This window comes from Triticum urartu, chromosome 4A, assembly GCF_056163025.1.
Source record: "Triticum urartu cultivar PI428250 chromosome 4A, HENAU_Tu73, whole genome shotgun sequence".
Classification (NCBI taxonomy): domain Eukaryota; kingdom Viridiplantae; phylum Streptophyta; class Magnoliopsida; order Poales; family Poaceae; genus Triticum; species Triticum urartu.
The window spans coordinates 20,276,938-20,342,890 of NC_141876.1; the positions used below are offsets into that span (position 1 = coordinate 20,276,938).

The 65,953-nt window shown below is 44.1% G+C and overlaps 1 protein-coding gene and 1 pseudogene across 1 annotated transcript in view; both read right to left on the reverse strand.

The window, feature by feature from the left end:
* Positions 1-846, reverse strand: part of LOC147974518 (protein FAR1-RELATED SEQUENCE 5-like) — a 1,672-nt gene extending 826 nt beyond the window's left edge. The window contains exons 1-3 of the mRNA XM_087519493.1: positions 772-846; positions 587-685; positions 1-500 (exon numbers count right to left, since the gene is read on the reverse strand). The exon at positions 1-500 is cut by the window's left edge and continues 826 nt beyond it. Of these exons, the coding sequence (XP_087375619.1) occupies positions 1-500; positions 587-685; positions 772-846 (674 nt within the window). The remainder of the gene's footprint in view (positions 501-586; positions 686-771) is intronic.
* Positions 847-23,330: 22,484 nt separating this feature from the next.
* Positions 23,331-30,602, reverse strand: LOC125554545 (uncharacterized; annotated as a pseudogene).
* Between the last annotated feature and the right edge of the window lie 35,351 nt (positions 30,603-65,953).

Consider the following 65,953-nt stretch of genomic DNA (forward strand, 5'->3'; position numbering starts at 1 on the left):
TCATATATTTCGGCTTGTTTAATTCCCGATGTCCTCATTTGCTTAATCATGTGGCGATCGGCATCTAAGAGTTGACGCTGCGATCTAAGCATGTGCCTCTTATCTGGACTTACAAGCTGGTGATTGTGGTCGAGCGTAACTTTCTGAGCAGTCCAAATTCCCTCTTGATTGATGCTGAATTGAACTCGAGCCATACAATTAGTCCTCGAAATAGCTTGCTCTTTCTTGGCCACACGTGTTGGATTAGCATTTTTCACACCTGCCTTGCTACAAACAAAATATCTGGAACTTAAAGTCCCATCTGCTCTAAACTTCAAGTGGCACTTCCTAATGCTAAATCCCTTGGTTTGAGCATAAGAATTGTAAAATTGGTACTCCTCTTCTTCAGACTGAAAGCACTTCCCAACTCTTGGAGCATTATCTGCATCTTGTATGTCTTGATTATTCAATGGTGTGTTGCTCATTCTCGGCTGGCCATTAGTCTCAGTTCTTGGCAATTGCTGTAAGGTAATTGAATCAATCAAGAGATGCTTCACGAAGAGAGGATCGTGCTAGCTGTTGCATGCGTACTGGTTACTGAACTTACCACGGTCGGAGTAGCCGTGGGCAGAGAGGATTCTGGAGCAGAGGCTGCCGGTGTGCTACTCATCGAGGGCTGGCCATTAGTCTCAGTCGTTGGAAATTGCTGCAAGGTAATTGAATCAATCAAAATAGGCTTCAGGAAGAGGGGATTGTGCTTGGTGTAGCATGTGTACTGATTATTGAACTTACCCTGATTGGAGTAGCCGTGGGCAGAGAGGTGGTCTCCCGATCCAGTGCCTCGTTGCCCTCGTCGGGCTGCGCCATCTTGGCACGCCGTCGCCGGCGAGATGGAAGAGACGGAGATGGGTTTTTTCGTTTTGAAAGATGAAACAGATTAGAAGCTGAAAGGACGGGGCGTGGGGCGTAGGAAACAGAAGTGGGGTGGGCTGGGCTGGAAGCCAGGCGAACACTGCGTTGAGATTCGTACGCCAGATGTCATGCGCTCGAGGTGGTCTCCCGTTTGGCCTCGTGCGACCCGGTCGTACGAGATTTTTTTCCTTGTCTGTTCGGAACATCGTTGTCCTCCAAGGTTACATCAAGTATTTCGAGAATGCACAATAATGTCAGACCGAGCTCATACACTGGAAGCTCCCCGATATTAGAAGGTTGGATTGCTGCAACAAAAAAGATAAAAATTTCAAGCATTGGTTCTGGTAGTAACTGGGAGGAGGACTGCACTATCAGATGCTGTGATGATGTCCCAGTGGATAACCCTGTGTATGCCCAAATGTTACCTAATCCGCAGGAGGGTGATGATACCAAGCCAAACCTGAAGAAAATTTGTGTAGGCTATCCTGCTCTTAGCTTGCATGATGGTGATGTTGTTTACCTCATGCACACACTTGATCCCCGTCAGGTTAAGGCCTGTGTGATTGCTCTTGATATGAGGAACAAGACTGTAAAAGGTGTGGCTAATTTTGGCTCTGGAAGACGCCTGGGTTATCATTTCACCTACCTTGAGAGTGGGATCTCCAAGCATCTGGGCATTCTCTCACCGACCAGGTAATTTTGTTTAGAGCTTTCACATTCTTGCTTAGCAAAATGAGGTACAAAGTGAAGTATCAATGGTAAACCAGCTTGTATGGGCAGCAGGAGAGTACTTTAGGTACTTTTACCGAGTGGATGTTGATTTGTTACATCTATGTTCTTATTATGTTGTGCATGTTAATCTCACAAAAGAATGTGTTCCATCGTCCATTACAATTCTGGTTTTCATTATTTATTATTTGGTTTGATCATGTGCAGCTACCAGCTAGTATTCTCTAGATCTATCTGATTTGTTGTTTCAGAATAACTACTGTATTTGTTTCAGGATGGTGAACATTGTGTCTGCATTTATCTTGTTAGCATTTACGTTTCCGTCCAAAAATTCAGCACTTGCTGCTCCCTGTTACCACATTTAAATTCTGTGGTTTCTGTTTGATGAGATGTATTAAAAAGGCTTCATTCAACGCACAAAAGTAAAAGACTGTCCAGCTTAACTTCACCGCATTGTTCCCTAACCGATGTTTTTGCTTGCTTATGGTGTGTTGCACATGAATGATTTCATGAGTGCGCGATGTGCTGTATCTTGCACGCCATGTGGTGTAACTAAACCCTATTGATCCACAGCCGTTGTTGAAACGGTGCACCAAGGAAATAATCCTATAGTTGGCTTATTTGAGGGGAAAATATTGCACACCATTGGTAGGTTATCTCATGCCCAGGATTCAGCTTCCATGCATTGTGTGTTTCGTGACAATTTCCCTGGCCATTGTCTATAAACAATAAGATGCACTATGTGCACCAATAAAGCAATGTTTTCCTTTGTTGTGTGCACCTGCTTGGTACATAATCTTGCTTTTGTGTTAATCGTTTATTTCTTTTGTGGAACCGAAATTATTTCCATCACACAAAATAAGCAAAATAGGTAAGCTTAGCTAACCCAGCTGTTTCTTAGTGGGACAAAATTGGCAATCCCTATGGTTGGCTTATTTGAGGGGAAATATTGCAGTGGATCTGTGGCCCCTGTAAAAATGGCAGTACATTTAGGGTCTCCCTCTACTTCATATTAGTTGTCATTCTAGTTTTGTCCAAAGTCAAACCTTTCTTTCTATCTTGATTCTTGATTAACTATCGGTTTCTAGAAATGCGTATAGTTTAGTGTGAACTCCATTTTTCACCCGCTAGTTTAACAATTGGCCCATTTAGCAGAATTTCTTCCCACTTATCCCATTTAGTAAAAGTTGTGTCAGCTTTCACCCCCTTTTAAACTTAACCCATTCTGTAAGGTTGCACCGAGTTATCAGCTCTATGTGGCTTTGCAATATCAGAAACATATTTTGCCCTGGCATATTTAATATCCGACTACCTTCTCAGGTCCTCATCTGTACCTTTGTGTGGCAACTGTTGCTGCCACAATGTTCTCACCTTCTGCTAGCCAGATAGAACTAAACGCGAGAGCTAGCCAGAGCATAATAGGGCACTAGTAGTAGTCCACTTAAGTAGAGTATTTTGGTTGTATTTTTGGTAATTATTGTTTTTGTTCTAGTACTAGTACGTAGCATAAAATTTCTGTGTGCCATGCATGTACAGGACAAGTGTGCATGCTCTAGCTTCTCTTTTCAGGTTTCGGCCAAGCGATCGATGAAGCAAGCGACAGTAGCAACAACCAAGATCGTAGTAGAAGCAGCTAGGATTGTTGAAGTCGCGCATGCCCACGTAGACCTGATGAACGAGTCCTACCAAATATAACTGAATAAACTGGCAAATGTTTCACTAAATGGGAATGTTAACTGGTGAATGCGTTCAATAGTGTCCCTATATTCGTACCATTCGTCAGATATTAGAGTTGGACTAAATAGGGTAAACAGGAGGAATTCCTATTAAATGTGGTAATTGCTGTCACAAATATTAGACTATGGATAAAAAGTGAAATTGACTCTATAGTTTGAGATTATAAGATTTATATTTTTAGATTTGCCATGAGAATTATGCTCGCCATTATACTGTACAAATTTATAGGAATTGATGGCCAAAGATAGAAATGTTAGACTTGGGACAAATCTAGAATTTGAAACACAGGGAGTTGCATGGAATGGAAGAGAACTTGCAAGTTCCGGAAACTGGGTGTTGTATGACAAGAATACTCAATACAGTCAGAAAGAGAGGGCGTGAACAAAATTGCTAATGTTAGTAAGAGCAGAGCGGTTGTTGGAATTTTAATTTAATTGGATAATAGTTTGTTTATGGGTCTTTATAGTCAATGTTTAGATGATTTAACCTCTGCAAGTAGATATTTCATATCATCTAATAGATTTTTTTTTACTATCGTTTATACAGGCAAATATCGAATGCTGCTGAAACAATAAGGGATGTTAAGTAAGAAGCTTGTACAGCAGGCTGCTATGATTGGTGTGCAGGCTGGAAAGAAGCTTGAGTTCAAATTGTTCGAAGGCATGGTCAAAGCCCCGGTCCAAAAAAAGCTTAAGAAGTCTTTCCTACCTCATCCGTGATGCGTATGATGTGTTGCATTCCCAATGGACTTGTATTACTAAAAATCTTCTGCATTGTATCGACTATATTTGTTGGCCGTGTGTGTCCACTATGTTCTATGCTAGCCATGTGAGGTCTATATATATAGACTTGCTAAACTAAGCCTAAACCCAATCTTTTTTATCATTAATTTCCTAGTGGTAACTGGATGTACTCCCTCCGTTCATAAATACGTGTCTTTCTAGGCATTTCAACAAGTGACTACATACGGAGCAAAATGAGTGAATCTACACTCTAAAATATGTCTACATACATCCGTATGTACTAATCATTTGAAATGTCTAGAAAAACAAGTATTTAGGAACGGAGGGAGTAGTTGATAACTAATTTTAGTGAAGCCTTTACGTCCGGCGGTGCGTGCGCTGGTTTATCTGGCTCCATGGTCACGGGCTGTTAGTCCGGTAGTGAAACATTACTGCTCGTATCTTGCTCTCGTAGTCAGGGCATCTTCAAAGTCGATCCTTAAATCACTTGCCTACATCTTCAAAGTTGACCCTTAAATCACTTTCCTACAGACATGGACCGCCATTCAATATGAGCATGTATTGGTCTGCTTACGGTTTAGACCCTCAAATCACGCGCTGTTCGTTCAGTAGTGAAACATTACTGCTCGTATCTTGCTCTCGTAGTCAGGCATCTCCAAAGTCGACAGCCAAATCACTTGCATACGTCTGGACCTTTGAAGCCATCCAACATAGGCATGAGCGGCCATCCAACGCCTTTGTATCTTGTCGTTTTTCTGCTTTCTTGTGTTGGTTTCGAGTTTGTAATCCTGACTGGTTGATGGCTTTGTTAATTCAAAATCGGCCTCTTTCTTGAGCCTCTGTTCTAAAAAAAAAGCGGCCATCCAACATGAACATGTATTGATCCGCTTGACGGTTTAGACCCTCAAATCACTTGCATACGTCCGGACTTTCGAAGCCATCCAACATGAGCCTGTATTAGTTAGTTTGACGGTCTAGACGTGTGTGTGTTTTTTTTTTCTGCAGACAAAGTGATGAACTTTTCAAAAAAAAATCAATGATTTTTTAAAAATTTGCTGAACTTTTTTTCAAATTCGGTGCATTTTTTTCAAAATCAATGAACCTTTTCCAGAGTCGATTTTTTTCAAATTCAATGAACTTTTTCCAAAATCGATGAACTTATTTTCAAATTCGGTGAACTTTTTCCCAAATTTGATGATTTTTTTCAAATTCAATAAAGTTTTTTCAAATCGATGATTTTTTTTCCAAATTCTATGATTTATTGAAACTCGGTGAACTTTTTCAAAACATTTATTTTTTCAAATTTGATGAACTTTTCATAATCTGTGAACATTTTGAATTCATAACTTTTTTTTATTTTTGCAAACTAAAATCATGGTTTTTCTTGGTTCAAATGGTGAACCGTTGACCTTTTCTTTTTAGCGAAGTGAACCGTTGACCAGACAACCGTAAAACGAGCGTACAGCGAGCGGGCGACCACCCAACTCGTGTAACTGGGTCGGCCCATACCAAGCCGTTGTGTGCGCCAGCTCCTGGATGAGACGCCTACAACGCCCTGTTTGATCGGTAATCCGCGCGTTGAGTAAACCTAGTTCCTCTTTATTCAACAATAATCGTGGGGGTACATCAAGCCACACATGTCTACCAAGATCTAGTAAGGAAAGCTTTGCTAAACTACCAGCTTCAAAGTTTCTACGTCTACTCTAAAAAATAAAGTGCAAGAAGGATTTATGAAAAATAACACTTTATTTTTTGGGTTATATTGGGCTGATGGGCCATATTATCCCCGTTCTTTCTTGTCGACCCTTCTTTTTTCACAAAGGTCCCTAGGAGCTCCTAGTCAGCGCCAAAGACCGCCCAAATCATCTGAATTTAAAAGTTCATCAAATTTGAAAAAAATTCATCGAATTTGAAAAACATTCATAGTTTTTTTAAAACATGATTTGTTTAAAAAATAAATAAAAATAAAACTGGAATAAAACCACCCCCGAAATGACCAGCGAATCGATAAAAAGCTGGTTCGGAAAGCTTGTGTAAGCTTTCCAATACCGGTGGATTCTCGCGATTGAAGAGAGAAATAAAATAAAGGAAAAAACCTTAGAAAGCACTAATCCTTCGATGGCCTAGGGTTACCGTCGTTTTCTTCGAAGAAGCTGGTCGCGAGTTTGAAGTCTGGTGTTGCATTATTTTTTTGAACGTTTAAAATAGAAGAAAAAAATGGAAATGGGCGGAGCGCAACTAGCGCGCCCGTAGGCGCCCTTTGCAGAAACAATAAGAACAGGGGGCGGGGGCTTTGTGGTCAGCCACACCCTTGTCTGACTGCCCTGTCCCACCAAAAAAACCACCGCTCTCTCGTGCTTTTTATCGAACACGAGCACCGCATTCATGCTGACCTAGGGCATGCAGCGGGCGACATTGATGTCCCCAATTTGATCGTATGGGAGGGCGAAGCTGACGAACGTGACCTCTCGGGCGTCGCCGCTTCAATGCAGACACCGCACCCCGAGAAACCAACTCCGGCCAGCGTCCCCGCTCCAGCGAGTCAAGGATGAGTCAGCATCACCCAAGCGCAACCGCGGCGTCCAGATCGGACACCGTGTCAAGGATGAGACGGCGTCGCCCCCGCACTACCATGGCCTCAAGATCGGACGCCGGGCCAAGGACGAGTCGGTGTCATATGACATCATCTACAAGCGAACAACTAACCTACCCATACCAATGATCTTGACTAGGCGGCACCATTTGCTGCCTTCCGGGCCGATTACTCCGCCGCCAAAGCCTTCCCGCATTTCTTCGCCATTGGCGGAGGCTCCACCATTTCATCCCCCTTCGGGGCCTCCTCGTTGGCCACGCCGTCAAGCTCCTCCTCACCTCTGGAGTCTTTGGAACTGGCATCGCTCAGGATCACCTCAAAGGCGAATGGGTTTGGGTGCTCCACGCCCTCCATACCCTCGGGGATTACTGTTGGGGAACGTAGTAATTTCAAAATTTTCCTACGCACACGCAAGATCATGGTGATGCATAGCAACGAGAGGGGAGAGTGTTGTCTACGTACCCTCGTAGACCGAAGCGGAAGCGTTGATGCAACGTAGAGGAAGTAGTCGTACGTCTTCCCGATCCGACCGATCCAAGCACCGTTACTCCGGCACCTCCGAGTTCTTAGCATACGTACAGCTCGATGACGCTCCCCGGGCTCCGATCCAGCAAAGCTTCGGGGATGAGTTCCGTCAGCACAACGGCGTGGTGACGATGATGATGTACTACCGACGCAGGGCTTCGCCTAAGCACTACAACGATATGACCGAGGTGGAATATGGTGGAAGGGGGCACCGCACACGGCTAAGGAACAATCACGTGGATCAACTTGTGTGTCCTAGGGTGCCCCCTTGCCTCCGTATATGAAGGATCCAAGGGGGGGTGCGGCCGGCCCTATGGAGGCGCGCAGGAGGAGTCCTACTCCTACCGGGAGTAGGACTCCCCTCCCATTCCTTGTCCAACTAGGAGAGGTGGAGGGAGAATAGGAAAGGGGGGGGCGCCGCCCCTCCCTCCTTGTCCAATTCGGACTAGGGGGAGAGGGGGCGCGCGGCCTGCCCTGGCAGCCCCTTCCTCTTCTCCACATTAGGCCCATGAGGCCCATTAACCCCCCGGGGGGTTCCGGTAACCCCCCGGTGCTCCGGTTTTATCCGATAATACTCCGGAACCCTTCCGGTGTCCGAATATAGTCATCCAATATATCAATCTTTATGTCTCGACCATTTCGAGACTCCTCGTCATGTCCGTGATCACATCCGGGACTCCGAACTAACTTCGGTACATCAAAATGCATAAACTCATAATAACTGTCATCGTAACGTTAAGCGTGTGGACCCTACGGTTCGAGAACAATGTAGACATGACCGAGACACGTCTCCGGTCAATAACCAATAGCGGGACCTGGATGCCCATATTTGCTCCTACATATTCTACGAAGATCTTTATCGGTCAGACCGCATAACAACATACGTTGTTCCCTTTGTCATCGGTATGTTACTTGCCCGAGATTCGATCATCGGTATCCAATACCTAGTTCAATCTCATTGCCGGCAAGTCTCTTTACTCGTTCCGTAATACATCATCTCTCAACTAACTCATTAGTTGTAATGCTTGCAAGGCTTATGTGATGTGCATTACCGAGAGGGCCCAGAGATACCTCTCCGACAATCGGAGTGACAAATCCTAATCTCGAAATACGCCAACCCAACATCTACCTTTGGAGACACCTGTAGAGCACCTTTATAATCACCCAGTTACGTTGTGACGTTTGGTAGCACACAAAGTGTTCCTCCGGTAAACGGGAGTTGCATAATCTCATAGTCATAGGAACGTGTATAAGTCATGAAGAAAGCAACAACAACATACTAAACGATCGGGTGCTAAGCTAATGGAATGGGTCATGTCAATCAGATCATTCAACTAATGATGTGACCTCGTTAATCAAATAACAACTCTTTATTCATGGTTAGGAAACATAACCATCTTTGATTAACGAGCAAGTCAAGTAGAGGCATACTAGTGACACTCTATTTGTCTATGTATTCACACATGTATTATGTTTCCGGTTAATACAATTCTAGCATGAATAATAAACATTTATCATGATGTAAGGAAATAAATAATAACTTTATTATTGCCTCTAGGGCATATTTCCTTCAGTATCCCACTTGCACTAGAGTCAATAATCTAGATTACACTGTAATGATTCTAACACCCATGGAGCCTTGGTGCTGATCATGTTTTGCTCGTGGAAGAGGCTTAGTCAACGGGTCTGCAACATTCAGATCCGTATGTATCTTGCAAATCTCTATGTCTCCCACCTGGACTAGATCCCGGATGGAATTGAAGCGTCTCTTGATGTGCTTGGTTCTCTTGTGAAATCTGGATTCCTTTGCCAAAGCAATTGCACCAGTATTGTCATAAAAGATTTTCATTGGACCCGATGCACTAGGTATGACGCCTAGATCGGATATGAACTCCTTCATCCAGACTCCTTCGTTCGCTGCTTCCGAAGCAGCTATGTACTCCGCTTCACATGTAGATCCCGCCACAACGCTTTGTTTAGAACTGCACCAACTGACAGCTCCACCGTTTAATGTAAACACGTATCCGGTTTGCGATTTAGAATCGTCCGGATCAGTGCCAAAGCTTGCATCAACGTAACCGTTTACAATGAGCTCTTTGTCACCTCCATATACGAGAAACATATCCTTAGTCCTTTTCAGGTATTTCAGGATGTTCTTGACTGCTGTCCAGTGATCCACTCCTGGATTACTTTGGTACCTCCCTGCTAAACTTATAGCAAGGCACACATCTGGTCTGGTACACAGCATTGCATACATGATAGAGCCTATGGCTGAAGCATAGGGAACATCTTTCATTTTCTCTCTATCTTCTGCAGTGGTCGGGCGTTGAGTCTGACTCAACTTCACACCTTGTAACACAGGCAAGAACCCTTTCTTTGCTTGATCCATTTTGAACTTCTTCAAAATCTTGTCAAGGTATGTGCTTTGTGAAAGTCCAATTAAGCGTCTTGATCTATCTCTATAGATCTTTATGCCTAATATGTAAGCAGCTTCACCGAGGTCTTTCATTGAAAAACTCTTATTCAAGTATCCCTTTATGCTATCCAGAAATTCTATATCATTTCCAATCAGTAATATGTCATCCACATATAATATCAGAAATGCTACAGAGCTCCCACTCACTTTCTTGTAAATACAGGCTTCTCCGAAAGTCTGTATAAAACCAAATGCTTTGATCACACTGTCAAAGCGTTTATTCCAACTCCGAGAGGCTTGCACCAGTCCATAAATGGATCGTTGGAGCTTGCACACTTTGTTAGCTCCCTTTGGATCGACAAAACCTTCCGGTTGCATAATATACAACTCTTCTTCCAGAAATCCATTCAGGAATGCAGTTTTGACATCCATCTGCCAAATTTCATAATCATAAAATGCGGCAATTGCTAACATGATTCTGACAGACTTAAGCATCGCTACGGGTGAGAGGTCTCATCGTAGTCAACCCCTTGAACTTGTCGAAAACCTTTTGCGACAAGTTGAGGTTTGTAGACAGTAACATTACCATCAGCGTCAGTCTTCTTCTTGAAAATCCATTTATTCTCAATTGCTTGCCGATCATCGGGCAAGTCAACCAAAGTCCATACTTTGTTCTCATACATGGATCCCATCTCAGATTTCATGGCTTCAAGCCATTTTGCGGAATCTGGGCTCACCATCGCTTCTTCATAGTTTGTAGGTTCATCATAATCTAGTAGCATGACTTCCAGAACTGGATTACCGTACCACTCTGGCGCGGATCTCACTCTGGTTGATCTACGAGGTTCAGTAGTATCTTGTTCCGAAGTTTCATGATCATTATCATTAGCTTCCTCACTTATTGGTGTAGGTGTCACAGAAACAGTTTTCTGTGATGTACTACTTTCCAACAAGGGAGCAGGTATAGTTACCTCGTCAAGTTCTACTTTCCTCCCACTCACTTCTTTCGAGAGAAACTCCTTCTCCAGAAAGTTTCCGAATTTAGCAACAGAAGTCTTGCCTTCGGATTTGTGGTAGAAAGTGTATCCAATAGTTTCCTTTGGATATCCTATGAAGATACATTTCTCCGATTTGGGTTCGAGCTTATCAGGTTGAAGCTTTTTCACATAAGCATCGCAGCCCCAAACTTTCAGAAACGACAACTTTGGTTTCTTGCCAAACCACAGTTCATAAGGCGTCGTCTCAACGGATTTTGATGGTGCCCTATTTAACGTGAATGCGGCCGTCTCTAGAGCGTATCCCCAAAACGATAGCGGTAAATCAGTAAGAGACATCATAGATCGCACCATATCTAGTAAAGTACGATTACGACGTTCGGACACACCATTACGCTGTGGTGTTCCGGGTGGCGTGAGTTGCGAAACTATTCCACAATTTTTCAAATGTACACCAAACTCGTAACTCAAATATTCTCCTCCACGATCAGATCGTAGAAACTTTATTTTCTTGTTACGATGATTTTCAACTTCACTCTGAAATTCTTTGAACTTTTCAAACGTTTCAGACTTATGTTTCATTAAGTAGATATACCCATATCTGCTTAAGTCATCTGTGAAGGTGAGAAAATAACGATATCCGCCACGAGCCTCAACATTCATCGGACCACATACATCTGTATGTATGAGTTCCAACAAATCTGTTGCTCTCTCCATAGTACCGGAGAACGGTGTTTTAGTCATCTTACCCATGAGGCACGGTTCGCAAGTACCAAGTGATTCATAATCAAGTGGTTCCAAAAGTCCATCAGTATGGAGTTTCTTCATGCGCTTTACACCGATATGACCTAAACGGCAGTGCCACAAATAAGTTGCACTATCATTATCAACTCTGCATCTTTTGGCTTCTACATTATGAATATGTGTATCACTACTATCGAGATTCAACAAGAATAGACCATTCTTCAAGGGTGCATGACCATAAAAGATATTACTCATATAAATAGAACAACCATTATTCTCTGATTTAAATAAATAACCATTTCGCATTAAACAAGATCCAGATATAATGTTCATGCTCAACGCTGGCACCAAATAACAATTATTTAGGTCTAATACTAATCCCGAAGGTAGATGTAGAGGTAGCGTGCCGACTGCGATCACATCGACTTTGGAACCGTTTCCCACGCACATCGTCACCTCGTCCTTAGCCAATCTTCGCTTAATCCGTAGTCCCTGTTTCGAGTTGCAAATATCAGCAACAGAACCAGTATCAAATACCGAGGTGCTACTGCGAGCATTAGTAAGGTACACATCAATAACATGTATATCACATATACCTTTGTTCACCTTGCCATCCTTCTTATCCGCCAAATACTTGGGGCAGTTCCGCTTCCAGTGACCAGTCTGCTTGCAGTAGAAGCACTCAGTTTCAGGCTTAGGTCCAGACTTGGGTTTCTTCTCTTGAGCAGCAACTTGCTTGCCGTTCTTCTTGAAGTTCCCCTTCTTCTTCCCTTTGCCCTTTTTCTTGAAACTAGTGGTCTTGTTGACCATCAACACTTGATGCTCCTTTTTGATTTCTACCTCCGCAGCTTTCAGCATTGCGAAGAGATCGGGAATAGTCTTGTTCATCCCTTGCATATTATAGTTCATCACGAAGCTCTTGTAGCTTGGTGGTAGTGATTGGAGAATTCTGTCAATGACGCAATCATCTGGAAGATTAACTCCCATCTGAATCAAGTGATTATTATACCCAGACATTCTGAGTATATGCTCACTGACAGAACTGTTCTCCTCCATTTTGCAGCTATAGAACTTATTGGAGACTTCATATCTCTCAATCCGGGCATTTGCTTGAAATATTAACTTCAACTCTTGGAACATCTCATATGCTCCATGACGTTCAAAACGTCGTTGAAGTCCCGATTCTAAGCCGTAAAGCATGGCACACTGGTGTTGCTCCAGCAGCAGGCCTGGCACCCAGCGGTGCTTCCAGGACGTAATTCTTCTGAGCAGCAATGAGGATAATCCTCAAGTTACGGACCCAGTCCGTGTAATTGCTACCATCATCTTTCAACTTTGCTTTCTCAAGGAACGCATTAAAATTCAACGGAACAACAGCACGAGCCATCTATCTACAATCAAACATAAACAGGCAAGATACTATCAGGTACTAAGTTCATGATAAGTTTAAGTTCAATTTAATAAAATTACTTAAGAACTCCCACTTAGATAGACATCCCTCTAATCCTCTAAGTGATCACGTGATCCAAATCAACTAAACCATGTCCGATCATCACGTGAGATGGAGTAGTTTCATTGGTGAACATCACTATGTTGATCATATCTACTATATGATTCACGCTCGACCTTCCGGTCTCCGTGTTCCGAGGCCATATCTGTATATGCTTGGCTCGTCAAGTATAACCTGAGTATTCCGCGTGTGCAACTGTTTTGCACCCGTTGTATTTGAACGTAGAGCCTATCACACCCGATCATCACGTGGTGTCTCAGCACGAAGAACTTTCACAACGGTGCATACTCAGGGAGAACACTTCTTGATAATTTAGTGAGAGATCATCTTATAATGCTACCGTCAATCAAAGCAAGATAAGATGCATAAAAGATAAACATCACATGCAATCAATATAAGTGATATGATATGGCCATCATCATCTTGTGCCTGTGATCTCCATCTCCGAAGCACCGTCATGATCACCATCGTCACCGGCGCGACACCTTGATCTCCATCGTAGCATCGTTGTCGTCTCGCCAATCTTATGCTTCCACGACTATCGCTACCGCTTAGTGATAAAGTAAAGCATTACATCGCGATTGCATTGCATACAATAAAGCGACAACCATATGGCTCCTGCCAGTTGCCGATAACTCGGTTACAAAACATGATCATCTCATACAATAAAATTTAGCATCATGTCTTGGCCATATCACATCACAACATGCCCTGCAAAAACAAGTTAGACGTCCTCTACTTTGTTGTTGCAAGTTTTACGTGGCTGCTACGGGCTTAAGCAAGAACCAATATCACCTACGCATCAAAACCACAACGATAGTTTGTCAAATAGACTCCGTTTTAACCTTCGCAAGGACCGGGCGTAGCCACACTCGGTTCAACTAAAGTTGGAGAGACAGTCGCCCGCAAGCCACCTATGTGCAAAGCACGTCGGGGAAACCGGTCTCGCGTAAGCGTACACGTAATGTTGGTCCGGGTCGTCTCGTCCAACAATACCGCCGAACCAAAGTATGACATGCTGGTAGGCAGTATGACTTATATCGCCCACAACTCACTTGTGTTCTACTCGTGCATATAACATCAAACCATAAAACCTAGGCTCGGATGCCACTGTTGGGGAACGTAGTAATTTCAAAAAATTTCCTACGCACACGCAAGATCATGGTGATGCATAGCAACGAGAGGGGAGAGTGTGATCTACGTACCCTTGTAGATCAACAGCGGAAGCGTTGACGCAACGTAGAGGAAGTAGTCGTACATCTTCCCGATCCGACCGATCCAAGCACCGTTACTCCGGCACCTCCGAGTTCTTAGCACACGTACAGCTCGATGACGATCCCCGGGCTCCGATCCAGCAAAGCGTCGGGGAGGAGTTCCGTCAGCATGACGGCGTGGTGACGATCTTGATGTTCTACTGTCGCAGGGCTTCGCCTAAGCACCGCTACAATATGATCGAGGTGGAATATGGTGGCAGGGGGCACCGCACACGGCTAAGGAACGGTCTCAATGATCAACTTGTGTGTCTAGGGTGCCCCCTGCCTCCGTATATAAAGGAGCCAAGGGGGAGGGGGCGGCCGGCCAGGAGGAGGGCGCAGGAGGAGTCCTACTCTACCGGGAGTAGGACTCCCCCCCAATCCTAGTTGGAATAGGATTCCCCGAGGGGGGAAAGAGAGAGAGGGGGCCGGCCACCTCTCCTAGTCCTAATAGGACTAGGGGGGCGCGCGGCCCACCTTGGGCTGCCCCTTTCTCCTTTCCACTAAAGCCCACTAAGGCCCATATAGCTCCCGGGGGGTTCCGGTAACCTCCCGGTACTCCGGTAAAATCCCGATTTCACCCGGAACACTTCCGATATCCAAACATAGGCTTCCAATATATCAATCTTTATGTCTCGACCATTTCGAGACTCCTCGTCATGTCCGTGATCACATCCGGAACTCCGAACTAACTTCGGTACATCAATATGCATAAACTCATAATAACTATCATCGTAACGTTAAGCGTGCGGACCCTATGGTTCGAGAATAATGCAGACATGACTGAGACACATCTCCGGTCAATAACCAATAGCGGGACCTGGATGCCCATATTGACTCCTACATATTCTACGAAGATCTTTATCGGTCAGACCGCATAACAACATACGTTGTTCCCTTTGTCATCGGTATGTTACTTGCCCGAGATTCGATCATCGGTATCCAATACCTAGTTCAATCTCGTTACCGGCAAGTCTCTTTACTCGTTCTGTAATACATCATCCCGCAACTAACTCATTAGTTGCAATGCTTGCAAGGCTTATGTGATGTGCATTACCGAGAGGGCCCAGAGATACCTCTCCGACAATCGGAGTGACAAATCCTAATCTCGAAATACGCCAACCCAACATCTACCTTTGGAGACACCTGTAGAGCTCCTTTATAATCACCCAGTTATGTTGTGACGTTTGGTAGCACATAGAGTGTTCCTCCGATAAACGGGAGTTGCATAATCTCATAGTCATAGGAACATGTATAAGTCATGAAGAAAGCAACAGCAACATACTAAACGATCGGGTGCTAAGCTAATGGAATGGGTCATGTCAATCAGATCATTCAACTAATGATGTGACCTCGTTAATCAAATAACAACACTTTGTTCATGGTTAGGAAACATAACCATCTTTGATTAACGAGCTAGTCAAGTGGAGGCATACTAGTGACACTAAGTTTGTCTATGTATTCACACATGTATTATGTTTCCGGTTAATACAATTCTAGCATGAACAATAAACATTTATCATGATATAAGGAAATAAATAATAACTTTATTATTGCCTCTAGGGCATATTTCCTTCAGAAGAGAGGAAGAAGAAGGGAAAGGGGCCTTGCTCTACGCAATAGAGCTATGTCATCTTCAACTTGCTTGTGGACGATAATCGTGTTATCCTCTAAACTATGCTCTTCGATTTGGTTGTGAACTACTATGTGTCATGAACTACTATCTCTCCTCCTCAATTTGGTTGTGAACTACTATGTGTCATGAACTACTAACTCTCCTCCTCGATTTGGCTGTGATCTACTATGTGTCATGAGTACTATGTATTATGAATTAGTATGTGTCGTGATCTACTATGTGTCGTGAAGTACTATGTGTCGTGAAGTACTATGTGTCGTGAACTACTATGTGTCACAGTTCTTTGGTTGCTATGTGTCGTGAACTACTATCTCTCCTCATCGGAATATGTGTGCATGTGCCAAAAAATTTGCTAAGTACAGGTGCAACGCCTAGCCCTGGGGCGTTGCACTGTACAGTGTGGCGCCTCGGTGCTAGGCGCTGCAGCGGCTGTAGCTTGCAAACAGAATGTTTGCTCTCTGTTTAGCTCAATCCATGTGTGCAATGCCTCGGCTCTAGGCGTCACACTGTATAGTGCAGCGCCTAGAGCTGAGGCGTTGCACACTTGGACTGAGCTAAACAGAGAGCAAACATTCTGTTTGCAAGCTACAGCCGCTGCAGCGCCTAGCACCGAGGCGCCTCGGTGCTAGGCGCTGCAGCGGCTGTAGCTTGCAAACAGAATGTTTGCTCTCTGTTTAGCTCAGTCCAAGTGTGCAACGCCTCGGCTCTAGGCGTCACACTGTATAGTGCAGCGCCTAGATTTGAGGCGTTGCACACATGGACTGAGCTAAACAGAGAGCAAACATTCTGTTTGCAAGCTACAGCCGCTGCAGCGCCTAGCACCGAGGCGCCACACTGTACAGTGCAACGCCCAGGCGTTGCACTGTACAGTGTGGCGCCTCGGTGCTAGGCGCTGCAGCGGCTGTAGCTTAACTTGGTCATTATCAAGTAGAGATGAGGAAGGGAGAGGGGGACTTGGTGCACCCAAAGGGTGATTGTCATGGTTCAGAGTTCAATGTGGTTGAGCAGGGAGTTGAGGTCACCCTCGAGGATCCAGACCAGTTCAAACATGTCGAGACTGCCAATGTGAATGATCAAGATGAGGGCTTTAGTGGTGAAGCTAATGAAGAGGGCTCTTGAAATGGACGATGTAGGAGACAAGCAGGATGCATCGGTCGAAGCGGCCTTGCTTCCTACCAGGAAGAGGATCAAGTTCAACATAGAGGATCAAGTTCAACATTATTAAGACAACAAGTGCAACATAGAGGATCAAGTTCAACATTGCTAAGACGTCAACTACAAGTTCAACATAACTAAGACATACAAAGAGGATCAAGTTCAACATAGAGCTACCACAAATAAAGGACTATGGCTGGTTCCTAAGAAGAGCTAGTTCCTTGAGCGCTTTTTGGCTGCTCCCCCCCTCTTGCTGGCTAACTTCTTCACCTTCCTAGGAAGAGGAACACGCTCCCGCTCCGGCTCCGGTTCCTCCACGTCATTGACATCGTCATCCAAATAGTCATCCAAAGCCGCCATCCGCGAGGTGCCGACCGTCCTTTTGCCTCTTTCGGTGAAGTCTTCAGGTGTGTACTTGTTGATTCCCTTCCTAGGCTTTAGCATGTATGCAGACCTAGCCTGGTACGTCCCCAAGGTCATATCATCATCAACAACCTATGCATCAACAAAAGATATGGAAAGACCGTGTGTGTGAGAATATAGTTAGCAATGCATCAATAATTGGATATATATGCTCATGCCATACCTCTTGGGTGACCACACCCACATCCTCATCCTCCAAATGATCACCATGGCTCTGGCCCGAAGCGGGATCTGATGGTGTCGCCGACCTAGACCGTTCTGGTGATGCATACTCGGGGTCACAACAACCAAAAAGGTTTGATAGCAGCCTTAACTTTTGGCCCTGGCGTTGCAACATGTACAAGTGAATGAGACATCGAACGTAGCAACACATGTTAAGTGCTAGTTTGAAGGAGATGTGAACCTTGATGAATGCTCGAAGTGCACCTTCTCCATCGCTTTTGCCAGCCGGGGTTGTTTCAAGAATAGTCTCGGTCTCATCAGCTGCTTTCTTGATCTGGGCACGCTATGAATAGAAATGGTATTAACGTGTTAGGCAAGCGAAGATGTGAATAGTGTGAATGAAAAGCAAAGAGGGTAAATACCACAAAGTTCATCATTGGAGCTGAAGGGATCACTGAGTTGCCTTTCCTGACTAATGCGTTGTACTGGTGTTGGGCTACCTCATCAAAAACAGTGGGTTCTTCCAAAATCTCCTCAGCATACGCCGGCTTGCATACCTCCACACGGGTACTTGCAAGAAACCATGTGAGATAGTTGTTGAACGCTACAGGGCAGTGCTCACGAAGCTGGACTCCTTTTCCAGCCCTAGCTTGCTCCACACTAAGCGCAAACTGTACGACATACTTTCTGTGATGCTTGGCCCAATCCTTAATCTTTCGCTGCCTTGTCCTATCCAACCTGCAAGTTAGAAACATAATATTAGTAGCATCGAAACCGCCGAGAAGCTGCTAAGTACTCAAGGTTAATTATATCTTACGCGTGTAGCAACTTGTCCGTGTCCTCCCACTCCGGCGGATGTGCCTGGAACAAACCAAACTGACGGCGCACTCGATGTGGGAGGTGAAGCTCAACCGCCCAGTTGCATATGATTGGGCACCGCATACGCCAGAGATCCCTATCCCTAGTGCACATCGGATTCAGCCTGAACTCTAAAGGTTTACCAAAACTATCTCCTGTTCCATATGGCTCCCATATCACCTGCAAAATGGGATAGAATGCAAAATTGATATCGAGTTGCAAGAGAAGCATCATAATCACTTATGCCATGTCAATTCACCTGCTCAGGCGTGATCGCGTCAAGCTCGCTCTGGTACGACTTGTACATGACCGAGGGATCATCTGTCGTCTCATTTATCACATCCCACTTGTAAGCCCAAGTGGGTAGCCGTAGGTCGCCTTTGTCGTCCCAATCATCGTACTTCACCTTCTTCGGACGTCCAACCGGCAAACGCTCCCAGCTCCATATGGAAAGTGCGAGCAAACAACCACCAATACCTCCAGATGACCTACAACAGGCTTCGTCCAACTGCACATAAAAGAGAACATGGTTCAATTAAGAGCAAGATCGCATTCATAATGTAGCAATGAAGTGAAAAAGAAACAACTTCATACCTGTCTATACAAGTAAGCCAGTGTCGCCGAACCCCAACTCCATTTGCTATCGAAGACGGTCAATGCCTTCAGCCACATCCATGGAGCATTCTTGCCTGTGCCATCAGCAAACATAGTCCTGGATATCACATACCACATGTAGACACGAGCATATGTCTTGACCGTGTCCTCATCAGCTTCCGGTGGGCAAGTACCAAAGTGCTCAGTAATCCACGTGAAAGTAGCACCGGCTGCGACTCTTTCCTTCTTCTTGTTTTCTGCTGCTGGTTCCGGAGGCTCCGGAGGAACCATACCGATAAGGGCATGCATCTGCGCGCGCCACCCATCGGAATCGGTGCTCATACATAGAGGATTCCCATCGATAGGAAGACCGGTGATCATAGCAATATCCTGGAGCGTCACTGTCATCTCCCCGGTCCGTAGATGAAAACTATGTGTCTCCGGCCGCCAATGATCAATAAGCGCGGTGAGTGCTGGAGCATTGTTGGGTGGCGTCGACCGTCTGACCATATGAATGAAAGGGAGAAGTCCTGTCTTCCTTACATACGTTGTGTATCGCTCATCATAGCGCATCCACCCAAGGGTGACCCCGTGAGAACGAAGCTTCAAAGGTGCAAGCTCCTACAAACAAACAATTCATAACATTACATATGGGGCATTTGTGTTTGAAATAAATACGAAATTCATAAAACATGCCACTTTCATTATTACCCGCTGCTCCACCGCCATAGCGTACGACCGGTGTTGTTTGTCCCAGTGATCATCGAGAAGCCAAACCATCCTAACAATTTTAAAAGAAAGCTTTCTTGTCAACACGATTATCTTTTGAATACAAATAAACTAAAGTACGCCTACTAGATGCAAAATACAAAGCATATGTATCCAAACCATTCTCGCCAATACAAATGTAATTTCAATAAACTAAACTAAGCCTACCTCATGCAAGATTCAATACAAATATCTTTTCCATATAAATAAAATGTCAACCTATGTATCCAAACTATATAAATAACATGTCAACCTATGTATCCAAACCACATTCTAGTCTAACAAGGGTTCCCCTAATCTAATACATGCAAGATTCAAACAAAAATTCCCCAAATCTAATACACACAAGATTCAAACAAGGGTTCCTCAAATCTCCGAAATAGCATACATTCTATGGATAGAAAGAAGGGGATCGGAGAAAAGTACCTTCTAGGATGGATTGGTGAAGGAATCCACGGGCCAAATCGTCAGATCTGAAGATTTTTTAAGAGGGGATTGAGAGGGGGAGAGGAGGAAGCCGCCGGCCGCCTGTTCTGTAACTCCTCTGGAACGAATGGGTGGGGTGGGGGGGTGGGGGGGGGGGCAGCGGGCGGCTAGCATCTAAGTCACAGTGCAGCGCCTGCGGGCCGGGCGCTGCACATTACGGTGCAGCGCCTAGCTCGGAGGCGCTGCACTGCTGGGTGCGGGCCCAGGGGCTGCCACGGTGGACTGAAGTGCAACGCCCCCGATCTAGGCGCTGCACCGTAGGGTGTGGCGCCGTCGTGGCGGGCGCTGCACAAAAAGGTCAGGGGTGTAAAATTGTTTCACGGGCAGTTCATTTTGTAAATTGATTTCGTCCACAAGTCAAAATAGTCAAATTTGCCGCATATAGGCACGAACTTGCCTCAAGTTCTACTAACATCGTGCCTCCTGCAGTGAAAATGTGTCACTGAAACATCTGCAAAACACAGGCATGACTTCACGTCTGTGCGTCACGAGCCTTCACGTCTGTGCCTCCCTTTGCTTCACGCTCGTGCCTCTAGTACGTCACTGTTCGTGCCTGCACATAATATGCGACCATGCGTGTCACACCAATGCCTCTCAAAAATTAATAGAAAGGAATATTAACACGATATAGGGAACCAAATTACATTTGTTAACAAAGTTGCTGATAAGAAAAACATCAGGAAAAGAGGAGCACGGCTGTCCTTCTCGTGCTTCTAAAGCCGTGTCTCACGTCCGTCCCGCGCGCTCACACTAAACGTGCCGTCACCGCAACGTGAACAGAGCCACGACACTGCGTCTGCATAACATAGGACACTGCCTATAGTGGCGTCAAGTTCGTGCCTCAATCAGTAAACGAGTCAGCGAAAACACTGATAGCACATTTATATATATATATATATATATATATATATATATATAGTATTTTGAGCCTTTTTGCATCATAAATTAAACACGAGACCACAACATTTACTTGTAGAGTATTCATTTCTGCAGAAATATTCTTATTATGATATTATTACAACACTTCTTCATATTTTGCAGAGTGCGTTTAGGCACTCAAACTTGGTCGAAAGTGCTTTCAACACTGAAGCATGGATCAACTTGGAGAAGAGTTCAGTTCTGGAGGGGGCTAACTGAAAAGTGCCAGAAGAAATCACGCACGAGTGCATATATCCAGTGATACGGGCATTGATATGATACCGTGATACAAGAAGTTGTGATCTGTGCCCAAAGTAGAGGATTAAATAGTCAGACATCCATTACCAAATATACAAAACAGACCTTAAACTTTTCTATATTGCCGGTTGCAGCTTTGCATTACACCATGTCAAATTCGCATCTCGTTTTCAGCTTGGGGCATTTCTGTCTCACGGGCACAATGATGAACTAAAAATCTACCTATCACCCTGAAAAGACGCTACTGACACACATCTGAGTAAAAAAGAACTTATATGCAGCTTTTAAGAAAAGTGAGTAACGCAAAAACAGGGACTGCTTCTGCTTGTGATCATCGAGTATTGGTGTTTTAGAAAATTATGACGTACTAGTTCATTTGGAAACCATCGGTAGTTGTTCATCTGGATTAATATTTTGAACAGCTGCTATGATTTTGCATGTAGGCACAACTTTTGGGGGGCTAGACGCAAAATATCCTGTATATAAACAAATGAGTTGATCCTATGCCTTCGATGCAGATCTGACGCACCATGCCGAGCACGGTATCATCTAATGACTCGTATCACAGTATATTTTGCAAGAGCGCCAGCATCTGGTGACCAATCGAAGCATCGAGAGGCACGACCCACCGAGAGATGCTACACACGAGGGTTTTACATGCTTTTATGGGATGGTTAGGATCTGGTTGGCTTAGGGCTCCTTTGATTCAAAGGAATTCTATAGGATTTCTGGAGGATTGAAATCCTTAAGAATTTTTTCTATGGAATCTTTTGTACTACATTTCATAGGAAATCTAACATCCACTCCAACCTCTTTTTACAATTCATTTGCTTTTCCTGTGCCATCAAACACTCCATGCTAATCCTGTAGGCTTCATGTGTGCATGCCACTCCAACCCTATACTTTTCCTATTCCTACGATTTGAAAATCCTGCGAATCAAATAGGGTCTTAGGTTTGATAAAGTGAGGCGGGTCCGCCACTTAAAATCAGGGAGGGACAATTAGTGAAGGCCACGTAGCAGGGTCCGTGAAAGGCCGTGACTTTTGCGCGTGTGTAGTATTATCGCGACCCACCAGACGGCAAGCGGTGGGCGTCTGATCCCACGTGCGGCTGAACCCACGAACCAGAGGAGGGGGTCGAAGCGCGCGACCAACCAGACCGCCGTCTGATCCCACGCGCGGCTGAACCCGCGAACCAGAGGAGAGGAAGGGGGTCGAAGCGCGCGACTCACCAGGCCGTCTGATCCCACGCGCGGCTGAACACCGAAGGGGAGAGAGGTGGCACGCTCCACCCGTGCAAGAGGCCAGGGCGGCTGATCTGCTCTCTGATGCTTCTCTTCTCTCACCACCCCCTGCTGCTTCCCTCTTCTTCCTGAGCGCCCCTGCTGCTCCTTCTGTCTTCCTCCCCTGCTGTTATTCTTCACCAAACCGAGCCTGTTGTTGTTCTCTCTGTGTGTGTGTGTGTGTAATTCATAAAAATTATTGTTGTGCGATGATGATATTTGTTCAGTCCGAAGACATGCGCCGCTCTTACTTATTTTGTTGATCAGTGAGAGTTTGTACCCACTAGCAATTACAAGTGTGATCAGATGACGTTAGCTCTCGAGAACGATTTGAGAATCTAGTGCTATCGTATTTTCATTCTATTTCATGTTGTTGAGTGCACTGCACTTTCAATCTACTAAACTATCATGTCTCTTTAATCGTGCGAACTTGTTATGCTTTGGTTGCAGCATGTTTCAAGTACCTGGAAATGATTTTAACTTTGCAAATAAAAAATCAGTAATACCATAACCTTGCAAATCAAAATTTAGTACCATCACAACCTTGCAAATCAATTTTTTGGTAATGAACATTTTAGAAAAAACTGTGCATGGCTCCACTATGGAAGACAAACCAAAATGTACATCAAAGTTCTGTCATGTTATATTTATCTTCAAGACCTCAACATGGGAAATTGCGGCGGTTGCAAGGGGAAGGCACCCGGCAGTGCCTGAGGGCTAAGGGCACTTAACTCTACAAATCAAAATTCAGTACTAACATAAACTTGCAAATCAGAATCCAGTAATTAACCTTTTTGACAAATAGTAAGTCTGCAACTCCATGGCTCCATTGCAAAGTCAGTGTACATCAGGTTCCCAGATACAACAGCAGTTACCTACTCGTACAAATGAAAGAGCAACATTACACTGACTACCCTGATGACCCAAACAGAGCAAAACAGAATCCAGGTTCATATCTAGCTTCACTAGCTAATCCATGTAGAGGCCATTGTAATCAGGTGTGGTTCGTCGTCTTCGTGCAGTCGGCAAGCCACTGACAGCTCTCTTCCATGTAGAGGCCATTTGCAAGGGATATGTAGCACCATTGAATTGCTCACAAAATAGACGGGGAGACATGTCCATCACCTAACTGCGAAGAATGATATAACGATCCATAAAGCATATCGCAGACAATTAATACCATGTCTGACTAAAATATCAACAAGCTTCAGTAAAAGCCTCTGAATAAAAAAGAGCAAATACATTTTGCATAAGAATAAGGGAACAAAGAAGAGATGATTTTAAGATCACAAAACTGTTATAACTCTGATAGAGATGATTTTAAGATCACAAAACTGTTATAACTCTGATAAGACACCATTTGAATAATATGGTGATGTGCCTACTTCTTGCAGTGAACATAGAGAAGGCTTTGCTATCATTTGGTGGAACAGTTAAGCTGTACAGTACAAATACCAGACTTGAGAAGAAATTCCTTTGTTCTTGATTATGCAACATAAATTGACAAGCTCTTTCTTTCCGGAGAAACTAAACTAGTAAAACTGAATGAAGGAAACTAAGCAAATTACATTCCTAGAGATTGTAGGACGCAACAACAGAACTAAGAGGATAAATGGAAACAGGCATACCAAATACCATCTAAGCCCTCCGCAATAACATCAGTACAACTTCAAGTAAGAGGTATCAGTGAATATTGGAAATAAAAAATAATTCTACTTGAGCATGATAGTTTTCTACCTTAAGGTCGCCATTGTCCATTTAACCACGGCCATACTCGTTCTACAGATTATTCTAATTCATCTGTATATCTGTATATGTGTGATCAAAACAACAACTTCAGAAATCCTCAGATCAAGTGATCAGTTCGCACAAAAATGGCAGCTAACCTGCTGCCCCTGGTTTCCTCTATGGCTCTATGTGTTTTGTTTCCTCACCGCGACTGCGAACTGAGGAAAGGATTGGGCTGGCAGCGCCACCACCACTCGATAGAAAAAGCTCCGCTGAACGATCGGGAGTTTCTTTTTTATTTTACTGAACAATGGGCAGCTATCGACCCCTACGGGATGATGGGAAAGTCCAAAGTAGTATTGGTAAAATGACTAGTTGCCCTTTATCATGGACAGCTTCATTTGCTTGGTACTCCGATACGGGTGATTGGAGTACCAGGGTACCGTTAAAAATCTCAAATAAAAACATTTATGAACGTTAGTGCAAGTCCCTGTTACCACACAAGATTGCTTCAAATCTCAATTACAGGAACACCAAGCAACAAGCCACCTAGCTGTTCTCGGTTTCTATGAGTCTATGATGATCCCACACACGACACTTCATTCTCGGTTTCCCTAACTCCCAACTCCATGAAGGTGCACTCACTATCCTAGTTGTTCTTTCTGGACCAGGAGCGTCCAAATTGATGCTAGTCTAAGAAAGTTTACTACAGTGTTGTACAGTCGTAATGAGGCTTGGCGCCGAATGTTGGTTCTGACACTATGCAGTGCTGTGATGGCTACAGTTCAGCACAAATAAAAATTTCTCACACACACACACACACACACACATACACACACACACACAGTTTTTTCTCTCATAACTATTTTTTATGGGATTCTCTCCTTTTGTCTGCATTTTTTGTTGTTGTGTGGAGAAGCACTTCAACGGTGCAATGCATCAAGAGAAAAAAAAAGAAACAAATCAAAGTGAAGAGGAAAAGGTATACTCAATAATTAAAACATTATCTTATTTAAAAACATTGCATCTGATGGGAGAAAATGTGAATGGGATATTAGTAGACGTTCAAAGTGGATGTACCTACATAAGGAGCTCGGCCACATCTTTCCCCTCCACGAATCATTGCTAATTTACTTCTGATAGGAGTAATTGCAATTCTTGTAGCACTCCCAAACAGACTCCAACCTGTAGATCATATAATACCTAGCAGTTAATAAAACTAAACAGAAAATAAAATAAAATTGAGTAGTGGGCTGCAACGACATACATGTCTTTCATTGCCGATTTCTCTAACAAAGAAGTTAAGGCAAGCATCACAAACTCTTCGAGATAATAAGCACCTCCGACCTCCAGTTCATCGAGATTTTGTACCAGTTGCTTGCGGGGGCCATCAACATGGCAGTCAAAGGATTTCTCAGTGCCATGTACTGCAAGATGCCTCAATAATTCAATCACGTACTGTAGCCCGTCTTCATAATATGCAGCGCCTTTGTACCGGAAAACATCAATAATGATTTGATTTTCAACCGCATTCATCTTCCATAACCAGAAAGATCCTTCGACAGAGCTGATGATCTTCTTAAGTAAAGGACTTGTATCATTCTTATCGAACGATCTCCATGCATCAAAGATGCCTACCAGCAAATTCAAACGAGCCCTTGAAGGCTTGAGAAAGGGATAATGGAGTATCAATTCTCGCAAATTCTTTGTCTTGAGTCGGTCCGACCACCAGGTAGCATATAGTCCCATGCCACTCAAGAAAGCATGAAAAGGTGACAAATAAGGAACGTAAATCTGAGACTGCATGAATTTTTGCACCACTTCTGTTGCAATACTTTTAAAATCCTTCGCCATTGCAGTGACCATCTCGGGCGATATTTCAGGCTGTATATCAAATAACTTCGGACTTTTTGTGATGACCACCTTGCCATCGTAGGCATCCATATCATTTAAGCCAAAATCACCTTCCCACGAGTACCCAGCTTTATGGTTGCTAATCACATGTTCGACAAGTGCCTGAACCAAGGCGCATTTATCAGGCAAAGGTGTCATGATTTTCTCCTCAACATGACCATGCACACTAAGCAGCGCCAAAACAATCCTCTAGCTCTTCATGCCTGAAAACATATATACAGTAGTCTCTAATTAAGCACTAAAATAGAACTGAGTTGCATAAATAAATAATGATATAAAAGGGAAGGGATTGAGAACATTACTTTTTGGGCATTTCAAGAAATTTTAACTCGAGCTGCTGGATTAAATTCCTGTTGCATTCTGTCAGCTTTATTTTCAAACTTGTTACAAGTTCCAGCATATACTTCCGGGCAATTTCTGTTAACTTCACCCTCAGCCTGTTTACAGTATTTAGTAATTAGTACTATGATATTAAAATCAAGGAATCATAAGGAAAATAAGGTGGCTACTAATTTGAAGGGAAAGTGATGGCTACAAATTTAAAGGGAAAATTGGGAAAATTTTCAGCACATATCAGCACACAATCTTATAGCTTGGTTTTCATGCAAGTGATTGTGATTTGTCCCCTTTTGAAAAAAAGGTAATTGTGATTTCAGAATTGGAGCATACTTGTGCTAGTACTGGTAAAGTAACAGGAAAGGAAGCTTCGAAGGGGGAGGATATCTTCAGGAAAGATCCAACTGTTGGTGCAAAAAAACTACAGGATAGGATACAAGAACAATTACTCAATGTGGATCACAGTTAGCCAAGAAACATCCAAAGCTTGAAAGAGTGGTGCCTCTGTACTAGCTGTATGATTAAAACAAGGATACATTGGTCCTAAATAACTGCCTTGGATGGAGAATATGACACCGTGCTAAACAACTAAAATGTGTAACCTTTGTAGTGTTATTTAAGTGTACCAAGACATTTTGGTGCTAGCTTTCTAAAGGCGACCTATTTGGGTGCTACATAACCAATTTTTCCAAGATTGAAGAGATAATTTTGTCAAAATTATACCTTTCGCCGCCATTGCAGACTCTCATTGCAAGGTCCTTTGACCGACTCAAGAGATGAGCAGTTCCCTTGATACAGAACCTCTCACAAGCATGCCCCACAATTGAAAACGGTAATATGACATCGTTTCTCCGGATAGAGTGAACCTATCAAAACGAAGTTGTCTGGATTAGAACCCGTTGAGCAGAACAACAACAACAACAACAAAGCCTTTAGTCCCAAACAAGTTGGGATAGGCTAGAGGTGAAACCCATTGAGCAGCATGAGACAAAAAACATAGAAAAGCGAGATAAACATACTCATCAAGAAACTCCCAAAACATAGGTAGCAATGTGGCATTTTTCTTGTCCGCTCTCTGTTCTCTCCTTTTATCCCGTCTGGGGTTCCTCTGCTCATCCCATGGGACCAAGTCATCCATGGGTGGAGGAATCAAATCACCGACAAGATTGGGCAACATTGGCAGAAGGTTGGCAAGTCCAGATTCCTCACTCGTGACATTGGCAGAAGATTGGGCATCATGATTTGAACACTGCAAACAGAACATTGACATTTAAATAAACATGCCAACAAACACAGAATAACTTATAAAGTCTTAGTTCCCCACCCTTTCATAAAAGAGAATGTAGGCCTCGCAATCAAGAACTTGCTGCAAGCTGGCTTTTGTTATCATCTCATCGCTTGCATAAAACCAAGACTTGTCATTGCTTTGATGTTCCTGACCATTCATCTTGCTAGCTCTTACATACACAATATAATGACCTCCTTCCCGATCTCCAATGTGTTGAGCAACACCAACTAGACGGTAGGTGTTATTGTCATTCTCGTCAACCCTGAAAATTACAGGAAATAGTGATGACCAGAGCAGTCGTAGAGCTGTACAGTACTGTCGCTCGCTCATAAATCACAAATACTGAGATGCCAAATTCAAAAATTATTCAGACCCAGTTCAGTCTGAATAATTGTCTGAAACTACATAAGGATGATTAATAGCTAGGTAGTGGTTGGAGATCTTCTTTGGTTAGGAAGGGAGCTGAGAGTGTATAGAGTTAGTTAATAAAAGGTTCATTTTCAAAGCTAGGAAGAGTAAGTATGCATGCCTTTGTTTGTCGCTAACGAGGGACAAAAGAATACTAAGTCAGCAATTATAGTTCATTTTCATGTCATGGGTCCTAGCTAATCTAGGTGCTCCAGCTTTTTCATTCATGGACCTAATTAAGCTGAGCTAACTTCAGTTATACTAGTTTCTGTTTTGTTTAATTTGGACGGACGGTTGGTTTTTTTATTGATCAATTATTTCTAAATTTGAGTTGTATTTATTAATTAGTTACTGCTTCATGCTTGAAGATAGCTGAAGTAGTTACTAACACTGCGCTACTACTCTGGTTGATGCACGGATCTATATTCAGTCAGTCAAGGAATGTTTTTTCCTACAATAGTCGGTCAAACAAGTTTTCAGATTCAGGTAAAATGATTTCTTATCCATTCGAACAAGACTATCAAAAATGATTTCATATTCAGTCAGTCAAAGAAACAATACCTACCTTTCGTCCATGTATGGCTGCATATTAAGAATCTCCTTGAAACACACATGTCCTTCCAATTTATCATATCCAGCAGGATTAGGAGCCTTTTTTTCCTGATCAAACTAATCACCATTACATCTGGAGCTTTGGTTATAATCATTCTTTTCCTTGCAGCTCTGAAAATTTTTGTTGTTTCCTGTTTCTGTTTCTGGTCATTTTGGTTATCGTCACCACCTGACTCCACAACATGTTTTGTGTTAGCTGCATCAGTGCAAGACTCACAGACCCAATCAGACATCAACTCTTCCTTGGTGTATAAGGAGAAGCAATCCTCAACTGATACAGGATCATCGCCATCATGTGCCTCAGCATCAGCTTTATTGCTCCTCGAAGCTACAGCAGGGAGCTTCCTATCTGGAATTGGCAGTTGGAATATAAGGGTCTCTTCATGTTTCTCCTTGGAACTGTGTACACATTCTGTGCTGGTTCGAACACTACACTCCTCGCCTGCAAAGATGGAATTGACAATTGTGACCTTCTTTGAAGCATCCATTGAAGGTTGACGTGCTTCATCTTCCTCTTAATCCAAACCATGAAGAAAACATTGGATGAGTTCTTCGGCATCCTCCATTCCGCCGGTACTAAATTGGGGCCACTTTGAGCAGACAGATGCAAGCAGTTTTGTTGGGTCAAGGCAGCCTTTTGCATTGCTTGAAGGACTTGTGTTGACAAAAAGCTCTTTGAAAAGCGCAGCAATTGGCCCTTTGCAAACGTTTTGTCCCATCATTATGCTGCGCAGTGGGTCAAGGGCCAATAAGCACTGCAGCATGGCATTGAAAAAACAGGTGTTGCCGGGATTCCGCAGCCCCCTGATGACATTATATTTGGCAACGTCCTCCTTGGCTATGTCCTCCGAGTGAGGAGATGATGGACTGCTGGATCCCTTGTCCTCCTTCTCCACCGGTTTCATCTGCGGTGTCACCACCTCCTTCTTGCCCAAACCATCATCATCCTCCGAGCGAGGAGATGACGAACTGCTGGATCCCTTGCCCTCCGCCTCCACCGGTTTCATCTGCGGTGTCACCACCTCCTTCTTGTCCAAACCTTCATCATCCTTCGGATGAAGTGAGTTGGTGTTTGCCTCTAACTCAGTTGAAGCTTCTGTTGATTGTGATGGACGATACTTAAAAACCTTGAGTGGAACCTTCTGGTTACACTCACAACAGTACAGTATATCTTTATCATAGGTGTTGGCAAACCACCGATGCTCAGGTTGCTCCTTGTGATGGGAAAAAAATCCGGTACGACCGGGTCGCACGAGGCTAAACGGGAGACCACCTCGCGCGCATGACATCTGGCAGCACGAATCTCAGCGCAGAGTCACCTTATCCCGAACCGAAGACCAGGTCGAGCGTGCATCAAATCCCTAGCCCAACTCCTCCGACGCCCCCAATTCCAGCCGCCGGCGTGATCGGCTCCGGCTGCTCGCCACATCGCCGCCAGTGTGCTCCTCGACGCTGGACCCAACTCCCCTGCTCGACGTCCTCCATTCCCGCGGGCACGGCCGCGTTCTTGGCGGCCCAGGTCGCGGCACCGTCGTAGCTGCTCGTCGGCCTGCTCCTCGACGCCGGCCTGCTCGTGGCTCTCCATCCCCGCCGGCACCCACCATGTTTTCCGGCGGCCAAGCTCACGGCGCCACACCATCTACCCTTGTCATGCCGCTGCCCATGGCAATGCTCCTCGGCCACATTCGCAGCGCTGCCGGCTTATTGTACAGGCTTCATACGCCCCTTGGCTCCGGCCAACCGTTTCGACGCTGCTGTGTCACCCTGGTCGCTTCTCGGCAAACAACATCAACTAACAAGTTCCTGTAGATTTTTGTGTGTGATTTGAGCTGTAAAAGCCTGAACAAAGGCAACTATTCTGTATTTTCCTTTCTGAATTTTATTCTCTTACAAGACTGGCCTATGTTGTAAACGAATTTCTGTGTGAATGAAAGCTTGTGGAATTTGCAATGTATAGTTGTTCTTGTCCACTTTTCATATAATGTGTTGCGACATTTTCAGTGTATTTGTGCTGTTGAACATACTGATCACTTGTTTCCTTCCAATATCTGGTAAGGGACCAAGTATATGCACCCTTGTGTGTGTTGTACAACTGATCAGTTCACAGAGACAAAAGAAACTTTGTAGAAACCATTGTCAGGTGAAACACTAGCATATAACAGCAGAAGAAAATGATAGCTTCAGTTTGTGTTGCAGCAAGTAAATAGAACCATTTGGCATGAATAAAACAAGATTTGCAATGCATTTGCCCTGATAATCTGATACGGTGTCAACTGTTGGCATGAACAAACATTCATGGTTTGCTACAGAGGAAAATGATAGCTTCAGTTTTATATTGCAGTAAGTAAATAGCACCATTTGCCAGGTGAAATACACACATAGCAGCAGAAGAAAATGATAGCTTCAGGTGAAACACTAGCACATAGCAGTAGAAGAAAATGATAGCTTCAGTTTAATAGAATATATGTTTGATAACAGATGTTCAGCATTGTCAGGTGACACACACATAGCAGCAAAATAAAAGGATAGCTCCAGTTTTATGCTAAACCAAATACATAAACCATATAGCTGACATGCCCAGCTAACTAGCATTGAGGAACCAACAAGACATTATGCATCAACGCACGATCGGGCTCGTCACGGCTGAAACCTTGATGTACTAGCACCACCGTTGAAATCCAGTTGACGAGCGGCCGGCGGTGTTGTGCCATCTCCATGAGCCTCAAGCAATAGTCTTGTGAATTCTCCTTGGATAGGTTGACCTAAAAGTGATGGATACTCTCCAAATGCCATGGATATTGATGGATTTATAGTACCACCAAAATCATATTCCGAAGGGCCAGCTGCGGACGGAACAAACACGGACTCCTTTGCTGGATAGTTTGTACCTTTTCCTGCAAATTGTATGTAGATATAAGAAATAGAAATGAAACATTGCTACTTATTCACACAGAACAAGCAAAGGTACCTTTTTTTTGCCTTTCTTTGCTCCCTCTAGCACATCTTTTGATCTTTTTTGCTTTGAACATTTTATTCGTTCAGGAGCTCTAAATGGCACCTTTGTTTTTGCAACATATCCAGTCATTTCGGAGGAACTTTCAGAGTCCTCATCTTCACCCAAGTTTAAATTGCTAAGTAATTCTAGTGCTTCCAAAGCCAACTTATCAATACCATTGTTGAGACGTGTAAGAACCTCCTTTGATGCTTTGCACTTCAATGCAAGTGAAATCATCTTTCGAGAAGTATGCAAAACAAGAAATTTTTACATCAAAACTGAATTGCAATGATAGCTTAGAATCCATGTTTGCACATACTTCTCGAAACATATATTCTATTAAACTGAAGCTATCATTTTCTTCTACTGCTATGTGCTAGTGTTTCACCTGAAGCTATCATTTTCTTCTGCTGCTATGTGTGTATTTCACCTGGCAAATGGTGCTATTTACTTACTGCAATATAAAACTGAAGCTATCATTTTCCTCTGTAGCAAACCATGAATGTTTGTTCATGCCAACAGTTGACACCGTATCAGATTATCAGGGCAAATGCATTGCAAATCTTGTTTTATTCATGCCAAATGGTTCTATTTACTTGCTGCAACACAAACTGAAGCTATCATTTTCTTCTGCTGTTATATGCTAGTGTTTCACCTGACAATGGTTTCTACAAAGTTTCTTTTGTCTCTGTGAACTGATCAGTTGTACAACACACACAAGGGTGCATATACTTGGTCCCTTACCAGATATTGGAAGGAAACAAGTGATCAGTATGTTCAACAGCACAAATACACTGAAAATGTCGCAACACATTATATGAAAAGTGGACAAGAACAACTATACATTGCAAATTCCACAAGCTTTCATTCACACAGAAATTCGTTTACAACATAGGCCAGTCTTGTAAGAGAATAAAATTCAGAAAGGAAAATACAGAATAGTTGCCTTTGTTCAGGCTTTTACAGCTCAAATCACACACAAAAATCTACAGGAACTTGTTAGTTGATGTTGTTTGCCGAGAAGCGACCAGGGTGACACAGCAGCGTCGAAACGGTTGGCCGGAGCCAAGGGGCGTATGAAGCCTGTACAATAAGCCGGCAGCGCTGCGAATGTGGCCGAGGAGCATTGCCATGGGCAGCGGCATGACAAGGGTAGATGGTGTGGCGCCGTGAGCTTGGCCGCCGGAAAACATGGTGGGTGCCGGCGGGGATGGAGAGCCACGAGCAGGCCGGCGTCGAGGAGCAGGCCGACGAGCAGCTACGACGGTGCCGCGACCTGGGCCGCCAAGAACGCGGCCGTGCCCGCGGGAATGGAGGACGTCGAGCAGGGGAGTTGGGTCCAGCGTCGAGGAGCACACTGGCGGCGATGTGGCGAGCAGCCGGAGCCGATCACGCCGGCGGCTGGAATTGGGGGCGTCGGAGGAGTTGGGCTAGGGATTTGATGCACGCTCGACCTGGTCTTCGGTTCGGGATAAGGTGACTCTGCGCTGAGATTCGTGCTGCCAGATGTCATGCGCACGAGGTGGTCTCCCGTTTAGCCTCGTGCGACCCGGTCGTACCGGATTTTTTTCCCATCACAAGGAGCAACCTGAGCATCGGTGGTTTGCCAACACCTATGATAAAGATATACTGTACTGTTGTGAGTGTAACCAGAAGGTTCCACTCAAGGTTTTTAAGTATCGTCCATCACAATCAACAGAAGCTTCAACTGAGTTAGAGGCAAACACCAACTCACTTCATCCGAAGGATGATGAAGGTTTGGACAAGAAGGAGGTGGTGACACCGCAGATGAAACCGGTGGAGGCGGAGGGCAAGGGATCCAGCAGTTCGTCATCTCCTCGCTCGGAGGATGATGATGGTTTGGGCAAGAAGGAGGTGGTGACACCGCAGATGAAACCGGTGGAGAAGGAGGACAAGGGATCCAGCAGTCCATCATCTCCTCACTCGGAGGACATAGCCAAGGAGGACGTTGCCAAATATAATGTCATCAGGGGGCTGCGGAATCCCGGCAACACCTGTTTTTTCAATGCCATGCTGCAGTGCTTATTGGCCCTTGACCCACTGCGCAGCATAATGATGGGACAAAACGTTTGCAAAGGGCCAATTGCTGCGCTTTTCAAAGAGCTCTTTGTCAACACAAGTCCTTCAAGCAATGCAAAAGGCTGCCTTGACCCAACAAAACTGCTTGCATCTGTCTGCTCAAAGTGGCCCCAATTTAGTACCGGCGGAATGGAGGATGCCGAAGAACTCATCCAATGTTTTCTTCATGGTTTGGATTAAGAGGAAGATGAAGCACGTCAACCTTCAATGGATGCTTCAAAGAAGGTCACAATTGTCAATTCCATCTTTGCAGGCGAGGAGTGTAGTGTTCGAACCAGCACAGAATGTGTACACAGTTCCAAGGAGAAACATGAAGAGACCCTTATATTCCGACTGCCAATTCCAGATAGGAAGCTCCCTGCTGTAGCTTCGAGGAGCAATAAAGCTGATGCTGAGGCACATGATGGCGATGATCCTGTATCAGTTGAGGATTGCTTCTCCTTATACACCAAGGAAGAGTTGATGTCTGATTGGGTCTGTGAGTCTTGCACTGATGCAGCTAACACAAAACATGTTGTGGAGTCAGGTGGTGACGATAACCAAAATGACCAGAAACAGAAACAGGAAACAACAAAAAATTTCAGAGCTGGAAGGAAAAGAATGATTATAACCAAAGCTCCAGATGTAATGGTGATTAGTTTGATCAGGAAAAAAAGGCTCCTAATCCTGCTGGATATGATAAATTGGAAGGACATGTGTGTTTCAAGGAGATTCTTAATATGCAGCCATACATGGACGAAAGGTAGGTATTGTTTCTTTGACTGACTGAATATGAAATCATTTTTGATAGTCTTGTTCGAATGGATAAGAAATCATTTTACCTGAATCTGAAAACTTGTTTGACCGACTATTGTAGGAAAAAACATTCCTTGACTGACTGAATATAGATCCGTGCATCAACCAGAGTAGTAGCGCAGTGTTAGTAACTACTTCAGCTATCTTCAAGCATGAAGCAGTAACTAATTAATAAATACAACTCAAATTTAGAAATAATTGATCAATAAAAAAACCAACCGTCCGTCCAAATTAAACAAAACAGAAACTAGTATAACTGAAGTTAGCTCAGCTTAATTAGGTCCATGAATGAAAAAGCTGGAGCACCTAGATTAGCTAGGACCCATGACATGAAAATGAACTATAATTGCTGACTTAGTATTCTTTTGTCCCTCGTTAGCGACAAACAAAGGCATGCATACTTACTCTTCCTAGCTTTGAAAATGAACCTTTTATTAACTAACTCTATACACTCTCAGCTCCCTTCCTAACCAAAGAAGATCTCCAACCACTACCTAGCTATTAATCATCCTTATGTAGTTTCAGACAATTATTCAGACTGAACTGGGTCTGAATAATTTTTGAATTTGGCATCTCAGTATTTGTGATTTATGAGCGAGCGACAGTACTGTACAGCTCTACGACTGCTCTGGTCATCACTATTTCCTGTAATTTTCAGGGTTGACGAGAATGACAATAACACCTACCGTCTAGTTGGTGTTGCTCAACACATTGGAGATCGGGAAGGAGGTCATTATATTGTGTATGTAAGAGCTAGCAAGATGAATGGTCAGGAACATCAAAGCAATGACAAGTCTTGGTTTTATGCAAGCGATGAGATGATAACAAAAGCCAGCTTGCAGCAAGTTCTTGATTGCGAGGCCTACATTCTCTTTTATGAAAGGGTGGGGAACTAAGACTTTATAAGTTATTCTGTGTTTGTTGGCATGTTTATTTAAATGTCAATGTTCTGTTTGCAGTGTTCAAATCATGATGCCCAATCTTCTGCCAATGTCACGAGTGAGGAATCTGGACTTGCCAACCTTCTGCCAATGTTGCCCAATCTTGTCGGTGATTTGATTCCTCCACCCATGGATGACTTGGTCCCATGGGATGAGCAGAGGAACCCCAGACGGGATAAAAGGAGAGAACAGAGAGCGGACAAGAAAAATGCCACATTGCTACCTATGTTTTGGGAGTTTCTTGATGAGTATGTTTATCTCGCTTTTCTATGTTTTTTGTCTCATGCTGCTCAATGGGTTTCACCTCTAGCCTATCCCAACTTGTTTGGGACTAAAGGCTTTGTTGTTGTTGTTGTTGTTCTGCTCAACGGGTTCTAATCCAGACAACTTCGTTTTGATAGGTTCACTCTATCCGGAGAAACGATGTCATATTACCGTTTTCAATTGTGGGGCATGCTTGTGAGAGGTTCTGTATCAAGGGAACTGCTCATCTCTTGAGTCGGTCAAAGGACCTTGCAATGAGAGTCTGCAATGGCGGCGAAAGGTATAATTTTGACAAAATTATCTCTTCAATCTTGGAAAAATTGGTTATGTAGCACCCAAATAGGTCGCCTTTAGAAAGCTAGCACCAAAATGTCTTGGTACACTTAAATAACACTACAAAGGTTACACATTTTAGTTGTTTAGCACGGTGTCATATTCTCCATCCAAGGCAGTTATTTAGGACCAATGTATCCTTGTTTTAATCATACAGCTAGTACAGAGGCACCACTCTTTCAAGCTTTGGATGTTTCTTGGCTAACTGTGATCCACATTGAGTAATTGTTCTTGTATCCTATCCTGTAGTTTTTTTGCACCAACAGTTGGATCTTTCCTGAAGATATCCTCCCCCTTCGAAGCTTCCTTTCCTGTTACTTTACCAGTACTAGCACAAGTATGCTCCAATTCTGAAATCACAATTACCTTTTTTTCAAAAGGGGACAAATCACAATCACTTGCATGAAAACCAAGCTATAAGATTGTGTGCTGATATGTGCTGAAAATTTTCCCAATTTTCCCTTTAAATTTGTAGCCATCACTTTCTCTTCAAATTAGTAGCCACCTTATTTTCCTTATGATTCCTTGATTTTAATATCATAGTACTAATTAATAAATACTGTAAACAGGCTGAGGGTGAAGTTAACAGAAATTGCCCGGAAGTATATGCTGGAACTTGTAACAAGTTTGAAAATAAAGCTGACAGAATGCAACAGGAATTTAATCCAGCAGCTCGAGTTAAAATTTCTTGAAATGCCCAAAAAGTAATGTTCTCAATCCCTTCCCTTTTATATCATTATTTATTTATGCAACTCAGTTCTATTTTAGTGCTTAATTAGAGACTAGAGTACCAAGCAAATGAAGCTGTCCATGATAAAGGGCAACTAGTCATTTTACCAATACTACTTTGGACTTTCCCATCATCCCGTAGTCATTTTACCGATCCAGGGACCTTGTAGAAGGTTTCCAAAATCGGAACCAACATTCAATTTATCTAGCGTTAAGTTGGTCGGCCCAACTCGGTCGCTCATGTGCCAATACGGGACTATTTGAGGCATGTTAGTCAAATAGGAAACACCATTTATCTCTGCTCTTATAAAAAAAAGGGTCATTTATATTTCAGCCCCTAACTCGAACCCATTATTCAGATTTACCCCTAATTTTGAAGCGTGTTCAAATGTGCCCCTTTCCTGTTAGGTGCCTTTATAAAAATGTCCTTATGTGTCATTTCCGTCTGATCAAAGGCCTTTGACCATCAATAAGACGTTTTCTAGATATATTCGCCCTTCTATGCATATATAACTTACACGTGGACCTGCCCAAAGTTAAAAAACTCACTATCTCATCCCCTCTCTCTAACTTACAGATGAACACCAACAAACATAAAAAATAACAATAAAACACACTCTCTCTCTAACATGTGGACCATGGGATCCACTGCCAGGGTCAACACCGGTCCACACGTCCCCAAACGCATGCCCGACCGGCTGCGCTCGCCGACGGCTCGCCGTACGTGGCTATAGACGGTCGCGGGAGGAGAGCACGAGGCGGGCAGTATAGCTGTGTGAGGCACTCCTTGCACACCAATTCATCTTCACGGGCACGACACTCGTCGGTAGGTGGGCGCGCACACATGACCGAGCCAGACGAGGTCAGTCATGGCGGCCGGCTTCGGGCAGGGCGCTCCGAGAACGGGGTCGAGTAGTGGAAGAGGGGGGTAGGTCCACTAGATTTCAGCGACGAGGACACTAAGGTCGAGGAGGTCAACGGTGGCTCGGGGTGGACGCATTTAGGAGCTCAAAAGCACATCCATGGCGGAGATCAGAGTCCCGTCCGTCGTCTACAGGCGGCCCTAGGCCCAATTCACCGCGCAGGGCAGAGGAGAGGCGGCGAGAGGGGCACATGACCATGCTCTTTGGCCTCGATCTAGCCTTCAACCGAGACAACTAGCATCGGCGTCCTCCGCGGAATGTCTCAGGCGCTCCCCGTGCATAGCGTCGCAGTTCGCCGCCATCCGCCTCGACCACCACCTGCAAATCCTTCGACAAACCACCCCGAGCCCGTCCCCTTGGTCTTCACATGCAGGCGTGCCGCCCCTCATTGGCGACGGCCACCTGCTGAGCCTCGCCTTGCTTTGGAGCCCGTGGACTGGTGTGGACACTGCAAGTGGGTCCTTCGCACACATGTCAAGGAGAGATAGAGGTTATGAGAGAGGGAGAGTTTTTTATATTATTAGTGAGGGAGAGTGAATAAGACAGATTTGTTTCTCTTTTTCCTAGGGTAGGACCCACATGTAAGTGACAAGTGAATAGATGGGCAAATATGTCCAGGAAACGCCCCAATGACGGTTAAAGGACTTTGACTGAGTGGATACGGCACGGAGGGGCATTTTTGTAAGGGCACATAACCGCACAAGGGCAAAATTGAGAATGCTTCGAAATTAGGGGTAAATCAGTGTAGTGGGTTCGAGTTAGGGGCACAAATGTAAATGTCCCTAAAAACAATGTTGGGTGTAATTGGTTTTGCTCCCTGCATCAATTTCAGACCTCCTACATACATGCTCTAAACCAGGTTCTACACTTTGTTTGATTGCCCACAAATCCCCACACTACATGGCAGCACAAACGCAAGCACGACATTTGGTTGCGGGTATGTGCTCCTCATATGCAATGTGTCGTTGTTTGGTTATGTGTTGCCTAAAGTGCAGTGTGTTAACCAATTATTCTAATGGTGAGGTTACCAGCATATACATTAGTCCTATAAATGATGTTGAAGTACCCGCCTCCTAGGGGCCTCGCGACGCGAGAGTGCCGACCACGCCGTTTGTTGCGCACGGGCCTCGCACGATTGGCTGCTTGGTGCGTTTAGATCTCAAAGGCCACCTCACACGTGGACAAATTTCCTCAAGGTCCATAACACGTGGCCCACGGGTGCGGCCAGGGCCACCCTTCTGTGGTGTTTCCGATCGCGCTTGTGTGCACTCTCTCACGCGCTACTTCACACTCGATGGTTGAGATGGGTCTGGCTGTCAGCATTTGCATGCGTCAGGTGGACCCGATTGGCATGCGGCCAACCAGGGGAGGGTGTTGCCTTCATTAGTTGGTGGGGTCTCTATTGGGGAACGCAGTATTTCAAAAAATTTCCTACGATCACGCAAGATCTATCTAGGAGATGCATAGCAACGAGACGAGAGAGTGTCTCCATGTACCCTCGTAGACCGAAAGCGAAAGCGTTTAGTAACGCGGTTGATGTAGTCGAACGTCTTCACAATCCAACCGATCCAAGTACCGAACGTACGGCACCTCTGTGTTCTGCACACGTTCAGCACGATGACGTCCCTCGAGCTCTTGATCCAGTTGAGGACGAGGGAGAGTTCCGTCAGCACAATAGCGTGGTGACGGTGACGATGAAGTTACCGGCGCAGGGCTTCACCTAAGCACTATGACGATATGACCGAGGTGGTAAACTGTGGAGGGGGCACCGCACACGGCTAAGAGATGTCTGTTGTGCCTTTGGGGTGCCCCCGCCTCCGTATATAAAGGGGGTAGGAGGAGGTGGCCGGCCTAAGGGGTCGCGCCATAAGGGGGAGTCCTACTTGGACTCCTAGTCCAAGTAGGATTCGGCCCCCTCCTTCCTTCCACCGGAGAGGGAAAAGGGGAAGGGAAAGAGAGGGAGAAGGAAAGAGGGGGGCGGGCCCCCTCCCCTAGTCCAATTCGGTTTGGGCAAGGGGGGCGCACCCCTCTCGTGTGGCCTTTCTCCTCTCCTCCAATAAGTCCCAATAGGCCCAGTACTTCTCCCGGGGGGGAGGGGTCCGATAACCTCCCGGTACTCCAAAAAAAATGCCCGAACCACTCGGAACCATTCCGATGTCCAAATGCAACCTTCCAATATATGAATCTTTACCTCCCGACCATTTCGAGACTCCTCGTCATGTCGGTGATCTCATCCAGGACTCCGAACAAACTTCAGTCATCAAATCACATAACTCATAATGCAAATCGTCATCGAACGTTAAGTGTGCGGACCCTACGGGTTCGAGAACTATGTAGACATGACCGAGACACATCTTCAGTCAATAACCAGTAGCAGAACCTAGATGCTCATATTGGCTCCTACATATTCTAGGAATATTGATGACCCACAAGTACAGGGGATCTATCGTAGTCCTTTTGATAAGTAAGAGTGTCAAACCCAACGAGGAGCAGAAGGAAATTATAAGCGGTTTTCAGCAAGATATTCTCTACAAGCATTGAAATAATAGGTAACAGATAGTTTTGTGATAGGATAATTTGTAACGAGTAACAAGTAACAAAAGTAAATAAACTGCAGCAAGGTGGCCCAATCCTTTTTGTAGCAAAGGACAAGCCTGGACAAACTCTTATATGATGTAAAGCGCTCCCGAGGATACATGGGAATATCGCCAAGATAGTTTTCATCACGTTCATATGATTCGCGTTCGGTACTTTGATAATTTGATATGTGGGTGGACCGGTGCTTGGGTACTGTCCTTACTTGGACAAGCATCCCACTTATGATTAACCTCTATTGCAAGCATCCGCAACTACAACAAAAGTATTAAGGTAAACCTAACCATAGCATGAAACATGTGGATCCAAATCAGCCCCTTACGAAGCAACGCATAAACTAGGGTTTAAGCTTCTGTCACTCTAGCAACCCATCATCTACTTATTACTTCCCAATGCCTTCCTCTAGGCCCAAATAATGGTGAAGTGTCATGTAGTCGACGTTCACATAACACCACTAGAGGAGAGACAACATACATCTCATCAAAATATCGAACGAATACCAAATTCACATGACTACTAACAACAAGACTTATCCCATGTCCTCGGGAACAAACGTAACTTCTCACAAAGCATATTCATGTTCATAATCAGAGGGGTATTAATATGCATATAGGATCTGAACATATGATCTTCCACCAAATAAACCAACTAGCATCAACTACAAGGAGTAATTAACACTACTAGCAACCCACGGGTACCAATCCCGAACTTGGAGACAAGAATTGGATACAAGAGATGAACTAGGGTTTTGAGAGGAGATGGTGCTGGTGAAGATGTTGATGGAGATTTCCCTCTCCTGATGAGAGGATCGTTGGTGATGACGATGGCGATGATTTCCCCCTCCCGGAGGGAAGTTTCCCGGGCAGAACAGCTCCGCCAGAGCCCTAGATTGGTTCCGCCAAGGTTCCGCCTCGTGGCGGCGGAGTCTCGTCAGGGAAGATGGCTTATGATTTTTTTCCTCATCGAAAGACTCCATATAGCAGAAGATGGCCACCGGAGGGTCACCACGGGGCCCACGAGGTAGGGGGCGCGCACAGGGGGTAGGGCACGCCCCCATCCTTGTGGGCAGGGTGTGCCCCCTGGTGAACTTCTTGCGCTCAGTATTTTTTATATATTCTGAAAACGTCTTTCGTGAAGTTTCAGGACTTTTGGAGCTGTGCAGAATAGGTCTCTAATATTTGCTCCTTTTCCAGCCCAGAATCCCAGTTGCCGGCATTCTCCCTCTTTATGTAAACCTTGTAAAATAAGAGAGAATAGGCATAAGTATTGTGACATAATGTGTAATAACAACCCATAATGCAATAAATATCGATATAAAAGCATGATGCAAAATGGACGTATCAAAGATCTTTATCGTTCAAACAGCATAACAACATATGTCATTTCCTTTGTTATCGATATGTTACTTGCCTGAGATTCGATAGTCGGTATCATCATACCTAGTTCAATCTCATTACCGGCAAGTCTCTTTACTCGTTCATGTAGCGATCCAACCTCAAACGGTCGAATCTCTGTGCATAAGTGTCATCCCTGGATCGGTAACACTGACACACACAGTACTTCGAAGGATTTATAACAGAGTAGCAATCACACACTTATTACATCGATAGTCTCAAAAGAGAACTTATTGCAATAAATATGGCTTAAGTGTTGGAAATATGCCCTAGAGGCAATAATAAAAGCATTATTATTATATTTCCATAATTGTCTTTATTCATGCTATAATTGTGTTATCCGGAAATCATAATACATGTGTGAATAATAGACACCAACATGTCCCTAGTAAGCCTCTAGTTGACTAGCTCGTTGATCAACAGATAGTCATGGTTTCCTGACTATGGACATTGGATGTCATTGATAACGAGATGACATCATTAGGAGAATGATGTGATGGACAAGACCCAATCCTAAACATAGCATAAATATCGTATAGTTCGTTTGCTAGAGTTTTTCCAATGTCAAGTATCCTTTCCTTAGACCATGAGATCGTGTAACTCCCGGATACCGTAGGAGTGCTTTGGGTGTACCAAACGTCACAACGTAACTGGGTGACCATAAAGGTATACTACGGGTATCTCCGAAAGTGTCTGTTGGGTTGACACGGATCAAGACTGGGATTTGTCACTCCGTATGACGGAGAGGTATCACTGGGCCCACTCGGTAATGCATCATCATTATGAGCTCAAAGTGACCAAGTGTCTGGTCACGGGATCATGCATTACGGTACGAGTAAAGTGACTTGCCGGTAACGAGATTGAACAAGGTATTGGGATACCGACGATCGAATCTCGGGCAAGTAACATACCGATTGACAAAGGGAATGGTATATGGGGTTGCTTGAATCCTCGACGTCGTGGTTCATCCGATGAGATCATCGAGGAGCATGTGGGAGCCAACATGGGTATCCAGATCCCGCTGTTGGTTATTGACCGGAGAGTCGTCTCGGTCATGTCTACATGTCTCCCGAACCCGTAGGGTCTACACACTTAAGGTTCGGTGACGCTAGGGTTGTGAAGATATGTATATGCAGTAACCCAAATGTTGTTCGGAGTCCCGGATGAGATCCCGGACGTCACGAGGAGTTTTGGAATAGTCCGGAGGTAAAGAATTATATATAGGAAGTGCTGTTTCGGCCATTGGGACAAGTTTCGGGGTCACTGGTATTGTACCGGGACCACCGGAAGGGTCCCGGGGGTCCACCGGGTGGGGCCACCCATCCCGGAGGGCCCCATGGGCCAAAGTGGGGAGGGGAACCAGCCCATAGTGGGCTGGTGCGCCCCCTAGGCCCACCCCATGCGCCTAGGGTTGAAACCCTAGGGGTGGGGGGCGCCCCACCTTGCCTTGGGGGGCACTCCAGCCCTGGCCGCCGCCCCCCCTAGGAGATCTCATCTCCTAGGGCCGGCGCCCCCCTAGGGGAGCCTATATATATGAGGGGGGGGGAGGGGGCAGCCGTACCTTGAGTCTTGGCGCCTCCCTCTCCCCTGCTACACCTCTTCCTCTCGTAGTATACGGCGAAGCCCTGCTGCTGTGACGCCCTGCATCCACCACCACGCCGTCGTGCTGCTGGATCATCTTCAACCTCTCCTTCCCCTTGCTGGATCAAGAAGGAGGAGACGTCACGCTGACCGTACGTGTGTTGAACGCGGAGGTGCCGTCCGTTCGGCGCTAGGATCTCTAGTGATTTGGATCACGTCGTGTACGACTACCTCATCCCCGTTCTTTGAACGCTTCCGCTCGCGATCTACAAAGGTATGTAGATGCATCCGATCACTCGTTGCTAGATGAACTCATAGATGGATCTTGGTGAAACCATAGGAAAATTTTTGTTTTCTGCAACGTTCCCCAACAGTGGCATCATGAGCTAGGTCTATGCGTAGTTCTTCTTGCGCGAGTAGAACACAATTTGTTGTGGGCGTAGATGTTGTCAACTTTCTTGCCGCTACTAGTCTTATCTTGCTTCAGCGGTATTGTGGGATGAAGCGGCCCGGACCAACCTTACACGTACGCTTACGTGAGACCGGTTCCACCGACTAACATGCACTAGTTGCATAAGGTGGCTGGCGGGTGTCTCTCTCTCCCACTTTAGTTGGAGCGGATTCGATGAAAAGGGTCCTTATGAAGGGTAAATAGAAGTTGACAAATCACGTTGTGGCTTTCACGTAGGTAAGAAAATGTTCTTGCTAGAACCCTATTTCAGCCACGTAAAACTTGCAACAACAATTAGAGGACGTCTAACTTGTTTTTGCAGCAAGTGCTTTGTGATATGATATGGCCAAAGTTGTGATGAATGATGAATGATATATATGTGATGTATGAGATGTTCATGCTATTGTAATAGGAATCACGACTTGCATGTCGATGAGTATGACAACCGGCAGGAGCCATAGGAGTTGTCTTTATTTTTTGTATGACCTGCGTGTCATTGAGAAACGCCATGTAAATTACTTTACTTTATTGCTAAACGCGTTAGCCATAGTAGTAGAAGTAATAGTTGGCGAGCAACTTCATGGAGACACGATGATGGAGATCATGATGATGGAGATCATGGTGTCAAGCCGGTGACAAGATGATCATGGAGCCCCAAGATGGAGATCAAAGGAGCTATGTGATATTGGCCATATCATGTCACTATTATTATTTGATTGCATGTGATGTTTATCATGTTTTGCATCTTGTTTACTTAGAACGACGGTAGTAAATAAGATGATCCCTCAATAATTTCAAGAAAGTGTTCCCCCTAACTGTGCACCGTTGCGACAGTTCGTTTTTTCGAAGCACCACGTGATGATCGGGTGTGATAGATTCTAACGTTCGCATACAACGGGTGTAAGACAGATTTACACATGCAAACACTTAGGTTGACTTGACGAGCCTAGCATGTACAGACATGGCCTCGGAACACAGAAGACCGAAAGGTCGAGCATGAGTCGTATAGAAGATACGATCAACATGAAGATGTTCACCGACGTTGATTAGTCCGTCTCACGTGATGATCGGACACGGCCTAGTTGACTCGGATCATGTTATACTTAGATGACTAGAAGAGGGATGTCTATCTAAGTGGGAGTTCATTGAATAATTTGATTAGATGAACTTAATTATCATGAACTTAGTCTAAAATCTTTGCAATATGTCTTGTAGATCAAATGGCCAACGTTGTCCTCAACTTCAACGCGTTCCTAGAGAAAACTAAGCTGAAGGACGATGGCAGCAACTATACGGACTGGGTCCGGAACCTGAGGATCATCCTCATAGCTACCAAGAAAGATTATGTCCTACTAGCACCGCTAGGTGACCCACCCGTCCCACAGAACCAAGACGTTATGAACGCTTGGCAGACACGTGCTGATGACTACTCCCTCGTTCAGTGCGGCATGCTTTACAGCTTAGAGCCGGGGCTCCAAAAGCGTTGTGAGAGACATGGAGCATATGAGATGTTCGAAGAGCTGAAAATGGTTTTCCAAGCTCATGCCCGGGTCGAGAGATATGAGGTCTCCGACAAGTTCTTCAGCTGTAAGATGGAGGAAAACAGTTCTGTCAGTGAGCACATACTCACTATGTCTGGGTTGCATAACCGCTTGACTCAGCTTGGAGTTAATCTCCCGGATGACGCGGTCATTGACAGAATCCTTCAGTCGCTTCCACCGAGCTACAAGAGATTTGTGATGAACTTCAATATGCAGGGGATGGAAAAGACCATTCCTGAAGTATTTGCTATGCTGAAATCAGCAGAGGTAGAAGTCAAAAAGGAGCATCAAGTGTTGATGGTGAATAAAACCACTAAGTTCAAGAAAGGCAAGGGTAAGAAAACCTTCAAGAAGGACGGCAAGGGAGTTGCCGCGCCCGGCAAGCAAGCTGCCGGGAAGAAGCCAAAGAATGGACCCAAGCCCGAGACTGAGTGCTTTTATTGCAAGGGAAGTGGTCACTGGAAGCGGAATTGCCCCAAATACTTAGCGTACAAGAAGGCCGGCAAAACAAAAGGTATATGTGATATACATGTAATTGATGTGTACCTTACTAGTACTTGTAGTAGCTCCTGGGTATTTGATACCGGTGCAGTTGCTCACATTTGTAACTCAAAGCAGGAGCTGCGGAATAAACGGAGACTGGCGAAGGACGAGGTGACGATGCACGTCGGGAATGGTTCCAAGGTCGATGTGATCGCCGTCGGCACGCTACCTCTGCATTTACCCACGGGATTAGTTTTAAACCTCAATAATTGTTATTTAGTACCAGCTTTGAGCATGAACATTGTATCGGGATCTCGTTTAATTCGAGATGGCTACTCATTTAAATCCGAGAATAATGGTTGTTCTATTTATATGAGAGATATGTTTTATGGTCATGCTCCGATGGTGAATGGTTTATTCTTAATGAATCTCGAGCGTAATGCTACACATGTTCATAGTGTGGATACCAAAAGATGTAAGGTTGATAATGATAGTCCCACATACTTGTGGCACTGCCGCCTTGGTCACATAGGTGTCAAACGCATGAAGAAGCTCCATGCAGATGGACTTTTAGAGTCTCTTGATTATGAATCATTTGACACGTGCGAACAATGCCTCATGGGTAAAATGACCAAGACTCTGTTCTCAGGAACAATGGAGCGAGCAACCAACTTATTGGAAATCATACATACTGATGTGTGCGGTCCAATGAGTGTTGAGGCTCGCAGTAACGAGATTGAACAAGGTATTGGGATACCGACGATCGAATCTTGGGCAAGTAACATACCGATTGACAAAGGGAATTGTATACGGGGTTGCTTGAATCCTCGACGTCATGGTTCATCCGATGAGATCATCGAGGAGCATGTGGGAGCCAACATTGGTATCCAGATCCCGCTGTTGGTTATTGACCGGAGAGTCGTCTCGGTCATGTCTACATGTCTCCCGAACCCGTAGGGTCTACACACTTAAGGTTCGGTGACGCTAGGGTTGTGAAGATATGTATATGCAGTAACCCGAATGTTGTTCGGAGTCCCGGATGAGATCCCGGACGTCACGAGGAGTTTCGGAATAGTCCGGAGGTAAAGAATTATATATAGGAAGTGCTGTCTCGGCCATCGGGACAAGTTTCGGGGTCACCGGTATTGTACCGGGACCACCGAAAGGGTCCCGGGGGTCCACCGGGTGGGACCACCCATCCCGGAGGGCCCCATGGGCCAAAGTGGGGAGGGGAACCAGCCCATAGTGGGCTGGTGCGCCCCCTAGGCCCACCCCATGCGCCTAGGGTTGAAACCCTAGGGGTGGGGGCGCCCCACCTTGCCTTGGGGGCCACTCCAGCCCTGGCCGCCGCCCCCCCTAGGAGATCTCATCTCCTAGGGCCGGCGCCCCCCCTAGGGGAGCCTATATATATGAGGGGGGGAGGGGGCAGCCATACCTTGAGTCTTGGCGCCTCCCTCTCCCCTTCTACACCTCTTCCTCTCGTAGTATACGGCAAAGCCCTGCTGCTATGACGCCCTGCATCCACCACCACGCCGTCGTGCTGCTGGATCATCTTCAACCTCTCCTTCCCCTTGCTGGATCAAGAAGGAGGAGACGTCATGCTGACCGTACGTGTGTTGAACGCGGAGGTGCCGTCCGTTCGGCGCTAGGATCTCCGGTGATTTGGATCACGTCGTGTACGACTACCTCATCCCCGTTCTTTGAACGCTTCCTCTCGCGATCTACAAAGGTATGTAGATGCATCTGATCACTCATTGCTAGATGAACTCATAGATGGATCTTGGTGAAACCGTAGGAAATTTTTTGTTTTCTGCAACGTTCCCCAACATTAAGGTCATCTAAGATAACATCGGAAGGCTTGGAAGATAAAGTGAGTCCATCAATTCCAACAGCATAACTGAGTGCACGACAACGACCTAGCGCACCTTACTCTTCGTCTGGAAAGTCTGCAACATGATAGGTTGCAGCCCAAAACGGGTCAACACATGGAATGTGCTGGCAAGATAACACGGTAGAGCAATGAACAAGTCAAGACTATCACTACATGCATATGAGGCTGGTGGAGGCTCTACGGTTATAATGTTTTTGCGAAAAGATAATTTTTCCCTACAACAAAGGAATATATTTAATTTAACTATCATGGTAATTGTTAAACATTGAGAAGGTTCCTCCAACTCAATCCAAATTAAACAGTCTTAAAAACCCAACCAAATTAAATTAGCAGAGTGATGAGATCCACATGATAATCCAAGATCCAGATACTCAAGATGTCCATAATCGGGGACACGGCTAACCATGATTAGTTTATACACTCTGCAGAGGTTTGCACATTTTTCCCCACAAGACTCGATCTCCTCCATTGTATTTCTCGCACTACATGGTGTTTGAGAAACGGATGACCAAGACACAGTCTTTCAGAAGCATTAACTCTAACCCTGGGTAGACCGTACCAACCTACACCCCCTACATCTGCTAGCCTACCACTAGAAGAGCTCATGCAACTTACTCCACTATGCTAGAGCCCATAATAGCGTGTGGCTGCACACGGAAGTTTCTAGCATGAATAATCTTATGATCCCTTTGAGCCTAGGTGGCGAACCATAGGATGATCACACGGGTACTCCGGGATATCCTAGGACAACACTAAATTCTCCAGGTGCCCGCAACCAATCCACCTAGATGTGTATTTAAGTAGCCACCTTAAGTTAACCATTAATTAACAATCTCACATCTGTCATGGATACACGCAAACCCAATCCACGTCTATGAGCATAGCATGGCGGTATAAGCATAACGTAGAAGTAACTCCCAGGGGTTTGATAATAAAAAAGGGCAATAGGTTCTACCTTATTATCTACTTCCCAGAACCCACATGTTAAGAGATCTTACTCATGCAATGATTAAGGGTTGTAACTAATGCATAAAACCGGGTAAGAAAAGAGTATGATCAAAGTGTTACTTGCCTTGCTGATGATCCGCAAAACCTAGAGACTCGTAGTAGCACGTTGCACACTCCGGGAATTCTATCACAAACAAACAATAGCATACATAAGCACTCAAGCAAAGATGCAAGGGTAAAACTTCAAATAGGAAGATCCAAACTAAAAGTTCAACTGAAGAGCTTCGATCTGCAAAAAGAATCAATCGAATTGGAGCTACGGAACTGAAACTACGGTCAAAAGAACTTCGTAAACAAATCTGCTTGAAACCAAGTTTTAAATTGTCAAAACCTTGTTCAAGTTGATTAAACATAAAGAGGGGTTCGAGATGAAGATTTTGGCGTTGGTTTCACTGGATTTGGACAAACGGTTAAGAAGCGGCGAGGGTTTGAAGATCAGGGGCTAATCTGTGATAAAACAATCACAGATAGGTCACTGGCCAAAAATAAACAGAAAAAGAAAAATCTATCGGACGAACGTCCGCTAACAGAGGCTAAAGAACGAATTCGTTCGTTAAAACGAACGAAAGAATGCTAAATAACTAAACCGAAAAAACCAAACCGATCAAAAAAACAACTAGTTTTTTTAAAACGAACGATTTTACCTAAACCGGAAAAAACCTGGCGATGGATCCAGCGGCTCCGGTGGCTCGATTCTGGCGGACGGGGCAGCGTGAGGTGGCGGCTTGGACGGGGCTAGGCGAGGGCGGCGCTAGGCGCAGGAGGCGGGGCTGGCGGCGCGGCTCGGGGTGGTGGCAAGGGGCGACGACGGGTATTTAAAGGCCGGGGGGCTGGGTGCTTGGGGGAGGGGGCGCGGCGACCTGTCCAGGACGGACACGTCCATGGCGGCGGCGGCGCTCAGGAGTCCTCTCCCGAGTCGGAGCGGGAGGCGCGCGGCTGGGCCGGCTGGGCCTCGGCCTAGTTCGGTCCAGAATAAACTTTTTTTTAAATAAGATTCCGCCGAGAAAAATCCTAAATAAATAAAAATAAAAATCTAAAAATACCAAAAATAATTTTCACCGTCTGAATAGAATATTTAGAACAAAGTGAACATTTTCTTGGCCTAAAATGCAATTTTAAAAAATGCATATTTTTCTAATTCAAATAAAATAGCAATAAAATCCAAATAAAAATTATTATTTGATTTTAACGTTTTTCCTCCAATATTTCATTTATTTTGGAGAAGTCATATTATCTCCTCTCATATATTTTTAATATTGAAAATATTATTTGGAGAGGAAAAATAATTAAAACCGAAGTGACCCACTTTTCAATATTTGAGAAAATTCAAATATGAAAATAATAAAATCTCCAACTCTCTTCGTGGGTCCTTGAGTTGCTTAGGATTTTTAGGATCACGCCAAAATGCAAATAAAATATGATATGCATATGATGTCCTATGTATAACATTTCAAATTGAAAATTTGGGATGTTACAAACCTACCCCCTTAAGATGAATCTCGTCCTCGAGATTCGGGTTGGCTAGAAAATAGGTGTGGGTGGTCTTTCCGTAGATCTTCCTCTCATTCCCAGGTGGCTTCATCCTCGGTATGGTGGCTCCATTGAACTTTGCAAAACTTGATAACCTTGCTGCGGGTAACTCGGCTGGCAAACTCGAGAATCTTGACTGATTTCTCCTCATAGGTCAGATCACTATCCAACTGAATTGCTTCCAAGGGCACTGTATCTCTCAGAGGAATATCAGCCATCTCTGCATGGCACTTCTTCAACTGGGAAACGTGGCACACATCGTGAACTCCTAACAGTCCTTCGGGTAACTCCAACTTGTATGCCACCTCTCACATATGTTCCAGAACTCGGTATGGTCCTACAAATCTTGGGGCTAACTTTCCCTTGACTCCAAAGCGTTTAACTCCTCGTAGGGGTGATACCCGAAGATATGCCCTGTCTCCGATTTCATAGACTACCTCCTTGCATTTTGAGTCTGTATAACTCTTCTGCCTGGACTGAGCTACCTCCAGCCTGTCTCGAATCAAGTTAACCTTCTCGTCTGATTCTTTAATCAAATCTGGTCCAAACAACTGGCGGTCTCCAACTTCATACCACATTAATGGTGTCCTGCACCTTCTTCCATACAGAGCTTCGAAAGGTGCCATCTTTAAACTAGCTTGATAACTGTTGTTGTAAGAGAATTCTGCGCAGGGCAAATTATCATCCCAACTAGATCCATAATCAAGCGCACAAGCTCTCAACATGTCCTCCAGAATCTGATTGACTCTCTCGGTCTGTCCATCTGTCTGCGGATGAAAAGTTGTACTGAACTCTAGCCTGGTGCCCAAGGTCTGGTGCAGCTGGTGCCAAAACTTTGAAGTAAACGGTGTTCCTCTATCTAATATGATAGTCCTCGGAACTCCATGCAGACATACGATCCTGGTCATATATATCTTGGCCAACTTCACACTTGTATAGGTGGTTTTCACTGGGATAAAGTGAGCTACTTTGGTCAGATGATCCACTACTACCCAGATAGAATCATATCCCGATCGGGTCCTGGGTAATTCGGTGATAAAATCCATGCCAAGCTTGTCCCACTTCCATTTGGGTATCAACATAGGCTGCAGTAATCCTGCTGGCTTCTGATGCTCTGCCTTCACTCTCTGACATACATCACATACAGCTACATACTCGGCAATATCCTTCTTCATACCAGTCCACCAGAAATGCTCCTTTAAATCCAAATGCATCTTGGTGTTTCCGGGGTGTATTGAATATGGTGAGTCATGAGCTTCCTGAAGTATTAACTTCCTGATCTATGCATTATTGGGCACATAAACATGATCCTCAAACCATAAGGTGTCGTGCTAATCTTCACGAAAACCTTTGGCTTTTCCTTTGCCCATCTTCTCCTTTATCTCAACAATTTCCTTATCATCCTTCTGAGCTTCTCGAATCTTTCCCAATAATGTCGACTGAATTTCTAAAGCTGCAACAAAACCTCTATGGACTATCTCCAAACGTAGCTCCCTGAGATTTTCGGCTAACTCTGTTGGTAATCCTCCGCTTACGTGGGTATTAGCATAACTCTTCCGGCTCAAAGCGTCTGCTACGACATTGGCCTTGCATGGATGATAGTGCAACTTCATATCATAATCCTTTATAAGCTCGAACCATCTCCTTTGCCTAAGATTCAACTCCTTCTGTGTGGAAATGTACTTCAAACTCTTATGATCCGTGTACACATCACAATGATTTTCCAATAAGAAAATGTCTCCAGGTCTTGAGCGCATGCACTACTGCTGCTAACTCCAAATCATGTGTGGCATAATTCAACTCATGCGGTCGAAGCTGACGTGAGGCATATGCAACAACTCTTCCGTCTTGCATAAGTATGCCTCCAAGTCCTAAGCGAGATGCGTCGCAACACACTTGGAAATCCTTGCGTATATCCGGCAGAATCAGCACTGGGGCTGTTACCAAACGTTTCTTTAACTCCTAGAAACTTGCCTCACATTCATCTGTCCATTTGAACTTGGTGTCCTTTTTCAAAAACTCCATCATAGGCTTCGCAATCTTAGAGAAATTCTCGATGAACCTCCGGTAATATCCCGCGAGTCCCAGAAAACTGCGGATCTCTCCAACTGAGGTGGGTGCCAACAACTCAGTGACTAACTGAACCTTAGTAGGGTCTACTGCTATACCTTCTCCTGATATAACATGTCCAAGGGATCCAACTTCCTTCAACCAAAACTCACATTTGCTGAACTTGGTGTATAACTGATGTTCCCTGAGCTTCTCGAGAACTAAACACAAATGCTCCTTGTATTCCTCTTCATTCTTCGAGTATACCAAAATGTCATCAATGAACACCACAACAAATTTATTCAACAACTCCGTGAACACCTTATTCATCATACTCATGAAATAGGCTGGGGCGTTCGTCAATCCAAATGACATAACCGTGTACTCATATAGCCCGTACCTTGTGGTGAAGGCTGTCTTAGGTATATCCTGTTCTCGGATCTTCAGCTGGTGGCATCCTGATCGAAGATCGATCTTGGAAAATACTTTAGCTCCTTGCAACTGGTCAAACAAATCATTGATCATCGGCAATGGGTACTTGTTCTTGATCGTCACTTCATTCAATGCACGATAATCAACTACCATTCTCAAAGACTTATCTTTCTTCTCAACCAAGAGCATTGGGGCTCCCCATCGTGACGAACTTCAACGAACGTAACCTTTCTCCAATAACTCCTTAATCTATTTCTTAATCTCCTCCAGATCATTTGCAGGCATCCGGTATGGTCTCTTTGGTATTGGTCCGGTGCCTCGCAATAGCTCTATCAAAAACTCAATGTATCGATCCGGTGGCATGCCTGGTAGCTCCTCTGGAAATACATCCGGATAATCCCTCACCACAGGCACTTCCTCTTGAACAACGCCCGTGAGGGAGTTTACGTGAGTCCTCTTTGGGGTATGCCTGGATACATACTTAATCCTTTTCCCTCCGTGGTGGTGAGCAGAATTGACTTACTGGCACAATCAATGTTTCCTCCATACTTCGATAGCCAATCCATACCCAGTATCACATAAAATCCTTGAGACTCCAGAATTATTAGGTCTGAGGGGAAAACATGGCTGCCAACTTCCAATGGTTAAGGGTAACCGTTTTGATAACCCACAAGTATAGGGGATCGCAATAGTTTTCGAGGGTAGAGTATTCAACCCAAATTTATTGATTCGACACAAGGGGAGCCAAAGAATATTCTCAAGTATTAGCAGCTGAGTTGTCAATTCAACCACACCTGGAAACTTAATATCTGTAGCAAAGTGTTTAGTAGCAAAGTAATATGATAGTAGTGGTAACGGTAGCAAAAGTAATATTTTTGGGTTTTGTAGTTATTGTAACAGTAGCAGCAGAAAAGTAAATAAGAGAAGAACAATATATGAAAAGCTCATAGGCAATGGATCGGTGATGGAGAATTATGTTGGATGCGATTATTCATGCAACAGTTATAACATAGGGTGACACAGAACTAACTCCAATTCATCAATGTAATGTAGGCATGTATTCGGAATATAGTCATACATGCTTATGGAAAAGAACTTGCATGACATCTTTTGTCCTACCCTCCCGTGGCAACGTGTCCAATTGGAAACTAAGGGATATTAAGGCCTCCTTTTAATAGAGTACCGGACCAAAGCATTAACACATAGTGAATACATGAACTCCTTAAACTACGGTCATCACCGGGAGTGATCCCGATTATTGTCACTTCGGGGTTGCCGGATCATAACACATAGTAGGTGACTATAGACTTGCAAGATAGGATCAAGAACTCGCATATATTCATGAAAACATAATAGGTTCAGATCTGAAATCATGGCACTCGGGCCCTAGTGACAAGCATTAAGCATAGCAAAGTCATAGCAACATCAATCTCAGAACATAGTGGATACTAGGGATCAAACCCTAACAAAACCAACTCAATTACATGATAAATCTCATCCAACCCATCACCGGCCAGCAAGCCTACGATGGAATTACTCACGCACAGCGGTGAGCATCATGAAATTGGTGATGGAGGATGGTTGATGATGACGACGTCGACGAATCCCCCTCTCCGGAGCCCCGAACGGACTCCAGATCAGCCCTCCCGAGAGGTTTTAGGGCTTGGCGGCGGCTCCGTATCGTAAAACGCGATGATTTCTTATCTCTGATTTTTTCTCATCGAAACTCAATATATGGAGGTGGAGTTGGAGTCGAAGACGCAACAGGGGCCCACGAGGTAGGGGGGCGCGCCCTAGGGGGGGCCCACCCTCGTGAGAAGGGTGTGGGCCCCCTGGTCTTCATCTTTGGCGAGGATTTTTTTTTATTTTTTCTAAGATGTTCCGTGAAGTTTCAGGTCATTCCGAGAATATTTGTTTTCTGCACATAAAACAACACCATGGTAATTCTGCTGAAAACAACGTCAGTCTGGGTTAGTTCCACTCAAATCATACAAATTAGAGTCCAAAACAAGGGCAAAAGTGTTTGGAAAAGTAGATACGACGGAGACGTATCAACTCCCCCAAGCTTAAACCCTTGCTTGTCCTCAAGCAATTCAGTTGACAAACTGAAAGAAAGAAAGAAAAACTTTTACAAACTCTGTTTGCTCTTGTTGTTGTAATTATGTCAAGCCAGCATTCAAGTTTTCAACATAGATCATAACTAACCACATTTGCAATAATTCTCAGGTCTCATAATTACTCATATCAATAGCATAATCAACTAGCAAGTCATAATAATAAATCTCGGATGACAACACTCTCTCAAAACAATCATAATATGATATAACAAGATGGTATCTCGCTAGCCCTTTCTGAGACCGCAAAACATAAATGCAGAGCACCTTTAAAGATCAAGGACTGACTAGACATTGTAATTCATGGTAAAAGAGATTCAATCATAGTCATACCCAATATAAATTAACAGTGATGAATGCAAATGACGGCTGTGCTCTCCAGCTAGTGCTTTTTAATAAGAGGGTGATGACTCAACATAAAAGTAATGGATAGGCCCTTCGCAGAGGGAAGCAGGGATTTGTAGAGGAGCCAGAGCTCGGTTTTAAAATAGAGATAAATTGTATTTTGAGCGGTATACTTTCATTGTCAACGTAACAACTAAGAGATGGCAATATCTTCCATACTAAACACATTATAGGCGGTTCCCAAACAGAATGGTAAAGTTTATACTCCCCCTCCACCAACAAGCATCAATCCATGGCTTGCTCGAAACAATGAGTGCCTCCAACATACATCAGGTCCCAGGGGGAGTTTTGCTTGCAATTAATTTTGAGTTAGTTTGCATAAAGTATGGGACTGGGCATCCCGGTGACCAGCCATTTTCTCGTGAGTGAGGAGCGGAGTCCACTCCTCTTGAGAATAATCCGCCTAACATGGAAGATAAGGACAGCCTTTGTTGATACATGAGCTATTCGAGCATACAAAACAGAATGTTTATTTGAAGGTTTAGAGTTTGGCACATACAAATTTACTTGGAACGGCAGGTAGATACCGCATATAGGAAGGTATAGTGGACTCATCTGGAATAACTTTGGGGTTTAAGGGATTGGATGCACAAGCAGTATTCCTGCTTAGTACAAGTGAAGGCTAGCAAAAGACTGGGAAACGACCAACTAGAGAGCGACAACAGCCATGTACATGCATTAAAATTAATAAAGATTGGATGCAAGCATGAGTAGGATATAATCCACCATGAACATAAATATCGTGAAGGCTATGTTGATTTGTTTCAACTACATGCGTGAACATGTGCCAAGTCAAGTCACTTAAATCATTCAAAGGAGGATACCACCCCATCATACCACATCATAATCATCTCAATAGCATGTTGGCACACAAGGTAAACCATTATAACTCATAGCTAATCAAGCATGGCACAAGCAACTATGATCTCTAATTGTCATTGCAAACATGTTTATTCATAATAAGCTGAATCAAGAACGAGGGACTCATCATATTTACAAAAACAAAAGAGGTCAAGTTCATACCAGCTTTTCTTATGTCAGTCAGTCCATCATATATCATCATAATTGCCTTTCACTTGCATGACCGAACGGTGTGAATAATAATAAGAGTGTACGTGCATTGGACTAAGCTGAAATCTGTGAGCATTCAATAAACAGGAGAAGACAAGGCAATATGGGCTCTTGGTTAGATCAACAATAATGCATATAAGAGCCACTTCAACAATTTAATTATGGTCTTCTCCTACTGACCCCCAAAGAAAAGAAATAAAACTATTTACACGGGAAAGCTCCCAACAAGCAAAAGAAGAACGGGAAATATTTTTTGGGTTTTCTTTTTTAATTATTACTACTACAGCAGAAAAATAAACTAATTCTAATTTTTTGGTTTTTCTTAAGATTTACTAAACACACAAGAAGAAAGCAGGAAAAAGAAAATAAACTAGCATGGATATTACAGTGAAAAAGTATGAGCACCGACATCTAGCAATGAGTGTGTGTGAACATAAATGTAATGTTGGTGAGAAATACGTACTCCCCCAAGCTTAGGCTTTTGGCCTAAGTTGGTCTATGGCCACGGCTGGCCTGGCGGATATCCATAGTAATAGTTGTTGGGGTCGTACTATGATGCGGAAGAATAGTTGCGATCATACTGTGATGAAGAAGAAGACTCTGACTGCCACTGGCTGACAGTCAGCTCTGGATCCCAAGAATAAACAGATTGTCGTGGAGGCTCATCTTGTGGTTCTTGTTCTGGGGCTGGTACAGGATTCTTGTAAGCTTGGACGGCAGCCCATGTAACGAGGTAGGCTCCTACAAAATTAAACAAAGAAGGAGCAGGTAGGGTAATAGTCTCAGGGTGATGTTTGTTAAAGAATAATTGATACTTAAGCTCTCCTGCCCTATTCTTAACAATGAAATCATGTGCCACCATACTTTTATGATCTAGATAAACACGGGGCAGCACATTTTCTTCCTTCTCGGCATGCCTAATAGGTATGTTAAAATGTGCAGCTAGGCGTGTGGCATAAACGCCTCCAAAGATGGGACCCTTAGTACGGTTCATACTTAACCGTCTAGCAATAATACCGCCCAAACTAAAAGTGTTATCACTGTATAAACCGTGGTGAAGAATAATTATATCAGGGATACTAAGGTTTCCACTGTTTCCGTGTCCAATTAAACAACGACTAGCAAATAATGCAAAGTAACGTAAAACAGGAAAATGCATGCTAGTGATTCATGCATCGGAAACCTTTCTAGTTTCTCCTACAGTGATAGTATCAATAAACCCAGCCACATCATCATGATGTGGTTCTTCTGTCTTGCCCTCAAAAGGGATTAAACAAATCCGACAGAAATCATAAAGTGACATCTCCTTATGCTCATCATATAAATGAAACTCCACCGTAGGTGGTGAGTTCCTAGAATGAAAATGAAAGTTTTGCACAAAAGTATTTGTGAGCAAGAGATACTGATCGCATTGGTCGTGGAGGAAAGCGGTGAGGCCTGCATTGTGAGCCAATTCATGAAAATCTTCATAGATACCGGCTGCTCTCAAGAAATCTTCAGAAGGCCATTCACACGCCCGAATCCCCGCGGTGCGCGGCAAATTATACTTAGGCTTCGGTGCCTTTTCCTTTGAGCTTTGGCTTGATGAGCCCCTAAAAAAATCTCCTCATTATTTTTCTGAAATAATCTGAAATTCTTAGTAACTTCAAAATAAAAGTAACCAAACTCAATAAAACTGATAGCAACTACTCCTACAAGTGCCTAGAGCCTATATCAAGCATTAGAACTACTTGGAACCATATAAATTTGACATGCAAGCTCAAGAACATGGTCACCTATGCAACACAAATTTGCAAAGAATAAAGCACTAGAATAAGAACTAATTGGAGCAATGGAGGAGTCACATACCAAGGGACAATCTCCCCAAGCAGTTTTGCGAGAGGTGCTTTGAGCAAGGAGATCAAAAATCACAGCAAAAGTGGCTGGAACTCGTGCTTGAGTTGGTTTTCAGGTTTGTGTGAGATAGAGGAAGAAGATGGGTGCTGGGTTAAGTGGAGGAGGGCCACCGTGGGCCCACGAGGCAGGGGGCGCACCCTATAGGGGGGGGGGGCGCCCACCACCCTCGTGACCAGGTGGCAGCTCCTCCCGCGGTAATTTTTGCACAGTAAATCCTCAAATATTCCTGAAAAAATCATATTAAATTGGCATGTCATTCTGAGGACTTTTATTTTCGAGATATTTTTATATTGTACGAATAAGCCAGGAAACAGACAGAAAAATACTATTTTTACTTTATTTAATATAAATAACAGAAAGTATAGAGAGGGTACAGAAGTTTGTGCTTCTAGTTTCATCCATCTCATGCTCATCAAAAGGAATCCACTAACAAGGTTGATCAAGTCTTGTTAACAAACTCATTCCGATAATCATGAAACCGGAGAAATTTCAAATAACACTAAGTTACCTCAACGGGGATATGCACATCCCCTATAATAAGTATATCATATTTCTTCTTGACAATAGGAAGAGGAAATTCAAAACCTCCAAATATAATCGATGGAATTTTTCCAATAGAGTTGATACTATGAACTTGAGGTTGTTTCCTCGGAAAGTGTAGCATATGCTCATTACTATTAACATGAAAAGTGACATTGCCTTTGTTGCAGTCAATAACAGCCCCTGTAGTATTAAGAAAAGGTCTTCCAAGAATAATAGACATACTATCATCCTCGGGAATATCAAGTATAACAAAGTCCGTTAAAATAGTAACGTTTGCAACCACAACAGGCACATCCTCACAAATACCGACAGGTATAGCAGTTGATTTATCAGCCATTTGCAAAGATATTTCAGTAGGTGTCAGCTTATTCAATTCAAGTCTACGATATAAAGAGAGAGGCATAACACTAACACCGGCTCCAAGATCACATAAAGCAGTTTTAATATAATTTCTTTTGATGGAGCAAGGTATAGTAGGTACTACAGGGTATCCAAGTTTCTTTGGTATTCCACCCTTAAAAAGTATAATTAGAAAGCATGGTGGAAATCTCAGCTTCCGGTATCTTTCTTTATTAGTAATGATATCCTTCGTATATTTAGCATAAGGATTTGTTTTGAGCACATCAGTTAATCTCATACGCAAAAAGATAGGCCTAATCATTTCAACAAAGCGCTCAAAATCCTCATCATCCTTTTTCTTGGATGGTTTTGGAGGAAAAGGCATGGGTTTCTGAACCCAAGGTTCCCTTTCTTTACCATGTTTCCTAGCAACAAAGTCTCTTTTATCATAACGTTGATTCTTTGATTGCGGGTTATCAAGATCAACAGCAGGTTCAATTTCTACATCATTGTTATTACTAGGTTGAGCATCATCATGAACATCAGCATTAATATTTTCATTAGGTTCATGTTCATTACCAGATTGTGTTTCAGCATCAGACATAGATATATCATTTGGATTATCAGGTGGTTCAACAATAGGTTCACTAGAAGTTTGCACAGTTCTATCATTTTTCTTCTTCTTCTTTTTAGAAGAACTAGGAACATCAATATTATTTCTTTGAGAATCTTGCTCGATTCTCTTAGGGTGGCCTTCAGGATACAAAGGTTCATGAGTCATTCTACCAGTTCTAGTAGCCACTCTAACAGCATAATCATTTTTCTTACTATTCATTTCATCAAGCACTTCTTTTTGAGCTTTAAGTACTTGTTCTAGTTGAGTGGTAACCATAGAAGCATGTTTGCTAACAAGTTTAAGTTCACCTTTAATATCAGCCATATAATCACCCAAGCGTCTAATCATATAAGCATTTTCTTTTAATTGTCTACCAAAATAAGCATTGAAGTTGTCTTGCTTAAACATAAAGTTATCAAACTCATCCAAGCACTGACTAGCAATTTTAGTAGGAGGGACTTCGGCTTTATCATATCTATAGAGAGAATTTACCTTTACTACCTGAGTCGAGATATTAGGATCAGGAGGTTCTTCAATAAATAAAGAATTGAGATCATATGTTTCTTCAACAGGCGGTATATTAAGACCATGTATTTCTTCAATAGAAGGTAAATTCTTAACGTCTTCAGCTTTAATACCTTTTTCTTTTATAGATTTCTTTGCCTCTTGCATATCTTCGGGATTGAGAAATAGAACACCTCTCTTCTTCGGAGTTGGTTTAAGAATAGGCTCAGTAATTGGAGAAGGAGTTGGCTCAGGAGGTGCCCAATTATTTTCATTTGTCAACATATTATTCAATAGAATTTCAGCTTCATCCGGTGTTCTTTCCCTGAAAAGAGAACCAGCACAACTATCCAGGTAATCTCTGAAAGCATCGGTTAGTCCATTATAAAAGATATCAAGTATTTCAGGTTTCTTAAGAGGATGATCAGGCAAAGCATTAAGTAACTTGAGAAGCCTCCCCCAAGCTTGTGGGAGACTCTCTTCTTTAATATGCACAAAGTTGTATATTTCCCTCAAAGCAGCTTGTTTCTTATGAGCAGGGAAATATTTAGCAGAGAAGTAATAAATCATATCCTGGGGACTACGCACACAATCAGGATCAAGAGAATTAAACCATATTTTAACATCACCCTTTAATGAGAACGGAAATATTTTGAGTATATTAAAGTAACGCGATCTCTCATCATTAGTGAACAGGGCAGCTATATCATTTAACTTAGTAAGATGTGCCACAACAGTTTCAAATTCATAGCCATAAAACGGATCAGATTCAACCAAAGTAATTATATCAGGATCAACAGAGAATTCATAATCCTTATCAGGAACACATATAGGTGAAGTAGCAAAGGCAGGGTCGGGTTTCATTTTATCTCTAAGTGATTCTTTGTTCCATTTAATTAATAACCTCTTAAGCTCATATCTATCTTTGCAAGCTAAAATAGCGGCAGAAGATTCCATATCGAAAAGATAACCCTCAGGAATAACAGGCATATTTTCATCATCACTTTCATCATCGTATTCAGATTCAATAATTTCTTTTTCTCTAGCCCTAGCAATTTGTTCATCAAGAAATTCACTAAGGGGCACAGTAGTATCAGGCATAGAAGCAGTTTCATCATAAGTATCATGCATAGCAGAAGTGGCATCATCAATAACATGCGACATATCAGAACGAATAGCAGAAGCAGGTGTAGGTGTCGCTAACTTACTCATAACAGAAGGAGAATCAAGTGCAGAGCTAGATGGCAGTTCCTTACCTCCCCTCGTAGTTGAGGGATAGATCTTGGTTTTTGGATCTCTCAAGTTCTTCAGATATAAATTGTCCAGCAGATATAAATCCCAAGTGACTCAAAGAATAGAGCTATGCTCCCCGGCAACGGCGCCAGAAATTAGTCTTGATAACCCACAAGTATAGGGGATCGCAACAGCTTTCGAGGGTAGAGTATTCAACCCAAATTTATTGATTCGACACAAGGGGAGCCAAAGAATATTCTCAAGTATTAGCAACTGAGTTGTCAATTCAACCACACCTGGAAACTTAGTATCTGCAGCAAAGTGTTTAGTAGCAAAGTAATATGATAGTGGTGGTAGCGGCAACAAAAGCAAAGGCATCAAAAATAATGTTTTTGGTATTTTGTAGTGATTGTAACAGTAGCAGTGGAAAGTAAATAAGCGAGAACCTGTATATGGAAAACTCGTAGGGACCGAATCAGTGATGGATAATTATGCCGGATGCGGTTCATCATGTAACAGTCATAACATAGGGTGACACAGAACTAGCTCTAATTCATCAGTGTAATGCAGGCATGTATTCCGTATATAGTCATACGTGCTTATGGAAAAGAACTTGCATGACATCTTTTGTCCTACCCTCCCGTGGCAGCGGGGTCCTATTGGAAACTTAGGGATATTAAGGTCTCCTTTTAATAGAGAACCGGAACAAAGCATTAGCACATAGTGAATACATGAACTCCTCAAACTATGGTCATCACCGGGAGTGGTCCCGATTATTGTCACTTCGGGGTTGCTGGATCATAACACATAGTAGGTGACTATAGACTTGCAAGATAGGATCAAAAACTCACATATATTCATGAAAACATAATAGGTTCAGATCTGAAATCATGGCACTCGGGCCATAGTGACAAGCATTAAGCATAGCAAAGTCGTAGCAACATCAATCTCAAAACATAGTGGATACTAGGGATCAAACCCTAACAAAACTAAATCGATTACATGATAAATCTCATCCAACCCATCACCGTCCAGCAAGCCTACGATGGAATTACTCACGCACGGCGGTGGGCATCATGAAATTGGTGATGGAGGATGGTTGATGATGACGACGCCGACGAATCCCCCTCTCCGGAGCCCCGAACGGACTCCAGATCAGCCCTCCCGAGAGGTTTTAGGGCTTGGCGGCGGCTCCGTATCATAAAACGCGATGATTTCTTCTCTCTGATTTTTTTCTCATCGAAACTCAATATATGGGGGTGGAGTTGGAGTCGGAGACGCAACAGGGGGCCCACGAGGTAGGGGGCGCCCCCCCACCCTCGTGAGAAGGGTGTGGCCCCCCTGGTCTTCATCTTTGGCGAGGATTTTTTATTATTTTTTCTAAGATGTTCCGTGAAGTTTCAGGTCATTCCGAGAATATTTGTTTTCTGCACATAAAACAACACCATGGTAATTCTGCTGAAAATAGCGTCAGTCCGGGTTAGTTCCATTCAAATCATACAAATTAGAGTCCAAAACAAGGGCAAAAGTGTTTGGAAAAGTAGATACGATGGAGACGTATCACATGACTCAGCCAACAGTTGTTCAAGTTCATTTAAGTCCGGTTAAACTTGAATGCAAATGATGTTGAGCCATATTAAAAATAACATGATGCAACCATAATGCATGAGCATGATATCAACATAAGCATGGAGGTGCAACATAATCATCGAGCATATCCACAACATTAAATCATATATCCGAATGAGCAGGGCATATGGACGAGCATGAATATAACAAGCATAACACTACTCATAGCATAACATGATCACTAGCATCAACGATAAATACCAAGCAAGAACATAGCAATAATACTACCAAGTAAGCATGTAAACAAATAGTGCAACGGAAACATGCATAGCAACGGTTCTCGGTAACCGACATTAGTCATGCACCGCAGAACATGACCAACCAATATGTACTACTATCAAGCATGACAATATGAAAGTAATACTAGCAAGTAGTTCATGATAACAAAGTGCAAGAAAGCATAGCATGGCAGTGAACACAAATCCATAAGCATCACGGAAACAACGATAACTGTATCAAAACAAGCAGACATTTATTAAATATTCAAGTTGAAAACCATGGCTACTGCAGGGCCATCATGCAAGTGGGTGTTTTGGCTTGCCTGGGGGTGACGCAGACTCTAGGAAGAAGTGCGGTGAAGCCGCGGAACGAAACGTCGGACGGTTCTCTCTCGGAAGGGGATGCTTAGAGGCAAGGGCAAAATGGTCCTTTTCACTGTGGGACCACCTAGTGAAAATGCTACCAACAGAAATATCTCGACGAGACGAAGGAGTGAGCGTTGGTTGCACCTCAATCGGAGTTACGGTCGCGAAGTTATGAGGTGTAGAAGATCAGGGACCAATCTGTGAATATTTTCATCACCAACGGGTCCCTGAGTGAATAAGACAGAGGCATATATTAGTGATTACGCTTTCTGAATTGGAAAACGTATTCTTGCCTGGAGGAGGAAGAAAATACGCTTTCACTGATGGAAAACGCGTTCGGGTAAAACCCGTTTCCACTTAAACACGTGGACCCAGGGGGGAGACACTTACAGGAGGGGCCCAGCGGCAGGGGGGGCGCTGGCCTCGGTCGTCTTCTTCCCCCCGTGCCTCTGTTCCTCTCGTGGAACAGAGCAGGGGACAGGGGAGGAAGCGGCCAAGGGGCCGGCGGGTGCAGGCCACCTCCGGCCGAGCCGAGGCCACCGGCGGGTGCGCGGGACCGAGGCGCCTCCATTCAGGGAAGACACAGCCGCCAGGGAGGAGTGAGGTGGAGGGGAGAGGCGGCGCCAGAGGAGGCCAGGGGCGGCGGCCGTGGTGGTGTTCCGGCGAAACGGGCGACTCCGGCGAGGGGGCAAGGGGGTGGGAGTGGAACGAGTAGAACTCGTTGGACGTGGTAGGAGGAGGATAGGAGGCTCGGTTTGGTCGGAACCAAGCCGAGGCCGAGGCGGCCATGGAGGACAGAGGTGAACTCTGGCGAGATGTGGCGATCCTGGTGACCAAATGAGGCGAGGGAGAGATGGGTGAGGTGCGGGAGAGATCGTGCAGGCTCTATAGCTTCAACAGGTCTCTAATGGTGGACAGTGGCTGGGCATGGCACGGGCACGGCTTTAGCGACGCATTTATGGCGAAACAGGAGGGGGGCCGAGCACGGGGTGACGAAGTCGAGCACGGGGAAGCTCCTGGATAAGGTTTGAGGTCGAGAAGAGGAGGGAGACGACGGGAACAGCACTGAGGTCTTGCCAGAGCGCGAGTTTTGGCTGGCACGACCCATGGTCACCGCGTGAGCTAGCTCAAGCGGCGTGTTCTAGACAGGCCAACCATATCTACTGGGTAGACCTTAGTGCGCTTAGTATATATATGAAGAAACAAATTGGTCCAGGGGAAAAGAAGAGATTTGCACCTAGCTCCAAAACATTGCAACAACAGGTGTTTGTGCTGAGTTGAGGAGGATACAAGGGGGTATAGATTCGGGACTTTGTCATGGTGTGATCACACACTAAGATGATCACCTCTATAAATTTTCAGCTCATTAGGATGAATATTGATAGTACTTGCTGTAGAAACCACCATAATGGCCAGAATTAGAGATGATGAAGTTGCACTCACATGAAGAGGAAAGTTGGCTGAAATTGGTCATGGCCCAATTATTTGAAGATGTGAAGATGCTCAAGAAGTTTCAGGCCATTTGGATGAACCAAACTAGCAGTTGCTTCACAGTGTTTTATTCTGACCAGAAACTTGGAAAAATTGCACAGGGCAAATTGTTTGATGAATTGATCCAAAACTTGGTGGAGAGATTTGACATGGATAGTAGAATGCCCTGGAAAAGTTTCAGCTTAAATGAAGCAAGATAAAATATGGTTGCTTCACAAACTGAAAATCTGACCAGAAACTAAGATTTGGGACTGGGCTCACATATATACATTGAATGAGCTCAAATCTTGTGTAAAGCTTTGATTTGATGATATTAAGGACCATGAAAAATTTCATCTCATTTGTACCATCCTAGCTAGTACTTCCTTCACAAACAATTCCCTCAAACGGGAATTTGAAAATTTTGCTTAGGAATATTCACCTGGCAAATTAAGTTGAATTTTGGTATGAGGCAATTATTTGGACATGAAAAGGTGTCCAAAAAGTTTGGGGTCAATTGGGAAAAGATAAATGGCACTTGCTTCACAAAC